The following is a 72,089-nucleotide window of genomic DNA, read 5'->3' on the forward strand; positions in this document are numbered from 1 at the left end:
AGAAAATCATGTAAACGTTAAATAAACCCAATAGACTGGTTCTGCTTCCAATAAGGATTAATTATATCTTAGTTTGGATCAAATACACACGACTGTTTTTTTTATTACAGAGACAAAGGAAATTTGGATTATTTGGATAAAATAGAGTCTATGGGAGAAGACTTTTCTGTAATTATGAGCTTTCTGGATAATGAGTTTTCCAATAACAGATCCCATACCTGTACTCACAATAAATCCCAAAAATGTGCTATTCAGAATGTGCCCGATGCTATCCTGTCCCTTTAAATCAGACAGTGAAACAATTCAGTTGGGGGTGGGTAGATAGTCTGATGTTATAACACTATACTTGACCACTGCAGGATCTGTTATGGGGAAAGTGGACACTGAAGCCTCTCTTTTCTCAAAAATTGCTTTTTTTTAAAAAAAAGAAAAGAAAAAAAAAGCCAAAGGAAAATGATCAGCACGTCTATTTTAAAGGACATTATAAAAGGTCTTTTGATCCCCCAAATCCTAAAGATTCATTTAATGACCTTTAAAAAGGGATATGAAAAATTCAAAAGCAAAAAAAAAGGAAGACAATGGTGTATGTTTTGTAATTTTCTGATGAAACCTGCTGAAAGATAAAGAAGGAAACTTTCTGAGTATTACATCATTTGCCTCTTGGCGTGAATATGAAGAGGAAAATTTGCTGCTTGAATGGTATGTGGGAAATCACCGTTCTCTTTCATTCTGGGTCTTTGGAAGTCTGGGGGGGTGTCCCACAGTGCAGAGCTGAAGGGAGATTTATTGGGGAGTAATTCTTCCAAATACCATCATTTTTTTGCTGTATATATATGTATATATATATATATATATAGGGAGACCTGGGGAAAAGTAATATAAAAGAAGGTTATTATAATTCAGATCTTATTCTTATGGCTGCAGATTCAGGTGCCTGTGTTCCACCTTAAGTTATGGTAATCCAAGGAATAATTGAATCTTAAACAGCTCAAAGCAGTATTTTTAAAATGCGATGTGTTTATTAGCAGTGATAGCACACTAAATGTTTCGGGCAGAGCCCTTTTTCAAGTGTAACAAAAACAAGGCATTGTGGGAATTAAATACCTTTTGTGTGGAACATACCGACTCCCCAATTTAAAGTGCCAGTGTCAAATTGCGGGAATATCTTTAAAGGGATACTGTCATGGGAAAAAAAATGTTTTTCAAAATGAATCAGTTAATAGTGCTGCTCCAGCAGAATTCTGCACTGAAATCCATTTCTCAAAAGAGCAAACAGATTTTTTTATATTCAATTTTGAAATCTGACATGGGGCTAGACATATTGTCAATTTCCCAGCTGCCCCAAGTCATGTGACTTGTGCTCTGATAAACGTCAATCACTCTTTACTGTTGTACTGCAAGTTGGAGTGATATCACCCCCCTCCCTTTTCCCCCCCAGCAGCCAAACAAAAGAACAATGGGAAGGTAACCAGATAACAGCTCCCTAACACAAGATAACAGCTGCCTGGTAGATCTAAGAACAACACTCAATAGTAAAAACCCATGTCTCACTGAGACACATTCAGTTACATTGAGAAGGAAAAACAGCAGCCTGCCAGAAAGCATTTCTCTCCTAAAGTGCAGGCACAAGTCACATGACCAGGGGCAGCTGGGAAATTGACAAAATGTCTAGCCCCATGTCAGATTTCAAAATTGAATATAAAAAAATCTGTTTGCTCTTTTGAGAAATGGATTTCAGTGTAGAATTCTGCTGGAGTAGCACTATTAACTGATGCATTTTGAAAAAAACATGTTTTCCGATGACAGGATCCCTTTAAGGACTTTTTTAGTCCATTAAGTCCAAAAGTCCAATTATTAGTCCATCTCAGTGCCCATAATCAAGGAGACTGCTTCTTTCAGCCTATCCTTGTGTATTAAGAACATTCAATCCAATAAACAAGAAAACAAGAACATGGTACTGCCCCAGGGATGCACAGAGCATGTAGCCTAAACATTCATATATATTTATTCATATTCAAGCCAGCACTCTAGCCATAGCTCCTGTAACACTTATTGTAACTATAAATGTTACCTTGTCACGGCAGGAGTTCCGTATTGTATCAATTCTAGCTGGCTGTTAATACCTGAGAAAACATTTATAGTCAATTTGCTGAATCAGGTATGCATGTGCTATTAAAAACAATTATATTTATAGTTATTATATTTAAAGTTCAGAAAGTGTTGATGCACCTTTCCTGCACACGCCCAACTGAGTACACGGTTTTCAAAAACAGCACACACAAGTTTAAAATGTGCGCACAAAAGAATTTTTCTGGCACACACCCCAGACCCCCTCCCATATTGTGCTCCCCCCTATAACATCTGCAAAGTTAAGGAGGAGGGTGCTGCACCCAAAGGGGGGGGGGAGATGTTGGATGGAGGGCCTTGAAATCTGTACAGGTATAGTTATGGAAACCCATTAACCAAAAAGCTCCAAATTAGACTCCATTATAATCAAATAATCGAAATGTTTTTCCTTTTTCTCTGTAATAATAAAACAATGGCTACACAGCAGCTTGTTTATATAAACTATAGTAGTGTTTCTGAAGCAAACACATCAGTTGCAGGCAGTGTCGGACTGGCCCGGCGGGAAACCGGGAAAAAACCCGGTGGGCCCCGACCCTTAATGGGCCCCCGCCGGGCCAGACCCCTCTCCCGACCATTTTGTTAAAAAAAAAAAAGATTTCTTTAGGCGCCGCACTGCGCCATCTGCGCATGCGCGCAGCAACATACAGAGCTCTGAGCGGCGCCTTTCAAGAAGGAGCGTCGAGCCATGCTGTCACGAAGGCGTGCAGTGCGCATCACGGTAGGGGGTCGAGGGGGTCGGGGGGTCGGGGGGTCGAGGGGGTCGGGGGGTCGGGGGGTCGGGGGGTCGAGGGGGTCGGGGGGGCCCTGGACAGTAGTCCCGGTGGGCCCCGGGCCCCCCAGTCCGACCCTGGTTGCAGGGCAACAGTACATTAAATTGTCATTCCTTTAAAACACTTTCATTTTTTGGTGTTATTGTTCCTTTAATGCAGAGGAACTCTCACGATACCAACATCCAATTGGGTCCCATCTCATATCAAGGGGCAATTACATGCTTGTTGCTTACCCCATTCACTGCAGCAACTATATTAGAAATGGTGAAGGATTTAGGCATTCTGGGTAAATAAACTTGGTGAAATGTGTCTGAAATTGCACTTGATTTCCTCCCCTCTTAGGACAGCAACTGTTCTTGGAATTGCCCAGTTTACGAAAATGTGATACAAAGGTGAACCTCCCCTTTAGACAAACAAAATTCCCATTTGAACATTAGCTGCCGCTGACCACAGAGCTCCATGTAAAAGCCGCAGCTGAGGAGTCATGTACATGCTGGGGACTTCCCTACTGAAGTCATGGGATATCTCAGGCTGCCATATGATGATTACATTGAGGGAGTAGCCAGATATTCTCTATTCGCTGCATGAGAACTGATTGTGATTATTCACATTCCTTATTGATTTGGGAGTTTTACACTTAGGCTGTCGCCCAGGGGCTGATTCATTGTACGTGACTCTAACCTCAGCTTCTTGTGACTAAGATTAAACAAAAGTAGAAAATCCTTTCCCGGCTGTGATGGCAGCAAGGATTTATAGTTGTCAGTCTATGGCACAGCCATGCAAACTGACGCCATCATTAAAGGGACTTGTTTCGAAAGCATTCCTTGCACTCAGCACTGGTGTTCCTAATGGGGCTCCTGCTCCAAATAGTGGCCAAGTGCATGTATTGATGCTGAGGAACCCTGAGGTTATTGCCTCCTTCAGCTCCAGGGTCCTCACAATGTGCCGCACCAATACACACAAAGGAACAGAGAACAGGTGTTATTCTGATGCAGAGCCCCATAAGTTAGAGTCCTGCAGCGGGTCGGGTACCTGCAAAAACCTGCGGTACCCTGCGGGTTGCGTTTAGAAGTTCCAGATGCGGGTACACCCGTGGGTCGGCGAGTTTGCAGGTTGCGGGTCGGGCCGCGGGTCTTCTCAATATCGATATTCGCTCCTTTCTTCTGGTCACGTGTACTTCCGACGATGTCACTTCTGGTTTCCAGTGACAGCACTTCCTGATTCTTGATGGTCAGCGGGTCGCAGGTCCAGGGTGCAGATAAGGTACATGGGGGTAGGGTCGGGTAGCGGGTAAGAATGCGGGTTGCGGATTGCAGGTTGCGGGTACGGGTCGGGTCCCAAAAAATGGACCCGCGCAGGACTCTACCATAAGTGACGGCACCCTGAAAATTTTCAGTGCAATTGCACAATTTGAAGTATCTGCTGCAAATGCATCAGACGCAATCCCTCCTTGCACCTGCAATTACACTGGAATTTTTGCATTTCTGGGAGAAGGCAAATAATGTCCAAAACTGCACTTTATAAATAACCCCACGTCGTATATTCAAAGGGGTTAAATGAAGTAATGAAAATATCACGTAGTGCTGCCCTGCACTGGTAAAACTGATGTGTTTGCTTCAGAAACACTACTATAGTTCATTTAAACAAGCTGCTGAGTAGCAATGGGGGAAATTGAAAAAAAGTCTATATGGCACAGGTTAAATAGTGGATAACAGATAACACCATTATGTTCTACAGAGTTTATCTGCTATAGCTGCCCCCATTGCTACACAGCAGCTTATTTATATAACCAATAGTAGTGTTTCTGAATCAAACACAGCAGTTTTACCAGTGATGGGCAACACTGCATTATATTTTTATTACTTTAAAACGCTTTCATTTTTTGATGTTACTGTTCCTTTAAGGAAAGCTATGGAGGCATTTTATTGCCAATAGATTAGCCACAATAGTGCAAGCTATAAAACTATATTTATTCTGCAGAATGCTTTACCATACCTGTGTAAAAAGCTCTCTGTTTGTTTAGGAAAGCAGCGGCAGTATTAGCTTGGTGTGACATCACTTCCTGCCTGAGTCTCTCCCTGCTCACTCATAACTCTGGGCTCAGATTACAGCAGAGAAGGGGGGGGGGGAGAAAGGAGCAAACTGAGCATGCTCACGGCCAGGACAAGGAGGTTTAAGCTGAAAACAGGAAGTCTGATACAGAAGCCCATGAGTACACAATAGAAGGAAAGAAATGCTGTGTTTCTTTTGACAGAGGACTCAGAGCAGCATTACTTTGAGGGTTTACTGGTATATTTAGGTGGACCTTTCTGATAAAGCTTACAGATTTTTAGACTTTCCTTCTCCTTTAACTCTTCTCTGTTCCATAAAGCTAAAAAACAATTCCCGAGACCTTTTCTTTTTTTGACACAAGTTGGTTGGTTATTATTTGCAATTCCACACAAGTCAGTTCTTACACAGTTGCTTCGTCTTCCATCTGTTTGCAGCCTTCCGGACATTCAAGTTTTTTTGTTTTGGAAAAAAAACTCGAATTGAGTTTGATCAAATTCGATTCGAGTTTTCGGGTCGTTTACAATTGTCCGAGTTTAAAAAATTACATTTTATCAATGCTTTTCCCGAAGTTGAATTTCCAATTCATTACAATTTAAGGGAGTTTAAAAAAAAAAAACTCACGTGAATTTGAAATTGGACCCTTGATAAATGTGCCATTTACAAACGGCTCCTATCGATTGGTCTGCTCAGTCATGTGATTAAAGGAGGCCATGGACACTGGGGCAGCCATTTTGTTTGCTGAAGTCGCATACACTGGCCAATATAGGGCATCAGCAGATACTTTTCCCAATCATGCATAATCCACCAACCAATAAATAGCACATGGATATCATTGAATCACAACATCTATACAGGTATAGAATCCGTTAACTGGAAACCCATTATCTAGAAAGCTCTGAATTACGGAAAAGCTGTATCTCAGACTCCAAATAAATCAGATTTTTCAAAATGTCTTTTTCTCTGTAATAATAAAACAGTAGCTTGTACTTGATCCCAAATAAGATATAATTAATCCTTATTGGAGGTAAAACTAGCCTATTGGGTTTATTTATGGGCACATTTATCAAAGTTTGAATATCGAGTTCATGTAAGTTTTTAAAAACTCCCATAAACTTAAAAATTGACCAGTTGAAATTAAAAAAAAAAAAAAAATAGGTGAATAGGATGACCCGAAAACTTTGATTCAAGTTTGGGGGGGCAGATTTGTCAAGGGTCGAATTTCAAATTTGAAAAATTTGAATTCAAAAAGACCGAACCAAAATTAAATCACTTTTTTTTGGCCGAATAGGTGCGTTTTCGATCGAATTCGAATCATACGAATTGAAGTAATAGCACATTTGAATTGTAGAATTCAAAGTTTTTCCCCCAAAAAAACCCTTTGACCACCAATTGACTCCAAATACTGTCGGTTGTAGGATGTCCCCCATAGATGGCGAATGGTCGAAGTCAAATTTTTACAGTACATGATAAATTTCGAATTTTCACTTTGACCATTGATAAATCGATTAGTTTTTTACTTGAATGTCAGGAAGGCTGCAAACAACTCCAAATTGATCCCAGGACACCTCTCCCATTGACTAAAACATCATTTGCCAGGTTTTAGGTGGTGATTAGTCAAATTCGAGTTCTTAAAGGGCCAGTGTATATTAAATCTCGAACATCTAATTTGAATTTTTAATGAAACTCAAATCGAATTTTAACAATTCCCTAGTTGAATTTGCCAGTTTTGGCCAAAAAAAAAAAATTGGAATTTTCACTTCGACCCTTGATAAAGCTGCCCCTTAAGGTTTACATGATTTTCTAGTAGACTTCTAAAGATCTGTTATCTGGAAAACCCCAGGTCCTGAGCCTTCTGGATAACAGGTCCCATACCTCTAACGGAGATCATACCAAACTTTTGTTTCATTAGATTTAGCGGGCATGAGAATGGACACGTTTTACCCTTCCTTAATCCCATCCCCCATCCATTCACGAGACAGACGGCCGAAGAGTTTTTAAAACAATCTTTATTTCGTTTGAAGGTCTAATACAATGTTTTAAAGCAACTTAAAACGAGACACAGAGCTTTATCAAAGCTATAGCTCCAATTTCAGAGGCACAACTTTATTTATTGCCTTGTAAAGGCAAATTACCACTAACCATCCTTTCCACCCCTATTGAAAGATCAACGTATTCTTGTTAACAAAGTGTAGATCTATTTTTTGCAATGTTGTATAAACATTAACAGGTTTTTTTGCTTTTTTTTTTCTTGAAACAGGAATAAAAAAAAAATAGCAGCATGTTGGGCAGCCAATGCAGTCGTACGGTGACCAGATCATTTCACCCATTTAGCAAGTCAACTAGTGATGTCTGAACGGGGCACATGATGGGCTCTAGGTTTAGTGACCCCCAGATCCCAGCATACATTGTGGGGGAGAAGAGGTTCACTATAGCTGAGGCTTTGCATTAAAGGGGAAATAGTCCTTATTTCTAAATACGCTTTGCATTCAGTTTTCCCACCGCTCAACTACAACGTATGCGGCATTGGTATTGGCCAGAGAATATTGTCTTTGCTTATACTGGGAACTGTATATAGTGTGTGCCTTGACTCCCCATACAGAACAGCAGCAAACACTTTCCCATCACTAGGGGCCCCTGTATTGGAGCAGGAACATTCTGTGCAATGCCTGTATACCATACTGATATTTAGGGATGCACCCAATCCACTATTTTGGAATCGGCTGAACCCCCGAATCCTTCATGAAAGATTTGGCCAAATACCGAACCGAATCCAAATCCTAATTTTCATATGCAAATTAGGGGTGGGAAGGGGAACATTTTTTTTACTTCTTTGTTTTTCGACAAAAAGTCACACGATTTCCCTCCCCGTCCCTAATTTGTATATGCAGAAGGATTTGGCTGAATCCTGCTGAAAAAGGCCGAATCCCAAACCGAATCCTGAATTTGGTGCATCCCTACTAATATTCTAAGCAAAAACACATTTAGGGTCGGGGGGCACACTGGTAGATTTGGGGAGATTAGTTGCCAGGCGTCAAATCTCCTCTTCTTCGGGGTGACTCCCAGATCTGCCTTCCGCCAGCTAGAATGTAAATCGCCAGCGGGATGGCACTCAGAGCTCTTCGTTTTCCAAAGTCGCCCAAAGTTTCCTCGTGAGGCAACTTTGGGCAACTTCAGAAAAGATTAGTCGCCCCGAAGAAAAGATTTGTTGCCTGGCAACTAATCTCCCCGAATCTTCCCGTGTGCCCCTCCCTGACCCTTAGAAACACGGTATATTCCTGCTTTACGCAATTTGTGATTAAAACAAACATCAGCCAATGAGCTCATAGCTGCCCACTTTTTGGTGACCCCAATCATCACGTGTCCCTTCCCCAAGCTGAATATCATGCATTACAAGCTTTATTGATCAGGCAGCAGATATTTCGCCCAATTTCAAATCAGTAGCAAGTCCATTTATCATAGCTCATTGCTCATTATGGTCTTACGGTGACTTCACTTCATTTAAGGGTTTTCTCTGGATTACTCTAGGCCGGGGGGGCACTAGATCACGTTTCAAATACACAATTCAGCAAAAATCATCGTCAAATTATAAAAAAAACCGCACCTTGTGCTTGACTCCACTGCATGATGTACCTTTAACTGTATGAATAGTGCACGTGCAATTTGTATACAATGCAGAGACGAGGCTTCAGTTTGCCTTTAAAATCAGACAGGCATTAAAAGAAGCTTTGACCCCCGCAGAGAGAAAATATGGCTTAGACTGGGATACTCACACACACACATGCTCCCAAAAAGCTGCATATGAAAATAATTGTCAAGGTTTATATAAATGAACAAAGGCCAAGATGAACGTACCGCTGCATTCGGTGGTGAGAGATTTGGGGCTCATTTATAAACAGTAGGCAAATTTGCAACTGCGTAGTAACCCATAGCAACCAATCAGTGATTAGCTTTTTTTCAGACAGCTGCAGGATCAGCACTGAAAACAATCATCTGATTGGTTGCCATGGTTTGTTACAGCCCAGGTGCAAATTTGCCGTTTATAAATGAGCCCCAATGAAATTGCTTTATGGATAAACAAGACTGGATGCTTTCTATGATATATCCATCGCCATGTGATACGGGTTACCGAAAAAAAAAAGGCTGATTATGTCTGAACAATCAGAAAATAAAATGCTTGAGCTGTGTTTATACCTATAAAGCTGTACGAGTACAATGGAAGTCTATGGAAATGCCAGGACAATGGATTCATGAGAATATATATATATATATTGTATAACAATAAAGCACAGCTTCTGAATTACAATACACACAGCCCCCGTGCTATCTTGTATTTATAGGTGGGTTAAGATAAAAATAAGCAGCTCACACAGCCTTGATCAAAATGGAGAACCAAAATCCTGTAAGTGTCAACGAATGAGCGACTAATGATAATCACGTGACAGCACGTATGTCAACTGCAAACGACAGAGATGACTGCAGCCAATACTGCACAATACACAACCATAGCAGAGCGGGATCACGCTGCCGCACAGAGAACAAGTTAGCGAGGGTTAAATGATTGTTAAGGGGCGGGCCTCTGTAGCGGCGCTGGTGAAAAGTGCTAAAATGATGAAAACTGGCAGTTAGGCAGGTTAAAAAAAAGTTATAAAGGTTATACTTGATGGACATGTGTCTTTTTTCAACCTAACTTACTATGATACTATGATATAGAAAGTCCATTTGTTGCAGCCAATAGGTTGTATCCTACAGTATATTCATAGTTTGCAAATGGTGGACACACTCAACCTCACTGGAGGTCAGGGGATCTGCTGGGTGATGAAGCCCAGGGGTTTCTACAAGTCAGAACATCAAGCCGATGGCACGCGTGAAGATTCAGAGAGATTACAAACAAATTTTCTCTTCTTCAGGCAACTCATCTCCCGAAATGCCTGGTGGAATGGCATACATTCGGTCGGATGACTTCGGAAATCCGAAGCGATTCGTATGCCATCTCGCCTGTGATTCATATTCTTGCCGGTGGGAAGGCATTTGGGGAGATTAGTCGCCCGAAGTAGGGGAATTTTGTTGCTAGGCGACTAATCTCCCCTTAAATCTTCAAGTGCGCAACCACCCTAAAGGCCTAATGGTAGATTCCAATCTACCTTTTGGAAAGATTAGTCGACCAATAAAGGGAAGATTTGTCGCTGGGCGAATAATCTCCCCCGAATCTTCCCGTGTGCCACCAGCCATACAAGCAGCTGTAATAAAGATAAGATCAATACAAATAGAAGAGGGGACAGTTTTCAGCACGGGTGGGAGGGTGTACAACTATTATTTCCTTTATAAGGCCGCTCCCAATAATTGAAAACATTGTAACAATAAAGATCTTTGCCAATTTTTCCATGCACAAAAATGAAAAAGTTTCCTGGGGGACTGGAGATTAGGAGGGTCAGAAAAGAGTAGAAGAACCTCACGCGTTTTCTACCCAGTTCAAAAGTAGTAGGGACAGAACACTTACTGTGCCCTCAGCACATGATCCAGTACCATTCAGAGTAAATAAACCATAATACAACACTGTCAAAACTCCGACATTTCTTCTGTTTATATATTCATCTATTTTATAAGATTTTTTTTTTTAATTAATAAAGCAGCTTTGAAGCTTATTAGGCACTGCCCAACAAAACAATGAAATCCAATATCTGTCGTGGATTTTTTTTTTCTTTAAATCTTCGGCTCAGAGCTGAAGTTTTTCTATACAAGGTTTATGGTAAAATAGCTTTGCACCTCTCTCGAGACGTACTGCACGTTTTATACGGACAAAAAAACAAAACGTTGATAACAAAAAAAGTAACATTATTTCACAATGAACAGAATGTTTTCTTATTGGTACACATATATATATATATATAAAAAAAAAAAAACAGCTCAAAGGAAAACTGATGTTGCATAGCATTAAGGATTCAGCAATCGGCAAAATAAACGAGAAGTCGACAGTTTGGTATGAGTTCCATTTTGACAGCTAGTCACCCAATGCTATGTACATATATATATTTATATATACTGTTTGCCATTTATCCATCCTGCCATCTTCCTCATTAAATAGACTCTACGAGAGAATTTTCATAGTCTTAATTAAAAACACTTCCCGGCAATTCGTTGCTTTTGTCATTTCCTTGCAGTTCCATTTAATAAGAAAATGATGAAAAGTGCCATTCCGCTACATATATAGAAATTTTTGGGGGGTGGGGAAATGATACAATCCGCAAAGGCTCTAGATCCGCCGTATACAATGCCACGAGTCGTTTATAAGTAGGTTTTACGATGGAACGGTTCCCCCAATCAGTACTGACAAAGACACCTTGGCTTCTTAGATCTCCGCAGACCAACATTCGAGCTGGTAAAGCTTTAATAGAACGTAAACAAGCACCATGGTGAAGGCCTCTAGGTACCTGCAGGCCTGGGAGATTGGCTTTTATTATTCTTTAATAGCATATCTTTACGTTGCTGTGCTTTTGGTTCTTAGAAAGCAAGCACAATAGCTTAGAGACATACATTCACAGCTTAACACTCGTCTCCTGCTTCCATGGCAAAAGAAAGCTCTTATTCCATCACTTTGATACCGCCGCTCAATCTGTGAATTAGGTCGACGAAGGAGCTTTATTTATATTCCTTAGCCCAGGCAGGCTTCAATGTTGTCAGTGTAGGAGTAAACTCCACAGTTTGTCGGGACTTCATCGCCTTTGCTGTGCATATACAGGGTGTGCTAGTGTCACATTCAGAGAGTCATTGTGCTGTACGAGCGACGTTTGTTGGTAATGTAGCACCAGTTCCTTCAGAGAGCTGTACAAGTTGTATGGTTCTGCAAACCCAAAACCCGTATGAGTTTTGTTTATAACGCAGTGCTTTACCTCTCCGTCTGCCCTGTAATGCAATAGAAAAAAAAAAAAAAAGAATTTTAGATGACATCATACAGAAAGGTGATTTAAAACCCATCTAACCCAATCAGAGTTTTGATGCTGGACCTCTGTAGAGACTGGTTTGACTGCCAATGTTCCAATAAGCCCCCCATGCAGGTATTCTTAAAGGAGGACTAAACCCAAAAATGAATATGGCTAAAACGGTCATGTTTTATATACTGAATTTATTGCATCAGCCTAAAGTTTCAGCTTGTCAATAGCAGCAATGATCCAGGACTTCAAACTTGTCACAGGGGGTCACCATCTTGGAAAGTGTCTGTGACACTCACATGCTCAGTGGGCTCTGAGCAGCTGTTGAGAAGCTAAGCTTAGGGGTCGTCGCAAATTATCAAGCAGAAAATGAGGTTTGTCTGTAATATAAGCTGATGCTACAGGGCTGATTATTAAATTCTGATGCTAATTGCACTGGTTTCTGTGCTGCCATGTAGTAATTATCTGTATTAATTACTAATCAGCCTTATATTGTGACATTTCTATCAGCCTTATATTGTGAGTGGATCCCTAAGCTCAGTAAGTGACAGCAGCACAGAGCATGTGCAGTGAATCAGAAGAAAAGAAGACGAGGAGCTACTGGGGCATCTTTGGAGACACAGATCTTTACTGCTAAAGGGCTGTGGTTGCCTTGGGCTGGTACAGAAGCCCAAAACATAATGTACAACATTTCTAGCTACTTCTTTAGTTTAACTTTCCTTGTCCTTTAAAAAGGCAGCATAACCCATGTAACTTATCTTTTGTAAACGCAATGCCCAGCTGGCAAGTTACATATGGGGATACAATCAACAATGGATCTTTCACCTCATGTATTGCACCCAACAGTTTTTTTCCTATTAAAACTCTTGCCCTAATCCCATTTCATCTCAGTGCAACACAATTGCTGGAATTACGCTGTGCATATGCACAAAATGCCGTTATAGGTATGGGACCTGTTATCCAGAATCCTCGGGACTTTCCTGGTATAATGGGTCTTTCCGTAATTTCGATATTCACAGTTTAAGAGTACTAGAAAATCATATAAATATTAAATAAACCCAATAGGCTGGTTTTGCTTCCAATAAGAATTAATTATATCTTAGTTGGGATCAAGTACAAGCTACTGTTTTATTATTACCGAGAAAAAGGAAATCATTTTTAAAAATTTGGATTATTTGATAATGGGATATGGCCTTTCCATAATTAGGAACTTTCTGGATGACTGGTTTCTGGATAACAGATCCCATACCTGTATTACATTGTTTAATTTAAAAAAAGCCTGTATGAATCTCAGTAATAAGAGAATACATACATTACAGAGCATGCGTAGCACCCCGCTTTGCTGCTCTCTCGCACAAGGAATGTTCCGTCCCGTTTCCCACGTAAAAGGTTTTCTGCTTGGTTTCTGTTGATGTTGCCAACATTCCACGTCCTCTCGTCTTGATGTGGCAAGTCCTCGTCCTCTACCACTGAATATTGACTGAATGAAGAAAACAAGAATCAAATAAATACCATTCTGTTCAATACAACGGTGGTGTAGAAAAGATGTGACACAGTATAAAATAAAGTTAGCTAATGACCTCACTATAGAACACTGCTTACGTTTTTCTTCTTGATACCCACAAGGCTTTTCATCACTAGCAGAGCCAATTTGGTAATTCTACTTTACAGTTTTATCAAAGGGAAGGAAAAAAAAATAAAAAATAAATAAAAATTCCCTATATAGGGTTCCTCGTGGCAGTTGTGAATTAACTAAGAAACCTACTCAGAAAAATGATCCTGCTGTAGTATACGAAAAGGTCAAATATTCATTCGAAGTGCCAAGCAGTTATGTGGCTAGCAGACTTTGCTTTTAGTAATCCAATACCAATCACAGTGAAAACCAGAACCAGCTCAAAGTCTACGAAAGGTCACTAGCCAACCTGTCCTTGCAGTAGTCTGAAAACGAAGAAGAAAGATGCTTACTCTTCAGTGTTATCGCTGCCCAGCCACTCGTTCAATTTCTTCTGTCTCACGCCTTTTTGTGTCAACCACCTAGAAAGATAAAAGCAATTTAAGCACCGCTTCTTTCAGGAAATGAACCATGTAGGCTCCAGCATAATTGTCAACTGGACTGTTCATATTTTGAACCTTACATTAAGTACTGGTCTCTTGTCTTCCTCAGCTGAATCAAATCTGGTTTGATGCTGTTCATTCGCTTATCAATCTCCCGATTTTCAGCCGTTTGTTTCTTCAAATCTTCTTCTAGCCTTCTCTTGCTGTCGACGATTTCACTGATGCGGGACTTCAGCTTTTCATGATTATGCAAGATCCTTTATTTAAAAAAAGGGAATAGGAAAATGTGTTGGTCCGAGATTGTGCATTGGAAACAGCTAACATTATATGCTACTTTGTTGAATTAAAATTGTGCTTTAGTGCTAGACAGTCTAAGCTGCTGCCATTTCTGGTAAAGTTGGCTTTTGGGACTAGGCTATTGGTTAAAGGGGTTGTTCACTTTTGAATTAACTTTTGGTATGACGTAGAGAGTGATATTCTGAGGCAATTTGCAATTGGTTTTCATTTTTTATTATTTGTGGTTTTTGAATTATTTAGATTTTTATTCAGCAGCTCTCCAGTTTGCAGTGTCAGCAATCTGGTTGCTAGGGTCCAGATCACTCTAGAAACTATACACGGATTTGAATAAAAGACTGGAATATGAATAGGAGAGGCCTGAATAGAAAGGTGAGTAATAAAAAGTAGCAATAACAATAAAGTTTGTAGTCTTGCAGAACATTTGTTTTTAGATGGGGTCAGTGACCCCCATTTGAAAGCTGGGAAGAGTCAGAAGAAAAAGTCAAACGATTAAAAAACTATTAAAAAGAAATAACGAAGACCAACTGAAAAGTTGCTTAGAATTGGCCATTCTAGAACATCGTAAAAGTTAACTTGAAGGTGAACCACCGCTTTAAGTCAGAACTTTCAGTAGACAAAAGACTTTGGCTTAAAGCACAGATATTGAAGCAGTTAAAACTTCCTTCTTGGTGTCTAGGACACTACTACAAATGGTTCATAGAATAAATGGTGTTCTGTGGTCTACTACAAGAATAAGAATCCCTAGGATATACCTTTGTATCTCTTTCTCATTGCCTTCACGTCTGAATTTTTCAATGTACTCCTTGCTGTATTTTTCCTGTGTTTGGCACTGTTCTTCGAATATCTTTATGGTCTCATTGAATGCTTCAATTGCAGTTCTTTTCATTTGAATTTCCTGCATTGGTAGAGGGAAAAATAACTTAGTTAGAATGGCAGTCAGTATGCTGTGCATGCTATAAACAGAGATAAAAAACTAGAAACAGCCTAAATCATAATCATTGAAAGATTATAGTTAAGCAGTTTATTCTCCGGATTTCCATTCTCTGGACCAACACGTAGAGAAGAGTTTTCCAGTCTTATTTTGATCCCAGGCCCTCTCTTATCTAATGCTACACAAATATGGGAAATACCCCCAGAAGCTACACGGTTATAAATTCAGGTTAATAACAGCAAACTGTTCTCCACCTCCCATTTTTCATCATAACAAACCTTCAGGCTGGGAGCCAGTCAACTCCATGCCCAATGCAAGAGGTAGGACACCTACACAATGCAGGAAACTTTTTTTGCATGGACTGGAATTCCTTTTCTTTACAGATACTGCAATTAAAGTTTTTACATAACGAGCCCACAAACACCTTTTCAAGGGCTTAACCTCAGCTACGTGTTTCTACCTAAAATTATCACACTCGTCCCTATACAGTCACTTTTTACACACCTGAGACGTCCTAGTGTAGTCTTCATATAGTCGATCATATTCTTGATTCTTCTCTTGGAACTGAACATTGTACTCTCGTAGCTTCTTCCCCACTGCTTCGATGCTGTCTTCCTTGACTACCTGATCCTTGAAGAAGTAAAGCACATTTATGAAATGTGTATTTTATAGGTTTAAGATGGGTACATCAAACTTGCAGTTTATGAACATATGCTGTGGGTTGCCATTCACGAGAGGTGGTCCCCCAAGAGAAATCTCTGGTAAAGAGAGACTGTTTAATGTAATTACCTGTTGCAACTTTGACACGGGATACAGGAGTTTGACGTCCAGTTTAGGGTTATACTGGGCAAGCGACTCATTTCGGTAGTGGGTAATCAGTTCGACCACAGAGTTGAAAGTCAGGGGATCAGAAAAACCGTATTTTCCATCCCGGTGGAAGATTTTGATAAGTTTGTTATTTCCACCTTTCCTGGAGAGGGGAAGAAAACAAACATGTTTAAACATTCTGAATTTAAAATGATAAAAAGGACATCTTTAAAATAGAAGTGCCAGCTCAGTGTTGTTACCTTAGAGTTAGGGTGTAGTCGCCATGCATTATTGTTGAGGCGTCTCGTACCAGAAAGGTTCCATCAGTGGTATCACGCAGCTTTTCATTCACCTCTTCCCTGCAGGCAAAGAAATGGAGGCTTAGACTGAATGCAAGCAGAGGCTTTGTGTAACACAGGGCAATATCACATAGAACAGAATTGTATACATTGCATATAGCTTATTATGTTATTGTTCTTGCTCTGTAAGGGTCAGGGCAGACAGGCATATTCTGGGAGATTAGTCGCCCGGCAACAAATCTCCTCTTCTTCGGGGCAACTAATCTCCCCAAAATGCCTCCCCTGCCTAAAATGTAAATTGCTGGCGGGATGGCACTCAGATCGATTCTTTTTCCGAAGTCGATTGACGAGGAAACTTCAGGCGTCATCGGAAAACAAATCGCTCCAAGTGCCATCCCGCCGGGGATTTACATTTTAGGCAGGGGAGGCATTTCGGGGAGATTAGTCACCCCGAGAAAAAAAAGAGATTTGTCGCCGGGCGATTAATCTCCCCGAATCTGCCTGTGTGCAATGACCCTAAAGCTACAAATGTATTGTTATTGCTACTTTTTTTTTTATTAATCCTCTTTCTATTCAGGCCTCTCCTATTCATATTCCAGTCTCTTATTGAAATCAGTGCATGGTTGCTAGGGTAATTTGGACCTTAGTAACCAGACTGCTGAAATTGCAAACTGGAGAGCTGCTGAATAAAAAGCTAAATAACGCAAAAAATGAAAACCAATTGTAAATGGTCTCAGAAAAATCACTCTCTACATCATACTAAAAGTTAAAAGCTGAAAAGCTTTAAAGCTGAACAACCCCTTTAAGTTCTGCAGATCCAAATATGGAAAGATGTTATCTGGAAAACCCCTGGTCCCAAACATTCTGGATAACAGGTCCCATACCTGTGCTCACAGATTTACCCTCTAAAGCCTATTCATGAATAGTTAGTGAGCAGTGTGACTCTGAAGAGATCAGACAGATTACCGAAGAATCTCTATTACAGGTTCATTTACATCACTCAGTGGACATAATACCCATACAATAGCAGACTATGTCTAGCTGGTGACGTAGCATAATTATGCATTAATGAGCTTATATTCATAGCACACAAGCAGAAGTGTAATCTAGGTGTAAATTGGATCGCGTCAGATTGGGAGATGTTCTCCAGACGCTTTTCAGGAACATCTTACACAATGAGGGATTTAATGGATAGAAACCAGACAATGGGATTACCTTGAAATATCTCCCCAGTACCATTCAGCATCTTGCAGAGACATAATGTGATTTGTACCGTTGTTTGTTACAGCAGTAGATTTGGGAGGCTTTGGTGGCAGTGCTGCAATGAGAAAGAATACATTAATAGGCCCATCGAGGAATCCGCTTCCAACAGGTGCTTATAAATCACATTTCTCATGAAGAGATAAAAATACAATAGGCCGTCTGCACACTAATGAGAATGAATGTATCCGTTGTAGAGCTTCATTGTTCTAGGCATTGCACACTGGGAAACAAAGGCAGCATGGGAACAGTCCCTAAATCCCCCACATTGTAATGAGCTTTGGCATTAATCACTCCATATAAAGCATCAATCTGTTGCCCAGATATGTCTGCCACTAATCCTTCATTTTCATCTCCTACTGTATCCAATGTAAGGATGGAATAAATATGAAACAAATAATTGTTTTATACTAATGCATCCTAAAATGCATGCAAAAAAACCCAAAAAACAAACCATACCTATAGAAAACATTGCTATTTGTATGAATATATATACTGTACATTAACGTTAGGAAACAAAGGGCAAGTAAACAAAAAAAAAATCAAGATTTCTTGTAGCAGAGGGCACAGTAAAGCAACTGCAGCCACAGACATGAGTTACCTGTAGGACAAGTAAAAGCAAGTTGGGAGGTGGGAGATACAGTAAAACAAAATGTTATGGGTTGCTTGAGGATATGATAAAAATGTAAAATGAAATCCTAGGTACTACAGTTAGATAAGTATAGATATAAATTGAAATCCTAGGTACTACAGAACTACAGGTAGACAAGTATAGGTATAGGGAGAATAAGGAAAGAGTGTGAGAAGCAAGAAATCCCACAGGCGCAGAAAACAATTTACCGGACGTGTCCATCTCTAAATAAAATATCAGTTCTGAGCCGTCAGATGTTTCAATGGTGGCATAGTCTGGCATAAAGTCTTCCATATTGTCCTTACAGTTACACATGTCCAGTCCCAATGGCAGTACAACAGGACAGGCTGCCTCAGACATGATGTCGGAATTGATTTTAATGCCTCACTGTAGCCTATGACATCACCTAATCTGTCCAATCAGCTATCATGTCTAGGGACACTCCTGTCTCCTTATTCCTTTACCAAACTAAGCCCTCTATTGAGGTGCCACTAACATACGTGATAGAAGTGTAAAAGCCAATAAAAGTCATTTCATTTTTATTTCACTCTTATGCCCTGCAAAGTGGCGCGTTCCATTGCTGGCAGACTGACAGGGGGAGATTGGCTGCTGCACGTACCATCACAATCTCCCTATTCTTCCCTTCAGCACAATCCCTGACAATTCCTATCAGCAGTTCAGTGTGTTTTCAACTAATCTTTCTGACCAACCCATCATTCACAGATGCAATAAATCAAAAATCATGTATTACAAAGCGTAATCTTGGATTTCTCCCCCACCCTGTCCCAGAGGTGATCCTTATACAGGGTAATCAGTGCGAATAACGTGCTCTTCCAGCAGATAAAAAGTTCAGATCAGATTTTTGAACTGCATTGATTGCGAAAATGGGCCACAATTAAAAGTGTCTGGGCTTCTGATACGCAACTTTATCAGGCGCACGACTTGCATCTGTGAATCTGCTTTATGCAGCCCCCCGGGAAGATAATCCACGGGGTCTCGGATAACCCCCAAATCAACAGGCAATGCATCTCCAATGTGTGGAGAACAAGTAGCCCCTAGCCCTAGCTCCAAGTAGCCCTTGCCCCTGGAAGCCCTTGTCCATTTGTAGTCCTAGCCCTTGTCCCTTTGTAGTCCTAGCCCTTGCCCCTGGTAGCCCTAGCCCCTGGAAGCCCTTGTCCATTTGTAGTCCTATCCCTTGGTAGCCCTAGCCCCTAGTAGCCCTTGTCCCTTTGTAGTCCTAGCCCCTGGAAGCCCTTGTCCCTTTGTAGTCCTAGCCCTTGCCACTGGTAGCCCTAGCCCATGGTAGCCCCTAGGTACCAAACATAGAGTCTAAGATCTGCTTAAAACAAGTGTCTGTAGAGCAAATGAGCATAAATCAAGAAAAATATTGAAAGCACAATTGCCCCGACATAAAGAAGGGTAGCCACCTATATAAATATACATGCGTGCGTGGTTTATTCCCAGCCCAGAGCTGGCAGGAAAGTGTTAACAGGCAGAGAGCCTGAGGCAGTCACACTTACATGATCAGCCCAAACCAGTCTAGCATGGAATGAATGCCTGTCAGGGCTCAAGGTAAATTTCCATAAGCACCTGGCAGTGTGATAAAGGTAAGTATGGGATCCGTTACCTGGAAACCTATTATACAGAAAGCTCCAAATTCTGGAAAGGCCCTCTCCCATAGACTCCATTATAATCAAATAATCCAAATGTTTAAAATTTATTTCCTTTTTAATAATAAAACAGTACCTTGTTCTTGATCCAAACGAAGATATAATTAATCTTTATTGGAAGCAAAAACCAGCCTATTTATTGTTGACAGGTAAGTAGACTTAAGGCATGAAGACCCAAATGACGGAAAAACCCTTTATCCGGAAAACCCCAGGTCCCGAGCATTCTGGATAACAGGTCCCATACCTGTACAATGTGGCTGCACTGTAACTGCGCCTCCAAAACTTGAGAATTTCACCGAACAGCCAAAATAATTGAATATTGAGCTCACGGTTAAAGTGCAGTCCAATTAAGCTTCAATACCATTAAAAAAAAAAATGAAGGAATAACAGCAATGGAAACATGACTTACTGTGAATATCGTGCATTTTTAGTGTTCTCCGCGCAGTATTAATAAATCCCAAGAGCTCCTCGATAGCAGAGAGCAAAAAGCCGAGCCGAGCAGAGGGTGATTTGGGAGGCTCTTTCTTACAGACGGATAGATGCATGAATGGAACAGCCGGGGTACTTGTAATCCATAAAAAGCTCCAGCGGGAAGAGACGGGTCCCAGGTCGGTGCAGAAAAAGAGCTAGAGAGGTGGAGTGCGGGAATCTAGTCCTCTGTCCAGGGTTAATGATTACAAAGTGCAGCCGATGTCGGGACTGTACCAAGTGCAGCAGAAGGGGAGGGAAAGAGAAAGAAAGAGGCTGCAGCTCGCATGTCTCCCTCAGATAAAGATCTCTGTTTCATGATTAACTCAAGCAGGTTCAAATATTTGCTGAGCTAGGGATTTCAGGTGGGGGGAGGTGCTTAGAAAGGGCTGTCAATCAAGGCGTGAGCTGTCAGCGGCTAACAAGTGGCTGAGGCTGGGAGCGTTCTGCTTTTAGCCCAGTAACAGACGCCCATTGTGCGGGGGCTTTAAATAGCCTGTGTGCGGGGCGAGAGGCGGCCGACTCAGGCTCAAGAGCAGCCACATTCAGGAAGCGGCTTGCTTAATGAGCAAAAAATAGAAACGAAGAAGAGAAACTAAAAAAAAAAACCCTCCAATGAACTGACAAACAGATGAGTCTGGCCATGTCCTTCCCATAGGCATAGTGAAACTGTACCAGCACAAGCTTTAACCTCTGCTCTTCCAGAACTAGAATGAGCAGCTCAATAACCCCGTCAGCGCAGGTAGAAAGGCACTCGTCCCTCTGCACGTCCGGCTACAGTCCTCTCAAGCACCCGCAGCTACTGATTATTATTAAATGAAAGAGCCGTAGCTTGATGGACGCAGCTTGCTGTGCCGCTTTCATTACGCTCGAAACACTGCCACCAAGTGTCCCCGGAAAGGCGGATGAAATGCACAAGGGCAGCTGGCAGTGTAATGTGACAGTTAGAGTTCAGCTCATAACTTGGCACAAGCGCAGAGAGCATTCCACTGCTGACAAATCAAGTGCCCTGTGAAGCAGTGGATGTTAATGAGTGTGTGTGCCCATAAGAAGTGCTCCTGGGTATGTGTACATGGCTCGTGCCTCTCATGTGAGCTCTATACAAGATGAATACATCCCGTGTGCCCATTCCAGACTCCTGTGTGTGCCGAGACACCCTTGTCACTCTTATTGTGTCTATTCGTCCATCAACAAGTGCTTTGCTGTAGGACTACAACTCCCAGCATCCTGTCAAAAACCAAGTCTTGTACACCGTAGCACGGATGTATGATCCCCAAGCATCACAATCTGTGTAGGGTACTAAATGGTTCCTTAATCTTGTTATATACCCTATAACGATGTTATTTTCATTGCAACTCACTGCTGCCTCCAAGCTTCTTGCTACTGGAAGTAATGTAAATGTACTAGGCTCTCTGTGCTACTTCCACAGACTATTGCCAAGACTTTCCTAAAGCTTTGAGTGCCCCCTAGTGGTAACATTCAACTTAATTCACCTTTCCATTTATGCAAAGGCAGGTGTGCCCCTTACATTTCTTCACAGTCATTTCTAGAACACCGACCTATTCCACAGAGCTTTACAGAGAGAATAAAGCATCTACTTAAGTTCCTGCCCCTGCAAAGCTTACAATCTAAGGTCCCTATCACATATAAACACACCATGCAACTCCAATGCAACTAACAACCTGACTTAAAGGGGAAGGAAACCTCGTCGGCGCTAACCCCCCTCCCCCCCTTCTGTGTATTGCCCCCCCTCCCTCCTCCCCCCTGGCCTACCCCTCCCGCTGGGCAAATGCCCCTAACTTGTTACTTACCGTTCTGCGCAGGTCCAGTCCAGGGAGTTCACAGGCGACATCTTCTTCCACGCGATCTTCTTCCTCCTTTGACCGGCGTTTTGGCGCATGCGCAGTAGGATCGTTTCGCCGGTATGGATCTACTGCGCATGCGCCAAAAGTCACGCGCATGCGCAGTAGATCGTACCGGCGAAACGATCCTACTGCGCATGCGCCGGTCAAAGGAGGAAGAAGATCGCGTGGAAGAAGATGTCGCCTGTGAACTCCCTGGACTGGACCTGCGCAGAAGGGTAAGTAACAAGTTAGGGGCATTTGCCCAGCGGGAGGGGTAGGCCAGGGGGGAGGAGGGAGGGGGGGCAATACATGGGAGGGGGGAGGGGGGTTAGCGCCGACGAGGTTTCCTTCCCCTTTAAAGGACAAGGAAATTTAAACTAAAGAAGTAGCTAGAAATGTTGTACATTATGTTTTGGCTTCTGTACCAGCCCAAGGCAACCACAGCCCTTTAGCAGTAAAGATCTGTGTCTCTAAAGATGCCCCGGTAGCTCCCCATCTTCTTTTCTGCTGATTCACTGCACATGCTCTGTGCTGATGTCACTTACTGAGCTTAGGGACCCACTCACAATATACAGTACACATAGAATAGAAATGTCACACTATAAGGCTGATTAGTAATTAATACAGATAATTACTACATGGCAGCACAGAAACCAGTGCAATTAGCATCAGAATTTAATAATCAGCCCTGTAGCATCGGCTTATATTACAGGCCAACCTCATTTTCTGCTTGATAATTAGTGACAACCCCTAAGCTTAGCTTCTCAACAGCTGCTCAGAGCCCACTGAGCATGTGAGTGTCACAGACACTTTCCAAGATGGTGACCCCCTGTGACAAGTTTGAAGTCCTGGATCATTGCTGCTATTGACAAGCTGAAACTTTTGGCTGGTGCAATAAGTTCAGTATATAAAACATGGCAGTCCTATTCATTTTTAGGGTTTCCTTCTCCTTTAAAGGAGCAGCAACAGTGATGGAGAAAGTCAAACCACAATGAGTCACAATGAGTCAAACCACAAGGCAATTTAAAAGACACTGCACACCAGTTATTTTAATTTAACCCCTTTCATTTTCACACTACCATTCTCTATATTAGAGCTGCAGAGAACTGAAGTTCCGCAGAACAGTTTGTACATAGAGAGGTCATGGAAACATTTAAGATAAGACAAGGTCAGGGGAGTGCACGGATTGCCTGCAAAGACTTCACCTCAGCCCACCTGCAAGAGGAACAACCTGGCTAAACACAAAAACTCCTCCAGGCTGTGGGCGGAGCTCGTCAGACAGCAGGCAATCCGTCTGCCGAAAGCCTCAATTTATACACGAGCTTGTCAGGCAAGCAATGTAGCAGATGTCTAGTTCTATTAATCAGCTGACTTCTACTATGCCAACGAAGAGTCACAACCAAGCGTGCAAAAAGGAGATTAAATCTATTGTTTTTACCCTAATGTGAAAACATTCAGATAAGAATTACAAAACATACATCCACCAGCAGTTAAAGGGGTTGTTCACCTTTACATTAACTTTTAGTATGATGTAGAGAGTGATATTCTGAGACCATTTGCAATTGGATTTAATTTTTTATTAGTTGTGGTTTTTGAGTTATTTAGCTTTTTATTCGGCAGCTCTTGAATTTGCATCTTAACCAATCTGGTAACTAGGGTCCAAATTACCCTAGCAACCATGCATTAATTTTAATAAGAGACTGAAACATGAATAGGAGAGGTCCTGAATAGAAGGATCAGTAATAAAAATTTGTAGCCTTACAGAGCATTTGTTTTTTTTTAGAAGGGGTCAGCGACGCCCATTTGAAAGCTGCAGAGTCAGAAGAAAAAGGCAAATAACTATAAACACTAAATAATGAAGACCAATTAAAAAGTTGCTTATATGGTCGCTCTATAACATAATAAAAGTTAACTTAATGGTGAACCACCCCTTTAAAACTATCAACCAAATGCATGAAAGATTTTCTCAAACTTCAAAAAAAAAAACAAAAACAAAAAAAATGAAATGTGGTCACAATGAAAAGCCTTATTAATCAACATATCAGACCCCAATGTAGCCAGATCACTTTGGTCTGAGTTTATAAATCGATCAAGGCAAATCCCCAATTTCAAGTACAAGTAAAGTGATTTCCTGTGAAGCATGAATCACAGGCATTTCCATGTATTCCTTCTTTGAAATGTTAAAAATACCCCATGCAAAATATGCCAATATACATATGTAAAGCTTCCCCTGTATGGGGTATTGTGCAATACATTATACTGAAAACCATTCACTGCCTTTCTTAATCAGTGTGCAACAAGCAGGAAACTAGATTCATTCTGAGATAGGGATGCACCAAATCTATTATTTGGGATTCGGCCGAATCCCCGGTGAAAGATTCGACCGAATCCCCGGTGAAAGATTCGGCCGAATACCCAACCGAATCCTAATTTGCATATGCAAATTAGGGGCAGAAAAGGGAAAAATATTTTTTCCCCTCCTTGTTTTGTGATGATAAGTCACGTGATTTCCCTCCCGCTCCTAATTTACATATGCAAATTTAGATACGGTTAGGCCAGACACAAGCATTCGGCTGAATCCGAATCCTGCTGAAAAATGCAGAATCTTGACCAAATCTCAAACCAAATCCTGGATTCGGTGCATCCCTATTCTGAGAATAGACAATGCATGTAATACAGTGAAAGTAAATAGTGTAAAACACGAGACTTACCTGGAGCAGCTTGCTTCTCATTCCACTCGCTTGTGATCAGAACTTCCAGTATCTGAGTGCTGAATTCCGAGCCGTCGGAACTGCAAAACACAGTGCAGGGAAGTGTTTAGGTTTGAAGAAGGAACAGGGTGGGAGGGTGTGGAATACTTAAAGCTGCTGGGATGCCAAGAAAGGTTTTTTGGCAGCTGAGCAATTAAATGTCTAACCAATTGAAAATAGAATCAGTGAAAAAAAAACAACGTCACTAGTGAGGTGCAAGTGCGTCTGAACAAAAAAAGTGTTACACTTTTTTCACACCTCCTCTAAGAAAGTTACTCATGTCAGCGGAATAAGCAGAATGAGAGAGAACAATCGCTCTGCAGGGTTGCTCCGACACCCATCCCACTGACGAAGATAAAAAGCAAGAATGTTCCTTACCTGGATACCTGGATCCTGAAAAGCAGGGGGCTGAAGATTTCTGCCAGCGACTTGGCACTCAGTAAGTTCTTGCTGGCGCTTTGACAGAGTTGAAAGAAATGTTTGAGCAGATACTGAAGGGTGAGCCAGTAGTGCTGTGGAACGTTGGCACATCGGATGATCTTCCTCAATAGCTGCACATATTCCTCGGAGCTTATGGACTCTACGGGCAAACACATGCGTATGGTTGGAAGCATAAACGTCTTATCAATGACTAACATTAAAGGGTATATTAAAGCTGCACAGGAAACAAGTGTGAGTGTTCAAGCCATGCACTGTACAGCTTGAAGATTGCACCCAAAACGTCTGCTTCACTGTGTAGGTTATCAAAGCCGTATCCTGTTTCTGGAACACGTGACAGAACTTTACAGTTGTGGGTAAGAACCGAGACGTCCTATTGTGGCTCTGCAGGGACACAGACTAAAGATAAACCCTTCCTCCGACATGCAGGTGCTCAGGCCGCTGAACCCAAGAACACCGTGTCCCCTTGCAAATAAAACTACCTTTGCCAAGTCTGATAAAGAGGTTAACAATTAGCTCTTTCTGCACACGGATAGAAAGTCCTTGATACTGTTAAATATTACACATCATTCTACTGAAAAGCCATAGCCATACAAACAAACAGGGCTGCTACACAACAGGCACCCCGCTATATGGGCATCCTTGTATTATTAGCATTTCGTTTAAGAAACGGTTGAAATCTGTGTTTTGAAATACTTTTGTTATATATTTCTATGAACTGTTGTGGCTCAATAATAACACAATGTGACCTGCTTTTATTGACCAAAAATGTCTTTTTATTCAGTTTCTATAGAACTTCAGACATGAGTGCCCTTTAGAAAGGGATAGTTCACCATTATGTTATATTTTAGAATGTTATAGAAGATCCTAATTATAGCAGCTTTTCAACTTTTTTAATAGCTATTTATTTCCTTTCTATCTTTCCTTTAAGTATTCAATGACAAAAGTGATACTGCATGTAAAGATGGTTACACGTTTATATTATGTGCCAGTCTCTTGACAAACTTACCTCTGGCAGCAGAGAGCATTTCACTGTACATTAAAGCTGGAATGACAGGATTTGGCAGATCCAAAAGGTAGCGCTTTAAAGCATCTGATAGAATTGCTATGTCAAACTGCTCGAAATCCACTGAAGCAGCATCTGTAATGTGATAATAAATAAAGGAATCAAGCCATCTTGAAATAAAAGGTGTTAATACATCATGTTGTTCAAGAAATACACAGTAACTACTGGCAGTTTGCTATACAAAAGGGCCAGGTTTTAGGAGCAGATTTGGACAGGTGGGTGTTTTACCTGTAAATATTATGGGTAACAGCAAGCAAAGGAGGTGATCTCTTGCAAAAAGGTGAGAAAGCTGCCTGAGGCACGAATGACTATGTCCTAAATCCTCAGTCACAATATCTCCATTATAACTGCGTGGCATGTAAACAACATTTCAGATTTAAAACACCTTTCTACAGGAACCTGTTGATGCGGTTTAAATCAGAAACGTTGTTTCACCTATACCATGTTACAAAACATAAAAGTAGTTTTAATGATGATATGCCAGTCGTATATGGTTCACGTTGAACACAGGTATGGACTGCACCTATAATACTGCAGGGCTATAATCAGCAGACAACACCCTAAACAAAGCAAAAGATAAAAAAAGGTGGAAAAGTACTGCTGTTAGAGTCCTGCAGCGGGTCGGGTACACGCGGGTTACCCGCAAAAACCTGTGGTACCCTGTGGGTTGTAGATAGAAGTTTCAGGATTGGGTATAGACACGGGACGGCGGTTCTCCGGGTTTGTGGGTCTTCCCAATAGCGAGTTTTACTCCTTTCTTTCTGATCACGCCTACTTCTAATGATGTCACTTCCAGTTTACAATGACTGCACTTCCTGTTTTACTCCTTTCTTTCTGATCATGCCTACTTCTAATGATGTCACTTCCGGATTATAATAACAGCACTTCCTGTTTCTTGATGGTCAGGGGTCAGGTTGCGGAAAAGGTATTTGCGGGTCGGGTAGCAGGTGCAATTAGGTAATTATGAGGGCTGCGGGTCGCATTCAGGTTTAACAAATTGGTTCCACGCAGGACTCTAACTGCTTTATAATGTAACAGCAATTCTTGGAGTTAGGCAATATCATATTAAAGGAACATATTGCCATCTACTGGTCAGAATGCCCAATAGCTTCTAAGATGTTAATATGCCGAAACACAAACCTGAAAATATAAATCACTGTTTCGCTGTATAAACTATTGACTAAAGCAGATTTTGCAGGAGAAATATTTCATTCCTAGAAGGAGACAAGGTACATACCATACTCTAGAATCTGTCTCAGTTCAGTCAAGCTGCTGGAACTTTGGGATCTGTATAATGTTGCAGACTCGAGACCTAGGAGACAGCAATAGAATTATTGTTCTTTATTTATATAGCCTTAACATATTCTGTAGTGCTTTACAGAGATTATACATCATTCCTATCAGTCCCTGCCCTGGTGGATCTTGCACTCTAAGCTCCTCAACACATTCACATACACTATGGTCATGGTTATATATAAACGAAATGTCGGATTTATGTACTAGATAAGTTTTTTTGATGAAACCGTAAACTTTAAAATGAGGGTTCATATAATCAGGTTTTTCCAGGATACTAAAACTGATTTAAAATCTGGGAAATGCTCCCATTGATATGCATTAAAACATGAAAGGAAAAAAAAAAGAAAAATCCATTAAAACTTTAAATCAGGGTTTGACTGTACAGCTATATAAATTCCTGTCTATCTATACATATATTAATATATATGATAAATAGGAATCACAATTCAGCAGAGTAACCATACTTTGGAATCATATATAAAGTCGGCTTTTAGGGCTAAAGAGTTAAATGGTGATTGAAGTATTTTGTTCCAAGTGTATTACCTTTCTTTTCAATGGCTTCTATGAGCTTGATAAGGAGCGGAGGGGCTGTATCAGGTGGTGAGAACTGTTCGGTCAGGTCGGGAAGTGTAAAAGCTGCGGAGAGGAAAGGAAAGGGTCATTAGTCCCAGCTGAATGGCGGTCCCTGCCAACAAAACTCTAGTTAAACGTTAAACCTTGAACAAACATTTTATCAGATAAGCGTCTGAACTAATGTTATACATAACACCTCTGTCCACCAGTCAGTAGGAGGTTCCATCACCAAAAAGATAAAGAGCCAAATATTAGTAATAAAGTGGAATGAGACAGATAAAAATCATATAAGCCAACATTTTAAAATGTGTCACTTTCCAGTATTTACTTAGAGCTGCCAGTAGAGGGAGCCACACACCACCCCATACAAGTCATTGCGCACTTAAGAAATGCCTGGGCTGAGAAGGCTGGGAATTGCAGCAGACACTGCTTGTATTCACGGGATATAGAACTTTAAACTACAAAAAGAGGAGGCGGGGGTAGAAGGCTGTTCCTTAGTGAACATTACTATTAACCGAGAAACAAACAAATATTTTTGAGGTTTAAATTCAAAGTCCATCCTGGAATGCCCAATCTACGCATAAGGCAGCAGAGGCTGCTCTCTATATTGTTATATGAAGCTCAGGTCCCACGAAAGCCCAGGGCTTCAGCCAGAGCAGCAGGGGGACAGTGATCACCAATGTGGCTGCTGGATGTATAACGCAGCCCCAAGGAAAGGTTATGGCTGATGAATTTCACAAACTCTAAGGGCTATTCCACACGGGGAGATCGGCAGGCGTTTGCGGTCGCGGCGACAAAGCGCAGCGCCAGTCGCCGCGACCGGCGCAGGCGACAGTTTTGTATGGGCGCCTATGTAAAAACGCCTGTGCTAACCACACGAGGCGATGCGCTTTTCAACAGTCGCCTGAAAATGCCTCGCCAGGCTTTTTCAGGCGACTTTTGAAAAGCGCATCGCCTGGTGTGGTTAGCACAGGCGTTTTTACATAGGCGCCCATACAAAACTGTCGCCTGCGCCGGTCGCGGCGACTGGCGCGGCGCTTTGTCGCCGCGACCGCAAACGCCTGCCGATCTCCCCGTGTGGACTAGCCCTAAATGCAAACCAGCAATATGCAAAAGCAACCGCTCTCCAGCGATAGCAATGGCTGAAGGATGCTGGGAGCTTTTGTTCGTGCACAGCTGGAGTGCCACAGGTTGTGGGTCTCTATTATAAAATAATGGCTTTTGAAAAGGATGTTTATAGAAAGTGATCTCTGCTCAGTTTCCAAGCAAAATACATCTGTTTCTTTAATAAACATCCATTTATTTGCACCGGAGAAAGGCAATTGCTGTTTAGAAGAAATATACCCCAGCCCGTGGTAACGTCTGCAGCCAAGTGTGATAACCAGACTCTCGAGAGGAGCAACGTCTGTGAGCCAGTTGCCCAACAAAAGGAAGGTCCGGCCTCAGCATCACTCTGCAACAGCAGCTGCCAGCATGCAACAATGTTGCACAAATACAAACAAACTGCCCAAAAGGAACAAAGTCCAGCTGAAACAATATCAGGCTACAACAGGAAGTTACGAGGATCTGAATCTGCCTTGTGAGCTACAGACCTGCAAGTCAGACACATGTCCCAGGCAGGCTCAATGGCACACAATGCACAACTGGTAAACGCACAGACTTTCTGGACAACTGGCTTCTAAAATACCTTTAAAAATAGATTATGAATCTTCAAAAGAAACAGAATAAATAAAACAATAACTCCACTTAATCCTATACAATTCACAGGCAAATGTCTCCCTCTCGGCCCATATGTTCCTATGCCGCTCAGAGACCTGCTTAATCAGTGATGGAGCCAAGACCAAAGTGCAGGTGAAGCACTCTGATAGATTAATTTCATGCACAAAGGCATCATATGCAGTTATTTAACAGAGCTGGGAGATTGATGGGAAATACCACATGCTAGGTCATTGAATGCACTCAAGACTTTTTTTTTTTTTTTGAAGGAGTGGATACATTTAGATAGTGATGGAGTAGACTCCAGCTTTTGTTGAACTACAACTACCTCAACTGATGGTGGTTATTGGGAGCTGCATAGGTTGATGGTTGAAGATTAACCAAATGTGAGAAAGTGATGGTGATATAAACATAAAGTGCTGGGAGCTGTAGCGAGAGCAGGAATCCCCAACCTTTTGAACCCGTGAGCAACATTCAGAAGAAAAAGGAGTTGGGGAGCAACACTAGCATGAAAAATGTTCTTGGGTGCCAAATAAGTGTTGTGATTGGTCATTTGGTAGCCCCTATGTGGATTGTTAACCTTTATTGAAGCTCTGTTTGGCAGTACACCTGGTTTTTATCAACCAAAACTTGCCTCCAAGCCTGGAATTCAAAAATGATCACCTGCTTTGAGGCCACTGGAAACAACATCCGATGGGTTGAAGGGCAACATGTTGCTCATGAGCTACTGATTGGGGATAACTGAGCTGGAGGGATAGTCACTTAAATTTTATAAAAAAAATCTATATCTCAGCATTTAACAGGCAGTTAGTATATTGTAGTAGTATATTAGTGCTACAGGTCTGCTCCAAGCACAGTCTGCAGCCAACATCCCTGGCATTTGCCAGTGTCAGGAAAAAAGCTGAAAACCCTAAAGGTATGCAATCTCCCATCCGGCAGCTGAAGGATTCAAGCAAAGGGCTCATTACTTCTCCGCTTTGATGGGTGGTTCAAAATGGAATTCATCCTAAAAGCAGTTTAAGCAAACAGCCAGTTTCATAGCTGTAAATGCAAATGTGGAATACCGAAGAGGGCAGCTGAATGGTGCCTTTTCATTAAAAGAGGCAGACAGGAAATGATAATTGCTGAATTGTGGAAAATAGCACCATTTTTGGCAAGTAAGCAGCTGAACGAAGCCTGAATTCATGGAAAAGAAAGAAGGCAGGCCATTATAAAAGCAGCGGCCTAGAGAATGAATAGCGTGCTCACAGTGTATGAGCAGGAAACCGGAATACACTAACACACACACACACATTCTCTGCTTCACTGGGCTTTTCTTTGCCATCCTGCGGAGGGTCACACCGGTGGGGATGCATGGAACGCTCAAATAAACATCAAGTCAGACGCTTGTACCTGCAATAAGTATCTTGGCTTGCTTGCAGTTATGCTGGAACACTGACTGCAGCTTTGGAGCCCCAAATCCTCCTTTGAGAAACTTAGCGACTTTGTTGATTCCTTTGCTGCAGTCCACAATCAGCTTTTCACTGAGAGCGATCATTTTGCCCCCTGTGTGCAGACGCCAGGCACAGTAGAGATAACCATCAGAAGAGAAGCTCCTTGCTCCAACAGGAGGACAAGTTTGATTGTAGCCACCTCCAGCAGCTTGTAGAAAAAGCAGCTGATGACACGTTAGCCACGCAGCATTTTCCACCCGGAGTCTATTTTTACTTGCCATGGAGTGACAGCAAATCAGATGCCTCCTGAGCTCCTGATGCCCTCCAATCCCCCGGCTCCTGTCTCCTGGTAAGAGCGTGGCTTGCACAGAAAGGCCAGAGCCGATGGCATACCTTGCATTGAAAGCCCTGCCAACATAGCGAGAGTGCAAGACGAAACCGGCTCACAGCTGCACCTTTTGGACAGGTTTTCACCAGAAAGATATTATAAAGCTAATACATGGCATTAGCGAGTGGAAACATAAAGCTTCTATATTTGTTATATATATATCTGAGCCAAATCCCTTCTGTCAGCTATGGCACAAAGATCTTACATGAAAATGGATTCAGAATAATTCCCATTCGCAGCCCTTACTTTTCTTTTGGGTACATTGTGTTTCAGTGCAAAATCAGTAGGAAATACAGTAAATCCCATTAAACCTGCAATGCAGTAAGAGCGGGGTTGTCTACATTTTTCCTGCTAAGTCAGAGGCATGAAACATTGACATTTTAGTCAAGCTCTAAACAGGTTACTTCCCTTCCTGTAGTTCTGACTGCTAGAAGGCAAAAATCAACCTCAATTCAGTTCTATGAAAGGACTGCATGGCATTAAGAGGATATTTATGTTCTGCTTATCAAAGCGGTGGTTCACCTTTAAGTTAACTTTTAGCATGTTCTAGAATGGCTAATTCTAAGCAACTTTTCCATTGGTCTTCGTTATTTATTTTTTTTATAGGTTTTTAATTATTTGCCTTCTTCTTCTGACGCTTTCCAGATTCCTCATATGACCCCCATCTAAAAACAAATGCTCTACAAGGCTACAAATTAATTGTTATTGCTACTTGTTATTCCTTATCTTTCTATTCAGGACCTCTACTATTCATATGACAGTCTCTTATTCAGATCGATGCATGGTTGCCAGGGTAATTTGGACCCTAGCAACCAGACCGCTAAAATTGCAAACTGGAGAGCTGCTGAATACAAAGCTAAATAACCAAAAAACCACAAATTATAAAAAAAATTAATCTCTACATCATACTAAAAGTTAATTTAAAAGGTAAACAACTCCTTTAAGGTGGTGACCAAACACTGGCCAATCTTCCATGATATGCAATATTTGGCCACCAAGAACAGATGGCTATATTACCAATCGCCATACGCTTCTGTATGGGCAAAAATGATCAACCTATTAAGGGCATGCATGGCCAGACTTTGGTATCCAGCACCAATTTTGTCTTGTGTTTAAAGGCTAGTGCTCTCATGTGTGTCCCCAAAACTTTATGCTGCATCCCGAGCCCTGGGTTGGTGGCATGTTTCCAGTTTTAATTAATTTAAAAAAAATAAACCCATACTTAAGCAGTTAAAAAAAATATCATGTTTATACCTATATTTAATGCTAATCTACTAAGCCTTGCACAGCTTACATAGCCCTTTTCTGGACAGCTGAGTGTATATTCAACCCATTCCAAAAGAACCCTACAAGTGCAGCTTCTTTAATCAGCGCCTAGTTAAAGAGCAAGTGCAGGTGAATGGTCCAGGAGGTGTTGTACATCATGTCCCGACAGCTTCAGCCTGAATAACCTCATGAATTATGAGCTGTCATGCACTTTTTATCGGCTATAGAATATACTTCTTAGAAATGGGAGCTATAAATAAGAGAACAGATGGCTTTTGTTGGCTCCAATCAAAGCTCCAATACTTTCTGGAAGTAAGCCCTATGATGAATAAGTAGTTGTTTGTGGAACTGCCCCTCTGCATGGATTTTCTGATTATTAAAGAGAATGCACGACATTAAAAAAAAAAAAAAAATCAAATACGTTTTATTTTAAGTGTGTGTGTTTATTTTTGGCTGTGTCTGAACCACATAGGAAAACTAAAAACAGCTTTTGTAAATATATAGACAGACCTTACTGCATAGTAATCTCAATCACTTAAAGGGGTTTACGTTAACTTTTAGTATGTTATAGAATGGCTAAAGGTGGCCATACACGGATAGATCCGCTCGTTTGGCGATGTCGCCAAACGAGCGGATCTCCCTCCGATATGCCCACCTTGAGGTGGGCAATATCGGGCTGATCCGATCGTGGGCCCTAGGGCCCAACGATCGGATCCTAGCGTTCGCCAAACGGGCGGTCGGATCGCGGGACCGCATCAACGAACAGATGCGGCCACGATCCGACGGGATTTTTAACCCCATCCGATCGGGGAAGCCCGTCGGGGGCCCCCATACACGGGCCAATAAGCTGCCGACTTGGTCTGTCGGCAGCTTTTATCGGCCCGTGTATGGCCACCTTAAGTCTGGGAAACTTTTCAATTGGTCTAATAAAAAAAAAAAAAAGACAATAGTTATATATATATATATATATATATATATGGAGTTTTGTAAACATTCTTATAAAGGCCGGGGCTCCAAGAGATATTGGGGCTAATTACTAGGAAAGCACCAAATACACCGTACTGGAACTTCTCCAAAGATTCATTCAAATATCAAACTGGCTCAGAATCCCAATATGTATATTCAAATTTGACTCCTGAATTTTGTACATCAAGTGATGCTTGGTGAGGTGCCGCACAGGACTATGGCCATAGAAGCAAAGATCTGATAATACGAATCCTCGATTCGTACGATTTTCGGGTCGTTTTGTGATCGACCAGGTTAGAAGATTTCTGTCGGCTGCCGATAATATCTCTGCATGTATTGCCGATCTGCCGATTTTCAGTGGGAGACTGTCACCAGCTTTGGTCAGACATAACTTTTGTACGATTGCTGTCAGGGGCAGAACATCGGCTGATCTGTTCTTTTACTACTTTAATTGATCTGAATGGTTATTGGCAGGTCGGGAGATGAGGAAGTCCGATCGTTCGTCCGATATTGCAGGTAAATCTGCGCGTCTATGGCCAACTTTATTCCCATCAGCGCAGACACCACTTTATGTACATATGTGTAGGGATGCACCGAATCCAGGATTTGCCCGAATCCTTGTGCCTGGCCGAACCAAATCCTAATTTACATACGTAAATTATGGGCAGGTAGGGAAAATCAATAGAATTTTCATCACAAAAGAAGAATTTTTTCCACTTTTTCCGTCCCTGCCCCTGGTATATGCAAATTTGGATTCAGATTCGGTTCGGTGTTCGGCCGAATCTTTCAACAAGGATTCGGCCGAATCCCAAATAGTGCATCCCTACTTATGGGTAATGTGATACTATGTATATATGCCCCCTTTCATTCAGTTACAAGCACCAAGGGGAACGGCAAGGATCACACAAATTTAGTATGAAGGGGCTTATGAATATCAGCAGCTTGTCTTTTTTGAGATAATTAATGCTGTTCTCTTGCTAAGTTTGCCATATAGACATATCTATCTCAGTGGAAAGAATTTAAGCTCCCCCCCCCCCTTCTACCTTCCACCAGTCCTGACAGGGGCTTCTGATCTGTGAAATGCCAACACAGAGTGCTATATGGCTTGTGCACGGAGAAGAGTTCTCAGAACATGACCTGACTACAGGGTAGACATGGAGCCCACTCAAAACTATTTGGCTAGTTGACAAACTGTGACGGGTCAAGCCAGGCAGTCTGGTAGCCTTATATTTATACACAGTTTGTCTGTCCTCAAACCTCTGGGAGGGAGGGGGTGTTTATATCAGTTCTTTCCAATATAAAGCGACAACAAATACATACATAATATGTTAACATTAATTCAAAAGTCTAACATTATATGGACTGGTGGGTAAAATGATTGTGCCAGACATAAAACAGTTAGAAAGTACTGGGATGGGATCCGTTATCCAGGATGGCTGTCCCAATCTACCCAAAATTGTTCAAAATTATTTCCTTTTCCCTGTAATAATAAACCAGTAGCTTGTACTTGATCCCAACTAAGATATAATTAATCCTTATTGGAAGCAAAACCAGCCTATTGGGTTTATTTAATGTTTACATCATTTTCTAGTAGACTTAAGGTATGAAGATCCAAATTACAAAAAGATCAGTTATTTGGAAAACCCCAGGTCCCGAGTACTCTGGATAACAGGTCCTGTACCTGTATATGATGAAAATAAAAGCATTTCCTCGGTATCCTTGTGCATAGTACAGTATAACAGAACAGCCGATAATCCAAAAAGTAAAGTGAAGACAAACGTAACCCCACAGTGAAGGCTTCACATAGCAGCACACCTGTCTCTTGCCATTTGTTGTAATGTCCAACTGGAATTGCTTGGGACACATGAGGACCTCCCATGCATTTTCATGGCCTAGTAAGGGCTCACACAGATGTCATTTGACATAATCTAGCTCCAATATTGGACATTTGTTCTACAACATAGATTTGGGCCGTAAACACAAGGGCACATATTGGTCATTGGAGTTTCTCTAGGGAAACTCTAGTGATAGAAAAGCCCAGAGTCTGGATTTGTATTATTAGGGTTTAGCCACACAGGGAGATATGAAGGTGCTACTTGTAGCTGGCTAGGAATTGATTGGGCCCATTGTTTCCTATGGGAATCATTGGCTAATTGAATTTTGTTCAGCTTTAAGTAGCAGCTACTAATTTCATTGTGTGACATCAGATATAAGCAGGCAATGTATGGGCCAAGATTAAAGGTTCACCTTTAAGTTAGCTTTTAATAGGTTATAGGATTCTAAGCAACATTTCAATTGGTCTATATTATTTATTTTTAATTATTTGCTGCCTCTTTCCAGCTTTCAAACAGGGGATTCTGACCCCATCTAAAAAACAAATGCTCTGTACACATCTATAGTTATTGCTACTTTTTTATTACTCATCTTTGTATTTAGGCCTCTCCTATTGATATTCTAATCTCTTATTCAAATCAGTGCATGGTTGCTAGGGTCATTTGATCCCTAGCAACCAGATTTCTGAAATTCGAAACTGGAGAGCCGCTGATAAAAAGCTAAACAACCAAAAATAATAAAAAAACAATTACAAATTGTCTCAGAATATCAATCGCTGTATCATACAAAAAGTTAATTTAAAGTTGAACAAACCCTTTAAGTGCTACTCATAACTAATGAAGCAGCTTTTTAACCCATGTTTAGACCAGGAATAAGATCAATATCTTTTGGGCAGCATTAAAAATCCTACTGGACAAAGACTGCTTCAGGAGGCTAAAACAAATCCTTTTTGGATAGGCCAACCAAATCAGCCCATAGATCATGTATGTAAAATGCACTTTCTCCCATGTTAAAATTCAAGCAGATAAAGCGGTGCCAGTGATTAAGCAAACCTCATCACAAAACACAGATTTAAAAACTCAGTAACTTGACACTGGCACCTCATCAGAATAAAGTTTCTATTAAAAGGGGTTGTTCCCCTTTTAAACACTTTTTTAATTGAGTTGTTTCAGATTGTTCCCCAGAATAAACTTTTATTAATTACTTTACATTTACTGTTTTTCCCAAAATCTAAGTTTAAAGTTGAATGTTCCTGTCTGTGGTGTTAGAGTCTGCACTTAAATTACGCAGCTGCCAGACTCAAAACGGTTAAAATTTTGCAACATTTAGTTGATACATTTCTCAGCAGCATCTCTGGAGTATAAGCAACTATTGTATCAATTCTAACAGCTGACTTAAATGAAACTCAAGAGATTCTGCTCAGCAGGGAGAAAGATGAGAAATGTATCGACTAAATGTATCCATTTAGAACAGTTTACAGGGTCGGCGACCTCCCCACTCCCCCAAGCTGCTATAGAAGGTGGAAAATTAGACTAACTTTACATTTCAATATTAGAAGTCGTTTCACTTTGGCAAAAATTCGCTGACTTCTATGGGCGTCAAAATCTTCTTGACGCACGGCAAAAATTTTTTGACGCGTGTCTTTCTATGGGCGTCATTTCCGCAGCGAAACAAGCCGAAAAAATTCACCCATCCCTAAAAAGTCACAAATAGAAAATAGAAAGAAATTGGATAAAGTCTTTATTTCTGGGGAACGATCTGAAACCAACTGAAAAAAGTGTTGGAAGGTGAACAATCCTTTTAATGAAATGATTATAATAAATGAAACTATAGTAAATGCAAAGAAAGCCCCAGGTGGTAAATAAACAGAGTCCTTGTGGGTTTCTTATAGGACTCGTATAAAAGTATGGCGCAGAGGTAGGTCTGTGGAGTTATATTTAACTTTGCTAGAGCTGCGGGAAGCTGGCGTGCCAGTCTGCCAATAACACTACATTCATCCTGGAGGGAAAATAACTGGGACTTTTGCAATACAACAATTGTGAGTCTTTGTATCCTGCAATAAACAGTCGACTCAGACAAAAAAAACCCTTGCAGAGGCCAAGGGGGCCCCACACTTAGCTGTAGTATGTGCATGCATGAACTGTATCTAATGAGCTGCCAGGGCTGCCTGCTAGATTTCACCCCCTTGTGAGTGAGAGATAAGAGACTTGGAGTCTATCACTTGTGTCCAGCTGCTGCCATGTGGTGTGCACATGGTTAAAGGGGTTGTTCGTTTTTAAGTTAACTTTTAGTATGATGAAGAGAGGGATATTCTGAGGCAATTTGCCATCGGTTTTCATTTTTTATTATTTGTGGTTTTTGCGTTATTTAGCTTTTTATTCAGCAGCTCTACAGTTTTGTCTGGTTGCTAGGGTCCATCACCCCAGCAACCATGCATCGATTTGAATAAGAGACTGGACTTTTAATAGGCGAGGGCCTGAATAGAAAGATGAGCAATACAAAGCAGCAATAACAATACATTTTTAGCCTTACAGAGCAAATAATTAAAAAACTATACATAATAAATAATGAAGACCAGTTGAAAAGTTGCTTAAAATTGGCAATTTTATTGCTTACTAAAAGTTAACGTAAAGGTGAACTTCCCCTTTAAGGGAGAAATCAGAGTTATGTAAACTGGGAGAGAGAAAAAAAAAAAAAAGCAATAATAAACCTGTTAGTCCAATAAACCAGTGGGGCACCTCTGAGTGTGCCCAAAACTATGCGTTTCCAGGCTTACTCACACAGAAAGGAGGTGAAATCATCCTCCCCATTAAGGGCCGGCCAAGAACATTATTGGAGATTTCTAGATTTTCCACCATCACTGACTCTGGAAGGGAACAGAGTACATATTTTACTACTGAAAAGCTATCATCATCATCCCCAGCCCAGGACAACAAATTGAAAGCACATTTTATTCGGCTTCCTTCCCAGTGAAATGTCGTTTTCTCTAGCCGCACAAAAATAAAATATCATAGCAGTAAAGTGGGCATATTTTCCCCTGGCACACTGCATGGCTGCCTCGCACACAGCCCCAGCTTTGAAAGAAAAGGGATGGGGGGAAGCATTTGCCAAGTTGAAGAGCAGTCTCCTCAGGCGATCAAATAATGAAAGCCACATGTGCTCGCTTGCACGAAACTGTCAGTTGAGAACGTCAACTCAATTTAACTGTTGCACAAGAACTGCAGTGGGGGAGGCGAGCAGCGAGATTAGTGACACCGGGCAGACGGGAAGGTACATTTATCAAAAGTCGAATTTTGAAATACGACCAATCAAAATTTATTTAAAAATCAAATTTTCCAACTTGGATGGATTAAATCGACCCGAAAACTCAAATCGAATTGGTCCCTGGACGTCTCTCCATTGACAAACAGCAATTCGGCAGGTTTTAGGTGGCAAATAGTCGAACTTGAGTTCTTAAATGGCCAGAGTATGATAAATCTCGAAAATCGAATTAAAATGTTTGGAAAAAATCCAATAAATGATATTGTGTAATATAGCTATTATGAAACAGTGGTTCTCCAGCTAGTGCTGGAAATACAATGTTCAGCCTACCCAACAGCTAAGCAAGCAGCTAGAACATTACCTAAACTAATGTTGCAAAGGTCGCCAAACAAGCGTCTTTCTCCCCGATGTGCCCACCTTGAGGCGGGTGATATTGTGCAGATCTGATTGTGGGCTCTAGGGCCCAACAATCAGATCACAATGGCAGGAATACAGGTCGGAGCAAGGAGAAAATCAACAAGCTGATGCGGCCCTCGCTCCGACAGGATTTCTTTTAACCTGTCCAATAGATCGCTCACCAATTTTCAGCCAGATATCAATAATGGAAGCCAGTCATCAATAATGGAAGCCAGTCAGAGGGCCCCGTACATGGGCCAATAAGCTGCAGACCTTATCTGTTGGCAGCTTCTATCGGCCCATGTATGCCCACCTTTAGAATAGACCAGTATTTCTCAACCTTTTAATCACGGGACCCAAATTATAAGGACATTTCATCATATTCAAGAGATCACGGAGGTGCACCCCAAGCAGCATGGGTAACTATATTTGGGCATGGTACCGTGGGTTACAAATCCCTGGAACAGAGAAATAAGTATGGGTAGGAAAACAATAAATAAAGCAGATCTAGAAGAATTCACGGAACTGGTTACAAGAGACCACTCAAGAGATTAATATATGTATATAAAATATGGAGTCATGAGCACGGAGTATTTTATAGAGCAGGAAAAAGGCAGAGGTTGATCTCACCAGACACAACTGGTTTTGCAGTTGACATTTACTCAGGTGAAGAGCAAGCAGCTCTATATGTGGGTTTAGCAGAATGTGGGCAAAACTGGGAGTTAACATAAGGCCATACTCAGACCAAACCAAATGTCCTGTGATCTGCAGAAACTTTCAGTTAAAGGAACAGTAACATCAAAAAATAAGTGTTTTAAAGTAATACAAATAGAATGCCTTGCCCTGCACTGGTAAAACTTAGGGATGCACTGAATCAGGATTCGGTTCGGGATTCACCCAGGAGTTTGCCTTTTTCAGCAGGATTCGGCCGAACACAAATCCTAATTTGCATATGCAAATTAGGATCCGGTTCAGTATTCGGCCGAAACTTTCGAGAAGGATTCGGGGGTTCGGCCGAATCCAAAATAGTGGATTCGTTGCATCCCTAGTAAAACTGATGTGTTTGCTTCAGAAACACTACTATTGTTTATATAAATAAGCTGCTGTGTAGCAAAGGGGGCAGCCATTCAAAGGCTCAAAGCTACACAGCAGATAAGCTCTGTAGAACATAATGGTGTTATCGGGTATGCACTATTTAACCTGTGCCATAAGACTTTTTTTTTTATTTCCGCCATTGCTACAAAACAGCTTGTTTATATGAACTATAGTAGTGTTTCGGAAGCAAACATCAGTTTTACCAATGCAGGGAAACAGTACATGATATTTTCATTACCTTAAAACACTAATTTTTTGGGGATAGTGTTCCTTTAAGACAGGTTATCTTGGAACAAGACCTGAAAAGGTCGTAAATGGCCAGTTGCCGGCAATATGGACGAAATCTGCCAAAAACAAATCCCGGGTGTAAGTGGCCAGCTGTTGGCAACAAGTAAAATTATGTCACAAGCCCTAAGGCCATATTCATAGCCTATATATAAAAAAAAATTAATTCAGCATCCATTATCGGAGTCAAAGATGTAAAAACAGTAACTCTGTGTATATCAGTTCCCAAATCATTAAAAACTATGGAAAATGCACACATCTGCATATCAACAAAATGTACATTAACAGCTTTCCATTCCTTCAACATAAAAAGCCACGAGTAATTGCAAGATTGCTAAATAAATAAATACTAATGTTGAGATGAGATGTGTAACTTGTAATTAAGATAACGGCTAGGATTAGGTCTGCATGTTTCTCAGGATAAATTAAATACTATTCATTTGATCAAGCTTTCAACCCAGACAACGCTTATGTGCTTATTATAAAGCCATTAGTGAGATTACTCTGCAGAGACCCTGATACACATCATTGTGCCTTTTATGCTTGTTGTACAGAAGGATTTCTCATACAGCCTGGCTTAAGATGGCCATAGACGCAAAGATCTGAAGTATCGAGGATTTGTACGATTTTCAGAACGTGTGTGGAGAGTCCTGACATTTTTCGTCCGGCGGAGATCGGTCGTTTGGTCGATCGGACAGGTTAAAAGATTTCTGTCGGCTGCCGATGGTATGATGATTCGTACAATCGGATCTTTGCGTCTATGGCCAGCTTAATACAGTTATTTTGCATGCACAGAAGGCAATTATCTTTTTGAACCCAAAAAATACAGGTATGGGACCTGTTATGCAGAATACTTGGGGCCTGGGGTTTTCAAGATAAGGGACCTTTCTGTAATTTGGATCTTGATACCTTAAGTCTACTAGAAAATAATGTAAACATTAAATAAACCCAATAGGCTGGTTTTGTTTAGAATAAGGATGAATTATATCTTAGTTTGAATCAAGTACAAGGCACTGTTTTATTATTACTACAGAGAAAAAGGAAATCTTTTTTAAAAATCTGAATTATGTGGATAAAATGGAGTCTATGTGAGATGATTGTGAGTTGGTAGGGGCAGGTACATATACTAGTGGATAGAACTGTTCTGTGTGCTGTTACCTGAAACTGCTTCCATGCTGCATGGATTTAAATTTCTGATGATACAATATATATAATCCACTATCCAGAAAGCTCCGAATTAGGGAAAGGCCATCTCCAATAGACTCCATTTTAATGAAATCATAAAAAAAAAATCCTTTTTCTCTGTAATAATAAAACAGTACCATGTACTTGATCCCAACTAAGATTTCACGAATCCTTACTGGGAGGTAGAACAGCCCTATTGATTTTAATTAATGGTTAAATGTTTTTTTAATAGACACAATATGGAGATCCAAATTACAGAAAGATCAGTTATCGAGAAAACGCCAGGTCCCGAGCATTCTGGATAACAGATCCCATGCCCTTATAATAGTCTCTTGATCAGCATTGAAGGAAAAACAGAAGACCAGTAGCCCCTGGCTCTTAACAATTATCGCCTGGACCCTACTTGGAATATTTCAAAGCCGTTAATGTTTAACACCAGGGATGTGTTAATACTTTCTATGCAATATCTAATTTTATCCAGATGTATGCATCTTGCCTACTTTTAAGTTCAAGGAAATTTTTAGTCCCTTATAATGAACTAAAGGCGAGAAGAAAAAAAAAAAAAGGAACACGTCTTAAAAAAATAATAATAAATAAAAAAACAAACTAAAAAAAAAAAAAAAAGTTTAGTGTGCTATTCTTAGCTCCCTGCTTCAGTGGTTTTAGGAAGGTCCCTTCATGCAAGCCAGAGAGGTGACTGTGATAGAAGTTATCATACTGACCAATGATACTGTAACAACTGTGAAAATAGACCTTCTATCCCAAGGCAGTCTGGCATGGAGGAGTCTGATTTAAAAAGGGGAAAAAGTACATATGGACAGGAAACAAGCAATACTGGGACATTTCAGCATCCTGAAAGCAAAGCTGGTGGGACACAGGGGCCAAGAGGGGGACAATTCTGGTAAAAGCAAAACACATGGGAGCCCTATTCATGAACAAGTATACCGAGCAGTCACAGAAAAGAGCCCAAATCAAATGCCTCTAGCAAAGATTCTATGCAGTAAGTAGTGCCATCAACATTCCCACTGTTCATTTAGTTCAGGGAAAAAGGAGCAGTAATGTAGGATCTGAACTCTGTGGAAAAAAGAAATGGATTGTGCCCCTTTTCTATAGACATCTGGCTTGGGAATGCAGACGGTGAATGTGCAGATTGGGGATGTGGGGGGAGTGAAAATGTTCTCAGCAAGTGTTCTGAAGAGCACTGCTGCACCACCACACTTCATTTCCTTCTCGAAAATATGTAGCAGGAAAGCAAAAATACAAAGTGTGTGTGTGTGTGTGTGTGTGTGTGTGTGTGTGTGTGTGTGTGTGTGTGTGTGTGTGTGTGTGTGTGTGTGTGTGTGTGTGTGTGTGTGTGTGTGTGTGTGTGTGTGTGTGTGTGTGTGTGTGTGTGTGTGTGTGTGTGTGTGTGTGTGAGAGAGAGAGAGAGAGAGAGAGAGAGAGAGAGAGAGAGAGAGAGAGAGAGAGAGAGAGAGAGAGAGAGAGAGAGAGAGAGAGAGAGAGAGAGAGAGAGAGAGAGAGAGAGAGAGAGAGAGAGAGTGTGTGTGAGAGTGTGTGTGTGTGAGAGTGTGGGGGGGGAGACAGAGAGGAGGAGGAGCAGACAGATAATAGGGAAACCATACATTGCAACAACTTGAAGCAGAAGTTAAAAAAAAATGCAACGTGGGAATTATGAAAAATGAAATAATTCCTTGTAATACAGCCTGAAATTCTCCCTAATCAACTAAAAAAGGTTTCGCAGTAGCAGTTGTACTGAACAGCCCACATAGCTCATGTAATCCGTTTACTATGCTCTTCCCCTTGAACTGTGGTCACCTAGAGGGGGATGGTTGCGTACCCTCCAGTTCATCCCCCTACACACAATTAACTTATTATTTATTATTCTTAGCACAGCCTGCACAGAACGAGGGGCTCATTATTTCTCTTTACACTGGGACAGAGAGCGGTGCGAAATCATCTGCCTCCTTCTCTCACACACACACACAGATAAGACAGACACAAACACACACACACACACACACACAGATAAGACAGACACAAACACACACACACACACACACACAGATAAGACAGACACAGACAGACACACACAGACACACACAGACAGACACAGACAGACACAGACAGACACACACACACACACACACACACACAGACAGACACACAGACAGACAGACACAGACAGACACAGACAGACACAGACAGACACAGACAGACACAGACAGACACACACACACGCACACAGACAGACACAAACACACAGACAGACAGAGACACACACAGACACACACACAGAGACACACACTCATGCCCCAAGCACAGTGTTACAGTCAAGAACATGCACAACAAAAGCTTCATTTATCAGTCGAATGTTAAACAAAGAAACATACTGCTCCTTGTAGAGAAAGCAAATTATTTTGGGGGAGAGGTGAGCAAGATCAAATATCTGAGAAAAATTAAAAAAAATAAAAATAAAATAATGACATAGCAGTTGCCCCCCATAAGCAAGAGGCAAAGTATGAGCCACCAGGTTTCCTTTTCTTGTGGATAACAGTATACTAAAGTCAAACTTCCACTATTACTACACATGATATGGTGCTGGATCAGGGCAGCCGATGAGAAAATAGCATATTATGTATGCCCCGGCACATTGTGGAAATAAAACATGGCAGCACTGTGCTGAGATAGAATATAGGCCAGGCCTAGTTATCACTGGCACCTGTCAGCTTCCTTGTCCACAACAAGAGGCAGTTTCATTTAAACTGATAGGTGTGCCAGTCCCCTCAAATGACAAGGAAAGCCTAATTCATTTATTACTAGTGATGCACCAAATCCAGGATTCGGTTTGGGTTGGCTGAACCGAATCCTAATTAGTATATGTAAATTATGGACAGAAGGGAAATCACATGACTTTTAGTCACAAAACAAGGCAGTGAAGAAAATTTTTTCCCACGTTTTCCTTTCCCACCCCTACTTCACATATGCAAATTAGGATTTGGATTGGTATCCCGCGACCACACATGCAGTGAGCGGAGCTCACGGGCAACATCTTTGTCGATTCAGTATCCTTCGTTATATGAGCACCGTATTGGCGCATGCGCAGTTGGAGCAATCTTTCGATTTATTATAACTTACATTCCATTCTGTTCTATGGAGCGAAAACCATCATCAACTTCGAAGCAACAAGAATTGGGGTCTCTTTCTTTAAACAACCAACGCCCCATCATTTCACATGCCCTCTGACGTCCACACACAAGTCTAGCACCCCAATTTCACGTCGTACACGTAGTAGGAAGCTGTTGTACGTCAAGGCTTGACAGGTTGGACACCCCTTGAATTCGCCATTAGACTGGAAGGGATTTCCATATAGAAGCCATTAAATCAGAGCAAGTGAATAGTGCAGTATGTAGGTTACAAAGCAGGCTTTTCCATCTGTGTGCGATGAGCTCTCAGAAAATGCAGAGCTGTATGCTCCGTGCCTGGCAGCTCATAACTTTCCCAGTGTGCAGCTGCACGGCAAAGCCGAAATATTGGCTTCTGTTCCTTTCAGAGCCCAGAATGGGGAGCCAAGAGCACAAAGGAGGATTTGTTTCATCCCCTTTAGATACAGCACTCGGTGTCCCCATTGCCTTGCAGATGATTATTAATGATTTGACTAGGCTTGTCTGAGATACCAATTCAAACAGGTCTTTCAGACATAAATGCCTGCAGATAATCTGCTCAGAAATGAAACATTAGCAGAGAGACAAGTCCTCTAACAAGGCACGATGCTGGCAAACTTTGTGCGTGGGGGGGGGGGGGCTTTTTCAATTTTGTTATTTTTATTTACATGACCCGCTGCTGTACAAATATAAATGCAGTCACCAAATGGTTCTCTGAAGGAACGTAGCTCATACCATTTGTGTGAGGCAAACAGATGTTACTTTATGATAACTACTCTCTGTAGAGAGATGCAGGAGCGTTACAGGCAGGATCTGGGACATCCCTAATATAGGTATAGGATTCATTATCTGGAAACCAGTTATCCAGGAAGCTCCATATTACAGGAAGGACATCTCCCATAGAGTCCAAAAATGATTTCCTTTTTCTTTGTAATGATAAACCAGTGTTCTGTATTTGATTACTCCTTATTGGTAGCATCCCAGCCTATTGGGTTTATTTAATATTTAAATAATTTTTTTGTAGACTTAAAGGGATACTGTCATGGGACAAAAAATTTTTTTCAAAATGAATCAGTTAATAGTGCTGCTCCAGCAGAATTCTGCAATGAAATCCATTTCTCAAAAGAACAAACAGATTTTTTTATATTCAATTTTGAAATCTGACATGGGGCTAGACATTTTATCAATTTCCCAGCTGCCCCATGTCATGTGACTTGTGCTCTGATAAACTTCAATCACTCTTTACTGCTCTACTGCAAGTTGGAGTGATATCGCCCCCTCCCTTTTTCCCCCCAGCAGCCAAATAAAAGAACAATGGGAAGGTAACCAGATAGCAGCTCCCTAACACAAGATAACAGCTGCCTGGTAGATCTAAGAACAACACTCAATAGTAAAAACCCATGTCCCACTGAGACACATTCAGTTACATTGAGAAGGAAAAACAGCAGCCTGCCAGAAAGCATTTCTCTCCTGAAGTGCAGGCACAAGTCACATGACATGGGGCAGCTGGGAAATTGACAAAATGTCTATCCCCATGTCAGATTTCAAAATTGAATATAAAAAAAATCTGTTTGCTCTTTTGAGAAATGGATTTCAGTGCAGAATTCTGCTGGAGCAGCACTATTAACTGATGTGTTTTGAAAAAAACATGTTTTTCCATGACAGTATCCCTTTAAGGTATGGAGATCCAAATTATGGAGAGATCCCTTATGTGGAAAACCGCTGGTCCCGAGCATTCTGGATAACAGGTCCCATACCTGTAGTAAGAAAGCCATTGGCTGCAAGTTGCGTGGAGCAGATGGGCTTTTCATGGCACCCAAGTACAACAGTGACTCGAACACCCTACTAGAGGGCAGTGACTCTCGTGGAGGGGGTTGATACTGGTTGTGGTTCAACATCAGCCGGCCATAATAATATCTTCACGCATGCAGTGTGATGAAAAGGCTCTGAAGCTCAAACAAACACCCCTGTGTCGACAGCATAATGCAGATAGCTGTTATGACTGTCAGTATAAAAGAAAAGAATAGAAAGGGCTGAATCAAAGCAGAAGTGCTTTAGAAACACTGCCAAATCTCCGTTTCTGTGGATATGATCATGCTTGTTTGATGAAATCCTCCTACGGATTAGTACAAAGGTGTGCTCTAGGCAACATCTAAATGAACTGCACACATGACCACACAAAGAACCACTAAGAGGACTGTTGCTACCTGTGCCAGGACATTTTAACCAATAACTCTGCTTGCATTGTTTCCTTGGAAACGGCTGATTTGATTGGGTAGCCGGAGAGTCATAAAGACATGCCAAAAATGTTGTGTATGTATTATATACATACACTCAATACAAGGTCAGATTTATTAAATCTCAAGTTGTGTTTTCCACGAAAATCCAATAAAAGTGCCAATAAAAGCACGTTCCTTGCACTACAAATTGGACCAATTTGCTACAGTTTCTTTGGACTTCTAGGTTTTTTGTTTTTTTTATTTGGTCAAAAAAAAAAAAAAAAAATCTTTTAACAGGAAAAAACAAACAACTCAAATTTTTCAAGATTTATTATACCCCGACACTGGAAAAGGCTCAAATCCAAAAATACACCATCTAAATCCTGTCAAGGTCATGTAGGAATCAATGGCAGAGGTCTCTTGAACTGTCTGAAGATGTTAATAGTCTTCATGATGTTCGAGCCTTTTTTGCTGTGTTTCGCCCGAAAACCCGATCAATTTGAGAGATTGGAGGGGGGTTTTTTTCGCCAAAAACTCGAATTTTTGGGTTAACCCTGAACTCGCCGATTAGAGTTTTTTCCTTCCATTTGAGTTTTTTCTTAAATTAGAAACCATTCGAGTTGTGAGTTCATTCAAGGTATAAAAACTCTAAAATTTGACCTTTGACAAATAACAACCATAATCTACAAGATACAAGAAGAAAAGATAACTTAAGTTTATGACTGTGTGCCGTTTCACCGATGCCCCTATCCCAGCACACATAATACATACCAGGTATGGGCGCTTGTATGATATCCATCCATGTGGTCTGTAGCTATGATATCATATACAATGCCTACTTACTCAGGGGTAGTAAAACTCAGCAGCAAATTTTGCCAACCTTCACAAACCAAGCGTTTTTTTCCCCCTCTCTAAGATTATGTTTTGCTTTTAACTTCAACTCTAATAACAAAGGCTTAATTATATAGACACCAGATAATATTCTTTTAAGATGTGCTTGTTGGAAAAATAAAATAAATAAAAGATGTCCTCAATTCCCTTTGAATTTTATACGGGGCATGCCAAAGCATGATTCTGGCAACATGGAGAACATGTACAAAAGCATGGAACTCAAGGATTTCTTGAGCTATACAGGTACGGGACCTATTATCTAGAATACTCAGCACCTGGGGTTTTCCAGAAAACTGATCTTTCTGAAATTTGGATCTTTATTCCTTAAGTCTACTAGAAAATAAATGATAAATTAAAAATTAAATAAGCCCAGTAGGCTGGTTATGCTTCCAATAAGGATTAATTGTATCTTATTTGGGAACAAGCACAAGGTACAGTTTTATTATTACAGAAAAAAAAAAAAATTAAAGTGATTAAAATGGAGTCTATGAGAGATGGTCCTTCCATAAATTGGAGCTGTCTGGATAACAGGTCCCATACCTGTATTATGTGTGATGGAGAAAGAGGGTACCAAAGGTGGCCTTTTCTGGATGTCCTAAGTTTATCACCAAATCAACAAGCATAGTGCAAGTCAATGGCAAATTGCATGGAGCAACACTTGAGTACAGTATGGAGAAACAAATAGTCATAACTTACATTAAGGAGAAATAAGGTACAAATGGCTCTAAATGGTGAAATGGTGAGGTGTACATTAGCCTTGATGCTCCAAAGCAGATGGGACTTCTCTACATCAGATAAGAAAGGGAAGACACAAGCTTAAACCCCTGTTGCAACTGGTAAAGTAGACAAAAATGTGAATAATGAAATATTCTATTCAAAAGCTATCCCAGGAGCCGTATTTTTCACTGTGTATGTACTAGCTGCTAATCGGAGCATGCACCTAGGATAAGACCAAGTTTTAACAAGCGACTTAGGTCATCTTGCAGGGGGAAACTTGCCTGCATATAAAGTGGTGTCTACGTTTTAGCCCTTTTTTAATATAGAAAAGGAGCCATTTGTGAATTCAGTGGCACGTTGCAGAGTTCTTCCAATTCCAGGGAGATTTCCAGTCTCAGGCAAGACTGTACCAGTTTAGACAGGCTCGCTCTGGAATCACATTACTATGCAGGGCTGAGCTTAACCCGTTGCACAATGAGACAGCGTGCAACTTGCCATGTGCTTCTGCTCTATTCTTTCTAGCACACACTATAGCAGCTTAGTGTAGGCCACATACAATTTGCACACCGGGTCTCTCAAGCCTTCAGATCTAGTGGCTTGCTGCAAAACAAAATTATATTTAAGGCGCCTGTAAAGCATGGGGTAGGTTTATTTTGCAGTTTAAAGACGGGCAACAAAATCCCCAACATATCGCCAGGTTTCGCCGTGTAAAAAACGGCGTAATTTGTTACATGTTTTTCTAAAGGTGGCCATAGACACACAGATAATATCGTACGAAACTAATGTGCGTATGATATTGGGTGCGTGTATGGTGGGAAATGTCTTGTAAATTGGCCAGCTGGACTGAAGATTTTGATCGGGTGCCTTTGAAGGCTTCCAAACATCAACCATTGTTAGTGCTGAATCATCAGATACAGGTAGAATTCTATTGTTTCTAACTGTATATCTGACAAATCAACTCTATACGTGTGTACTGAAACAAATGATCTTTCTTGGAAAGATCTTTTCCAAGAAGGTTCGTAATTGTTACGTCTATGGCCACCTTTAGAGCGACTTCCACCAGAACTCACTTACAATGGTCTGAAATGGTGTAAAATAACGGAGACAAATCTCACGTTCACGCGGCATAAAATAACATTTGCGGTTTATTTTATAAAGCTTTTTATACTTTCTTTTCAGCCAATTTCATTTCATATGGCATAATGGTTGGATACCTTATGAGTGGCACTATTTATTTCTGTTCAATCAGGAGACTCTTTACTCCATCATCAGTCGATGCACCCACCAACTTGGCACACTGCCTACCAAATTGGCAATCGTCGTCTGTGTTTTGTCAGAATAGTATCAGTTTATTGATATATCCCTCCGATCTGGCATACACATCAAAATAGCCAGGCAGTAGGGTCAAAGTCTGACCAACTGATTCTGGGCATATAAAACCAGCTCTACCAAACGTTAGTCCATCAAGACAAAAAGAGGTTTCAATCCCAGTATATGAGGGCACAGGCCCTTGTTATTCTTTTTTCCCCTGTCAGGAAGCTGTAAGAAGTTCATAAAATTCAGACTCCCCTCTCATCTCTGTGCTGAAAATAAAGATTAAGGGGGTCATTTATTAAGGTTCCAGTTGTGTTTTCCACAAAAATTGGAGTTTTCGTAGATTTTTTTGGAAATAGCTTGAATCCGAAAAATACGCCATCTAAAACCTGTTGAGTTCATGTAGGAGTCAATGGCAGAGGTCCCTTGAACCATTTGAACTTGTTAATAGCCTGCATGCTGTTTGAGGTTTTTTCTGAGGGGTTTGTTCAAAAACACAAATAATTCAAGCGATTTGAGTATTTTCCTGCGGAAAACTAGATTAATTAGAGTTTTCGGGCTTCACAACTCGAACTTGCAGAATCTATTTTTTTTCATAAATAAGATACTGTTAGGTTGTTATTTCATTCGAAGTATAAAAAACTAACATTCGACCTTTGATAAATAACCCTCTAAATGTCAAACCTAATTATCTTATTGCAAAAGGTCTATTATTTGAGCAGCATAAATACTGGCATTACTTTCTATTTAAAGGTGCTTAAGAATTCGTCAATTGGTAAAAAGGCATCCAACCTTTCTTAAAGCTAGCTAATGTATCTGTCCATACAATTGCTTCCATAGTTTTCAATGTTTAAAAAAAAAACCCTTGTGCACCCAACAAAGGAACTGCCAAGCTTTTAATCTCAGGGTGGTGCTTTATGTATACTCTGGACAGATCACTAGATGAATATGGATGGTATTAAAGAGCATATATATGCCTCTATAAGCACAGGCATGAAAATATTAATTCTAATGCTGGAGAGAAGCCCTTTAAACAATCTCAACTTTGCCAGCCATTTTTCAGAACCGAGACCCACTATACAATTTATCTCTAAGTGCCAATTTTCTGGATTCTCTTTATTTAAATTTAAATAATGACTTTTTTTGATTATTTGGGATCAAACAGGCACTGAAAATTCTGGATAGTACCTCCAAAGTACTTTGCATCCCCCTCTACACGAATGATTACCGATTTAAATAAAGGACACTATCTTATTGGTCCTTCTTGCTGCTGCTAAGTTTTATTATAAGTTTGCTATCTAGACCAATTACAGCATTACATGACCCTTTAGTCACTTCTTCTACCATGCAGAGAGTCAACAAGTCCACAGAGCTTAGTTCATAATGTGGTGTGTAGAAATAATTTTAAAAAATGTGGATTATTTAGATAAAATTGAGTCTATGGAAGACATCCTTTCCGTAATTCAGAGCTTTCCGGATAATGGGTTTGCAGATAACAGATCCCATACATGTATATACATGCACATAAGCTGCCAAACTGTACAAATAGCATGCCAAAAAAGTTGCCAGCCAGCCATAGCCCTACTCTTGCAACCACAGTACAGATGAGGGCAGTACTATATTACTAAAGCAGTGATAGAAATGCATTGCAAATGATAACTTATTGATTTATACAAGCAGAACAAGACCAATTTCAGGAGGAAAAAGGAATGCAAACCTGTAAAACCTTAATTACACAAATAGAACATTATTAACACGAGTCTGTGAGGATTAGCCGCACATTGCACAGTTCAACACCTATCTTAATCTTTATCCTCATTAGCAACTGATAAATTATCTTGAGACTTAATCTGTTTAGAGAAATTTGGCGTAATCGAAATGCCTAACCAGGGAACTGCTAGACAGAACGGGAAAGAAAAAATTATTTACAAACAATGCAGAAAATAAATCAATTCTTTAAAGGCAATCTGCAAGAGAAAAATTAAATTCAAGCACTTTGGTTTAATTGTAAAATAGTTTTTGGTTTCTGGTTAAACAAATAAAATGATGCCATGCCAGGTCTGACCAGTAGATGGTGCTTATGTCAAATTACTACTCTAGCTTTAATGCTACAACATTGTAAGTAAACCTGGCTGATGCAATGCACAAAGATACTGGGGGGTCATTTATAAACACTGGGCAAATTTCAGGTGTTTGCTTTCATTGTTTTCCTTGCAGCTGGCTGGAAAAATCGAATCGCCGATTGGTTGCTATGGGTTACTGCCAGGTGCAAATTTGCCAATGTGTTTATAAATGAGCCCCACTAAAAGTGGTGTGTGAGACTTCAAGAACTGTGGTGTTTATTTGGGTTATGAATCATTTATCACTCTATTTAGAAAGTTTGCAAAATTTGCATAATACGTAGTGAAATGTATTATCAGTCAGTAATTTGTCATTATCCCATAAGATTACAGAAACACATATATCAAACTCTTACGACTACTGCAAGAACAAATGCAATGCAACATCCCAGGGTTCAGCCAACCTGTTTTATATTATCACACAAGGCATACTTTGCAGACCCCCTTAAGCAGAAACGGGCTGGTTTGGATTTTCAGAACAATTAATTACAGTGCAGTAATGGTTCAACCGAGATGCTTGCCAAGGCTTATTATACAAGTGATTTACGTTGCTCACATCATTTTACAAAGAATACACATATTCTACAAGAATTCTTTATATTTGCTGCAAAGCCAAAGGCCCAGGAGGCTGCTGTATAACAGGCAACCCTTACTAGAGCCCCACGCACACAGGATCACTTTAACTACTGCCGTATCAAACTGCCCCATCTGAGTAAGCAAACTGGGCCTGTAAGCTTTAAAGCAGCACGGCAATCATGTGCCTTGTGATAAGCTTTGACAAGTGATAGCTAATGTATGTGATATGTCTATGGGAAATAAACTTGCCTTGCTGAAACATCAGAACTCTGAATGCTACTTTTCTCTCTCTGCCTGTTCATTAGCATTTGTGAAACACAGGAAAAGGTAATACACAAAACAAACGTATGAAAAAAAGGGGTCAGTTGCTATTCTATAGACCTATCACCCGTAAGGGTCAGGCCACACTGGGCGTTTTGGGGAGATTTGGTCGCCTGGCGACTAATCGCCTCATTTTTGCAGCGACCGATCTCCCCAAACGCCTTCCCTCACTCTGCGCCGGGTAAAATGAAAAGAAAAAAAAACGTTGGCGCTAATCACACGCGGCGATTCGTTTTCCGAATTTGCAGAGGAAACTTCGGAAAACGAATCACTGCGTGTGATTAGCGCCGGAGTTTTTTCATTTCAGCCGGCGCAGAGTGAGGGAAGGCGTTTGGGGAGACTGGTCCTGCAAAAACGAGGCGATTAGTCGCCAGGCGACCAAATCTCCCCAAAACGCCCAGTGTGACTGACCCTAAAAAGGGCCACAGTTAATTTTACAAAGACTACTACAATGTGAACAGCTGTTCTTTGAGAGGTCCAAGCAGGGGACCAGACTACCAAAGAGCAGCAATTATAGGAAAGGAGTGAAGGAAAGCTGGGCATGCAGGTATAGTAGGGAGAAAAACTAAAAATGCACATATTAGCTTAATATGGTGGCTGTAGCAGCGGGGGACAGTTACCCCTGGGAAGGTGCTATATTATAGGAAAAGGTATAGTTAACTTAGAAACTGTCTATAACAGGCTATGCCAGTGGATAACAACTGTGGGATTTAAGAATAGTATATAGTAGGGAGAGATGGTGCCTATAGTAACAGTGGGATAATAGTCTCTGGGAAGGGACTGTGGATGTGGGATAGCAGGTATAGTAGGGAGAGATGGTGCCTATAGTAACAGTGGGATAATAGTCTCTGGGAAGGGACTGTGGCTGTGGGATAGCAGGTATAGTAGGGAGAGATGGTGCCTATAGTAGGAGTGGGATAATAGTCTCTGGAAAGGGAGTGTGACTGTGGGATAGCAGGTATAGTAGGGAGAGAAGGTGCCTATAGTAGAAGTTAGGATAACAGCCTATTGGAAAGCACTGTGGCTGTAGAATAGCAGGTATAGTAGGGAAATATGGTGTCTGTAGCAGTCGAGAAACAGCCTCAGGAAAGAGACTGCATGTATCTGTTCCTCCAGGTACTCTAGCGTCCTCACAAATAGGTTCTGTCTCTCCTGATGAAAATGACCCCAGTGTGTGGTGTGAAAGGTATAAAAGTATTGGGACAGGGACTGATGAGAATGATGAACACTTTCCCTAAATAGTTGCAAAACTGTCTCAACTATATAAAGGGTTATAGTACTGCTAAAAAGTGTACACTAGGGAAAGCTGGTGCCTGCAGCAGTAGGCACAATAGTCTCAGTGCAGTCGACATCAGAAGACAACACATGTATTGGAACATCTTATACCAGTATTGGCAGACGTACCCAGAAGGCAATCAGAGGGAGCTGGGATATAGCAACAGAAGAAACCCTAGGATGGACAGCTCTTCTCTGGAGAAGACCCTGCTGAAATTATACAATGGCCAGCAGCCCCCAAAATCTATCTGGAAATGTTTAGCACAGCAGATCAACAGCTTGGGAGTTAACAGGCTGAAAGAGCTTACAATAAATCCTATACAAACCCAGCTAGAAGCCGAAATACAGAATGACGTTTTTCACCTCTGAAAGCTACATGAGATAAAGGGGACTGCATGCATCACACATGGAGAAATGAAGAAAATCAATAAGACTTGGATGCCTTGCACTAAGCACTTCAGCATATCAGCACATTATCCATGATCAATGCCATTACAGTCAACTTAATATGCCTCAACCCCATAATTACTCAGAGAACAAAGTTGGATTGTAGGATAGTAAAAATCTGGGAGGGAGGGGGGTAGTGAGGACATGTCAGTACTCGCTTATCATGTTAAGGAACAGGTCATTAATGAAGCCCTAGACATTGAGAAATAAGGGTGCTTTAGATGCTTCATTGATAAGCCCAGTCCCGGATCAATGAAGCATTAAAATGAGAGCCTTTGTGCAGCACAGTTCCCCTTTAAATGACCCAGTCAATAAGACAAAGCCCGATTTTAGTGCCCAGGACATAAAAGGGGAGATCCCAATCCATAACCGGAGCTGCTTGCACAAAGATGACAGGTTGGCAAACACAAGAATACGAAAGTTGCTGGACAAGGTCGTGATTTTCCTTAATCATTCAGATATCTGGTTCACAAACTTTGTGTCCTCAATAAAGTGAAATTGCAATGCCAAAGTAAAAACGAGGGAACAGCTTGGCAAACACAGACCGGTTTGCTAATCCAGGGTTTTTGCAACAACAGGAATTGACACTTTGGTCCGCTTAAAACCTCCTGGGTGCCTGAATGTGCACCAGATAGGGTTGCCACCTGTCCAGTAAAAATGATGGTTGATCCCAATGTTATTAATAGGGAAAAAAGATAAATATGTAGGAAGGCCAGGATTTTTTTCCAGAAAAGGTGGCAACCCTAGCACCAGGGCACTTCTGTGGCAGTTAATAAAGAGTATACAACTAGGTGCAAAGCAGAGTTTCAAAGATGCAAAGGTTATTACCTCTGACCTCTATTCTACTTACACAGTGGCCCCAGCACAAGGCACTGACCTCTATACAGTGGCCCCAGCAATCTCACCACTGTAACTCTCAAACCTAATTCTTACCGGAAAAGATGTTAAATGGAATATAGCACCAGCACGCATTTAATCTTGCATGAAATGCAACATCCACATTCAGCTCTACAGTCACACAGAAATCGGACAAAAAGAGTTGCAGCAAACCTTGCAATGTCTGGAAAGCACTGCCATACTGTTGGGGAGCAGGCACCCATAAATACCATAAAGTCAGCAGTGCAAATAAGGACTAAATACAAATTAACGGCTGTACGTGAGGATGCTGGGAGCAAATAAATTATATTAACCAGGTTGCATCAGTGGGACACAGCCAGCGCAGACTTAATTTAGAATGGAGACAGCTGGTTGCGTTAGATCATTTTGCAGCGTCCCCACTATAAGTGGTAGTTCTGCAATAACAGGAAAACCACATGTTGCACGTCCCAATATTAGTAAAATAGTGCCCTCCTCAAGAGAAGCAGATTGTCCAACCTGTGACACTGCAGAACTACATCTCTCAGTGCATGTGGAGAGTTGCAGCCAGGAACAGCTGGAGGGAGACACCGCTGAAGACAGGGGCGTAACTACAGAGGAAGCAGACCCTGAGGCTGCAGAGGAATAGGAGGCCCCATGAGGCCTAAATAAAGAGCAATTCCAACATATATTGGTAAAACAGGACAATGTTGTGGGCCTAAAACGAATTTGCTGTGGGGCTCAGTAACAGTAGTTACAGCACTGCCCGAAGGCCAGGGACATATCATTGATCACTGTTGCCCAGTCTGTCCCCAAAGCCTGTGTGCGTCCTACCGTAAAGCATCTCACTCACCCTGTGTCTCTGATTCCCCACGCGCCGCCCCGGGAGCCACAGGCAGCGGACGAGGGGGCCTCGGTTTGGGGGTCGGAGGGCTGATCCTCTTCCTACCAAGATACTCCACGTAGGTGCCTGGGAAGTCCCCTCGCTGCCCGGTGTTCTCGTTGCATCCATTGAGCCAACCGATCTGCTCGGGCCGGGCCTCCATTCCCTCCGCATAGCAGCCCAGAGGCAGCAGCGTGGCACGGCTCACTGTGAGAATGTCTCCCACGCGCAGGTCGATGTCCTCCTCCCGCTCCTTCTTGTACGGGTACAGGGCCCGGTACTGGTATCCCTCCCCGCTCATCCTCGCACGGCCGCGGAGTCACACAGGCGCAAGTGTGCAGCAAAGTGGAGGGGGAAAAAAGAATGAAATAGGGACTTTATCCGCCCTGTCTGTTTCACACGGCTCAGCCGCCGGGGGACTGCCTGGAGTCGGACGCACCGGAGCTAGATTTCATTTCTTCCCTTTCTTCTCTCTCTTCCTTCCTTCCGCCACCGCAGCCCGAGAGCAGACAGCAGCAGCCGCACAGACACACTCACAGCCTGTGACAGAAAGAAGCGAAGGCAGCAGGGTGGGAGGGAAACACAGATGCGGTAACTAGCAGCACCGCGCATGCCTACAAACACTTTCCTATTGGGCATGCGTACAACTCGCCCCGTCAGTGGCCTCCGCTGTTGCCACCTGGCTTCGCAAGCTGATTGGCTGCGGAGTTGCTGTCACCTGACGTGGGTGTGGGGTGGAGTCTTTCCAAGTCGTGTTTGAATCCGGCAGTGTGTGTAGTAGATGCTTGTGTGGTGTTGTCTAATAATGATGACATCTCTGCACAATATTAGCACGTTTTTTATGTATTTATGTGATGTAAACACAAAACGACAATTTTGTGCAATGAAAGAAATTGTTATTGTAGCCAACTTTCCTATATTCATATTTGCTCCAATGCAGGGGCTCGTTTATGAACACTGGGCAGATTTAAGCCTGGGTGGTAACCCATAGCAACCAATCAGTCGTTATCGTCCCCTCCCTTTTATTTGCTTCATCCTTCATCGTCATTTATCGTTTTCGCCAGAGCAATGGGGATTGGTGATTGTATCTCATGCATTGGGCAGCATGTCGCCCCCTAAAATCCTGCCGCCCTAGGCCCGGTCCTTGGTGGCCTCTCCACAAATCCTGGCCTGCATAAACCAAAATACATTTTATAGCCCGCAGTCCCTCCTCAGAATGCATCAAATCAGTGCCGGGCCAAGTCGGCCGGGTTCCCTAGGCAAAGTGCGAGTGTGCATGCCCCAAAGAGTGCTCACTCGCACGAACCACTGCAACCGCTTCTGGAAAAAATGGTCCGAGGCGTCAGAAGAGGTATGTGCCTGGCGCCCCTCTGTCTTTATGCCCTAGGCACGTGCCTCTTCTGCCTACCCCTAGTTCCAGCCCTGCATCAAATATTTCTTATGGTGGACTAGCATACAACGGACAACCCACAGAGTTGTCAAATAGCATATACAGTGAAATCTCAATTTTACATCCCCTAATTTTATGTTTTTCCTACAGTTCACATCATTTTTTGTGGTTCCCTGATTTGCCAGGATTTTACACCACTTTTTCTGCTTGCCTCGAAAATATAAAATGGGGTTTCTACTTTAATTGCCTATAATGGCCCCAGTGCAATAGCAGGCTATTGTGGTGGTGGTATTCTATTCTGGACTGGGTAGATCATCTTTGCTCACTGGGTGTTGAGCAGTGGAAAGGCAAGTGATGTCTCCTGTATTATGTTTGTGAGTGGGAGGCTTAACACCCATTTTTTTCTCTCCTACAGCAAGGTCAACATTTCATGAAGAGATCATGAAGATATGAGTACTAAATTATCAGTTTAAAAAAAAGCACACAGATCGGAGACTGTGATCTAAAATAGCTAGCCACCACTCATACATGATTCACCTGTAGAGCCTACTGTATAGTAAAATGTCATAGTCATAGTAAGTTAGGTTGAAAAAAGACACACATCCATCAAGTTCAACCTTTTAACTTTTTTTTAACCTGCCTAACTTCCAGTTGATCCAGAAGAAGGCAAAAAACCCATCTAAAGCCTCTCCAATTTGCCTCAGAGGGGGGAAAAATTCCTTCCTGACTACAAAATGACAATTGGACTAGTCCCTGGATCAATGTACTATGAGCTATCGTCCATAACCCTGTCTTCCCTCACTTGCTAAAAAGCCATCCAACCCCTTCTTAAAGCTCTCTAATGTATCAGCCTGTACCACTGAATCAGGGAGAGAATTCCACATCTTCACAGCAATCACTGTAAAAAGCCCCTTCCGAATATTTAGGCGGAACCTCTTTTCTTCTAATCCGTATGGGTGACCTCGTGTCAGCTGGAAAGACCTACTGGTAAATAAAGCATTAGAGAGATTATTATATGATCCCCTTATATATTTTTACATAGTTATCATATCACCCCGTAAGTGCCTCTTCTCTAGTGTGAGCATCCCCAATTTGGCCAGTCTTTCCTCATAGCTGAGATTTTCCATACCTTTTACCAGCTTAGTTGCCCTTCTCTGTACCCTCTCTAATACAATAATGTCCTGTTTGAGTGATGGAGACCAAAACTGTATGGAATATTCTAGATGGGGCCTTACAAGTGCTCTATACAGTGGAAGAATGACCCCCTCCTACCTTGAATCAATGCCCTTTTAATACAGCTCAAGGCCTTATTTGCCCTTGATGCTGCCGACTGGCATTGCTTGCTACAGCCAAGTTTATCATCTACAATGACTCCAAGGTTCTTTTCCATAATGGATTTGCTTAGTGCAGTCCCATTAAGGGTATAAGTGGCCTGGATATTTTTACATTCCAGATGCATGACTTTACATTTATCAACATTGAATCTCATTTGCCACTTAGCTGCCCAGATTGCCAGTTTTGCCGCATCCTGGAAAATAAAAGTACCTCTTCACTGACAGCCTTCATCTTACAAGCCCAGGCTGTATGTGTAGTTATAAGTTATGGAGTTAATATATAAATGTATTGACATTTGAAATCAGTTTTGCTTTATGGAATATCTAGTTGCCAGGGATCTAATCAGACCTTGAATATCAAAAAATTTATGTTTGAATGAGCTACCTGTGTGGCCAAATCTCACAAAGATCTAATCAGACCTTGAATGTCAAAAAGTATGTTTGAATGAGCTACTTGTGTGGCCAAATCTCATAAAGATCTAATCAGGCCTTAAATGTCAAAAATTAATGTTTTAATGAGCTACCTGTGTGGCCAAATCTCACAAAGATCCACTCTTTGTTGGCGACTTTTTCATCTTAGTATAAGCTGTGTCCTCTCTTCTACAAAGGCATGAATGTTTTATTAACACTTATATTTGTAACTATTACAATATATTCCAACACAAGGAATCCAAAATGCATCTGCTAGAAACCTAGTTATTTGGTGCTTGCATAAGAAATCATTATAACTGATAATTTTTTCATTTATATTTTTATTTGTTTTTGTCATGAATAAACAGGAAAAAAAAAGAAACCTAAAATTGACAGACAAAAAGAAATAATACAACTGTAGCAGTTCTATAAAGTTTTCAGCGTATACGTTCTTGATAGTTAATGGTTTACATGTTAATAACCCCCATGGTCCAAATTACCACTTGGTAGGTGAGTAGGTTGTAGGTTTGGGAGGTGAGGATGGGAGTAGGTTATTGTCTGACATCTCTCTACTCATTATCTAGTGGGGTTGCCATGTGGTTGTTAAAGGGATACTGTCATGGGAAAAATATTTTTTTTCAAAATGAAACAGTTAATAGTGCTGCTCCAGCAGAATTCTGCACTGAAATCCATTTCTCAAAAGAGCAAACAGATTTTTTTATATTCAATTTTGAAATCTGACATGGGGCTAGACATATTGTTAATTTCCCAGCTGCCCCGTCATGTGACTTGTACTCTGATAAACTTCAATCACTCTTTACTGCTTGCTGTACTGCAAGTTAGAGTGATATCACCCCCTCCCTTTTTACCCCCAGCAGCTAAACAAAAGAACAATGGGAAGGTAACCAGATAGCAGCTCCCTAACACAAGATAACAGCTGCCTGGTAGATCTAAGAACAACACTCAATAGTAAAAACCCATTTCCCACTGAGACACATCCAGTTACATTGAGAAGGAAAAACAGCAGCCTGCCAGAAAGCATTTCTCTCCTAAAGTGCAGGTACAAGTCACATGACTGGGGGCAGCTGGGAAATTGATAAAATGTCTTGCCCCATGTCAGATTTCAAAATTGAATATAAAAAATCTGTTTGCTCTTTTGAGAAATGGATTTCAGTGCAGAATTCTGCTGGAGTAGCACTATTAACTGATGCATTTTGAAAAAAACATGTTTTCCGATGACAGGATCCCCAGCATTTGTGAGCTTACTGTGTATTCTTCCCAAATTTGCCATACCTTTATGTATTGTTGAACTGTGTTGGTTATTCTGGCTTTCATTTCCTTAAACCTTTTATTATCTTCAACCCTAGATATAACCTCTTTTTGGTGGGAGTCATTGAAGATTTCCAATAAGTGATAATTTTTTTTTGAATCTGATCCCTTCGAGAGTATATAGTATAAATGATGTCTCTTAGAAAGTACAGTTTAATGTATTTCAAGATCCATTTATGAAATACTTTTAACAAGTGCTTTCTCTTGCTTTGATATTAACAGAAATAGTTTAGCTACTTTCAGCCAGTTCCAGATGACTTTAATTTTACATATTCATTACTTGGGCCAAAGATTTATACAGTGGGAAAGTAAAGATATTTTTTATATATAGCTTGCTTCTTAAAAGTGGCACAGGCTTTTAAGCCCTATAGTATTTTTCTACGAATTATCAATAGATCATTATTGTTTGATCACTTATCATAAAATTTTTAATTGTTATTACAAACCAGAGCAAACAGCTATAGCACCTAAATTCCTCAAGCACAGACTTGTATAGCAACAACATTTTGGCAACTCCCCATGCTGTCTATATTCAACATGTATAATCACAAAATAAATCAAAATCACGGGACCAATTACAATTTTCAGCTGGCCAATAATCAGGCCCTGCCCTTTTCCTTCCTCCCTTTCCTTTTTGTCTTTTAAGGTTGTTTCCCCTTCATCTTTTTTCTCAGTTTTTTCATATATAGTGAACTGTGAAAGTTCACAGTGACTCAAGTACTGGCAATTTCAGGAAATTCCTATTTAAGTGAGTTGGAGGAATTAGGAGGTGATAATGAGCCAGCTGAAAAAGACATTGTGCCATAGGTTTAAAGGAGTGGTTCACCTTTTCATTTGGCCTTCGTTACTTTTTTTTTTATATATAGTTTTTTAATTATTTTCCCTCTTCTCCTCACTCTTTCCAGCTTTCAAACTGAGGTCACTGACCCCATCTAAAAATGCTCTATAAGGCTGCTTATTTATTGTTATTGCTACTTTTAATTACTCATCTTCAGTCCCTCCCCTATTCATATTCCAGTCTCTTATTCAAATCAATGCATGGCTGCTATGGTAAAGTCCACCCAACCAGACTGCTGAAATTGCAAACTGGAGAGCTGCTAAATTAAATGCTAAGTAACTCACAAATAATTAAAAAAAAATTAAAACCAGTAGCAAATTGTCTCAGATTATAACTCTCTGCATCATACTAAAAGTTAAAACAACCCCTTTTAGATAAGATATTAGCAAACTGCATACAGGAATACATAATTCAATAATTTATTCATGTGGACAAGTGGGTACAGTTTCTTATGTGAGTGCAGTGACTGAGCAACCATTTACATTTATCGCGGAACTTAACTTTTTAGTACGGGAATCATTATTGAAATCATTATGATTTTGTCAGACAAATACAGCTAATTTATATTTCAATTTCTTTCATCTTTCTTTTCTGGGGGGCTGTTCCCCCACTGTATTGTTGAATATTAAAATTGCAAAATAAAACCTTTAAAAATATATACAGTATATTTCAGTTAGGAAATATGTACCGACTTCAACAAAGGCAATGCACCAGAAGACGTTTTTTGTACAAAAGATGGTGATTTCTAAATACTTTTGCTAGCCAACTGAGTTATAGGTTTCCACAAAAAATATTTACATGTAGCCTTTTGGTGGTCCACAGAGTGGACCGTGTCATTCCAGGGAATACCTTCTGGCCAGAATTTATTGTTGTCTGTGTGCCCAAAAATTATTATTTGCACCTTTGTCATTAAGTTGGCCTGAGCCAATATTAAACTATGTTTGTTTATGTACATATTGCTGTGTACTTCACAATTTTTGTGTGTAAGAATCTATGTGGATGTGCTGATGTGCACAGTTTATAGTAACAGTCAGGCCTAATGGAGAATTATGGTCATATTTTTGGAAAATTACTATGTTCCAGATAATCCTGGAAACTCAGCCTGAGGGTCAGTATTGACATTTGCTTCCTAGATATTCTTGAAACCATGCCTGAATGGCTGAAAGAAATGTTTCCATGCCTGTAGACCTGTGGATGATCCAAGGGAGCCCTAAACAAATGTTGTACCTCAAAGGTGGACTTGAGCCAAAAACATCCACTTCTTGTATGTTAAAGCCTAGTTAGTATTTTAACATTTGTCAACACATGCATTATGGAAGATTCTGAATGAGGTTTTCAGAAATGCCTGTTGTGCATGAGCTACTTGTACAAGATGCACAAATATGCAGAACAACATGTCTCAATATGTTTTACTGGACATTTATAGAGAAATAAAAGTAGTATAAATCCTTCTAGCAGATTTTCCATTTTAAATTGATTCCAGACATTGACTTCAACAGTTTTTTACCATTCTATTTTGCTCATAATTATGGCGATCAGCTCAGAGGCAGTGCACAAAAGGAAGTCCCATCCCAGGCAAAATGAAGAACAGATTGTAAAGTTATAAACCTTGATCCTTATTGATTTTGGCATCATATCCTACATACAGTACAGTATGCAGAGTGAGTCTATATATACTCTCAGGAATGTTGGATTAGCTTCTAAATTAATAATTACACAATCTAATGATTCTCGTATTTATGTTGTACAATTACAGGCATGCAATTATGAACTAAAGAGACTTCTTATGAACAATAAAAAATGAACTAACTGAAATTATATGTGCACTGTATAATGTGGTGGCAGTTTCAGGATTGTATAGGAACATACCACTATCACTTTAAAAACCTTTCTAGCGCCATTCACATTTTCTAAAACAAAACCATTCACATGGTCAGACTTGGACATGCCTTCCATTACCTTCATTGCTGCAACTGCAATATCAAGCGTAGGTGTTGCCAATGTTTCCTCTAAGATGTGTGCACATGGAGGTACACACAAACCAGTGCGCACCACAAATAGTTGTGTAATTATTCTGACCCACCCAGTCCCAACAAAACTTTGGGTGCAGCACAGATCTTTATGGGTCTTTTAGCTGACCCCATTGTCACAGCTGCAGCAGCCATGGCTGAGCCTGACAAACCAGAGTTTCAAAGGGTGTATTACTGGTATGCGGTCCATTATCCAGAACGTTCCGAATTACAGAAAGGCCAACTCCAATCCAAATCTTTAAAAATGATTTCATTTTTCTCTGTAATAATAAAACAGTACCTTGTACTCAAAACTAAGATATAATTAATACAGCCTATTTGGTTTATTTAATGTTTACACGATTTTCTAGCAGACTTAAGGTATGAAGAACTAAATTACGGAAAGATCCTTTATCTGGAAACCCCCAGGTCCCAAGCATTCTGCATAATAGGTCCCATAACTGGGTATCCCGGCCAGAAACTTTTCCGTATAATGTGTGATCCATTCCTAATCATTCCCTACTGTATTGGGCATTGGCAGGAGAATTGAAGCAGCTTCTATCATCAAATAATTTTGCTAAGCTCCCCTCCATGTCTGAATCACTGTTCCTAAATAACATTTATTGAGAATACCAAGGATGTATCATTGGCAGGACATAATACAGAATACAGAAAGCCTGGGACACACAACATGCACAGAGGCTTCTGACTGGAAAAACCTGCATAGCAAAATATCTCCAGGGCCACCAACAGTGCACCCATTCCTGAACGTATAATGGCACAGAAATGGAAATATCTTTAAAGGGGTTGTTTACTTTTGAATTAACTTTTAGTATGATGTAGACAGTGATATTCTAAGACAATTTATAATTGGTTTTCAGTCTTTGAGTTATTTAACTTTTTATTCAGCAGCTCTCCAGTTTGCAATTTTAGCATCCTGGTTTCTAGGGTCCAAATTGCCCTAGCAGCCATTCGTTGATCTGAATAAGAGACTGGAATATGAATAGGAGAGGCCTGACTAGAAAGATAAGTAATAAAATCTGGCAAAAACAATATATTTGTAGCCTTAAAAGCTTTTGTTTTTAGATGAGGTCAGTGACCCCCATTAGAAAGCTGAAACAAGTCCAAAGAAAGTTATTCAAAAACTATTAAAAAATGGGCAGTTGAAAAGTTGCTTAGAATTACCCATTCTGTTACATACTAAAAGTTAACTTAAAGGTGAACCATCCCTTTTAAAAAGGAAAGTTCTCAAGAGAGCACTACGGGCATATGTCATTCAAGGTAATCTGAGGGTTTATGTCCTCTCCAGTATAGAAAACCCTATAACATGAAGAATTGGGCAAACATTTCATAACTGTAAATAGGTTATTGTTTTTGTTTTAAATAAAGGGGGTATGGGGCCTGGCCTCTCATTTATTTTACAGTACTTAACAGTTAATAGTGCTACTCCAGCAGAATTCTGCAATGAAATCCATTTCTCAAAAGAGCAAACAGATTTATTTATATTCAATTTTGAAATCTGACACGGGGCTAGACATATTGTCAATTTCCCTGCTGCCCCAAGTCATGTGACTTGTGCTCTGATAAACTTCACTCTTATCACTCTTTACTGCTGTACTGCAAGTTGGAGTGATAACACCCCCTCCCTTTCCCCCCCCAGCAGCCTAACAGAAGAACAATGGGAAGGTAACCAGATAACAGCTCCCTAACACAAGATAACAGCTGCCTAGTAGATCTAAGAACAACACTCAATAGTAAAATCCCATGTCCCACTGAGACTCCTTCAGTTACATTGAGGAAAAACAGCAGCCTGCCAGAAAGCATTTCTCTCCTAAAGTGCAGGCACAAGTCACATGACCTGGGGCAGCTGGGAAATTGACAAAATGTCTAGCCCCATGTCAGATTTCAAAATTGAATATAAAAAAATCTGTTTGCTCTTTTGAGAAATTGATTTCAGTGCAGAATTCTGCTGAAGTAGCACTATTAACTGATGCATTTTGAATAAAACATGTTTTCAGGTGACAGGATCCCTTTAAGTGCTGTTCGACCATATTCACCCAGCTTACACTGCAGAAAGGTTCTATTGTATATATTGTTATTTCTCATTATGAAGACAATAGTTTCAGCTCAGTGGTATGAATCAGACCGTGCATAAATATTCTGAATACCTGCTTGTAAAGTTCATGTGCAAGAGCCTGTTACACGCATGTGTGGTCTCAATAGGGAGAAAGTACAATTCTGAATACACTTATCTGTCCACAGGAAGAGAAAGCAGAGTTGTTGAAGTGAAAATGCAGCTGTTTATTGAGAGTTATTCAGCATCAAAGATTGTCCTTGATAAAAACCATAATTAAAGTATTGTAGTCTGGCAAAAAATATCATAAAGCACTTAACCCTGCCTTTGCTTCAGCCAGCTCATATCTCACAAGGGGCAAACAATTCAAGCCATGGTGTATAGCCCAAACTGAAGCTCTTCAAAGGTGGTCACAGGCTATTGAGCACCACTGGTGCAAATCCCATTTAGAGCCAGTCAGAATTATACTTCTAAAACACCACCATCCATATTGCACAATGCATGCAAAGAGTATTATGAATTCATGCCATTCATTTCTAAGTTGTGGTGTTTGCCAGGATGTGTATGTGCATTGACATTAGGCAGATTTCATGTTATCCTTTTTCCTTGATCTAGTACAACCTTATTGAAATAAACAGTTTATATTGCAATTAGTTTGGACAGGTCTATGATTTTTAGCAGTTAAGGGAGGAGTGAAGGCTCTAGGAATTTTATAGAAATGCACATCACATGAGATTTTTTCTTTTACTGCCTAGATTATTGATTCACAGCCTTGCCCAAGGCCAAGTCACATATAGATAGAGAATGAGGTACATTACCCAGAATTTCCTTTCCATAATCTTACAACCAATACTGATGTATGGGTATCCTGATATCCATTGGCCCGGGAAGTTGTGCAGAGGTTAGCATTGCTTCATTTCAATTCCTTCTAGGGTTCTGCAGGGAGCCAAGCTATTAAGCAGGGGTTTATTCTCCTTTAAAATTCAGCCATATCTGAATCCTGCAAAAAAGGGCTGAATACTGGGTTTGCTGCATCCTTGTTTTTTTTTATAAATATAAAATACATTTGCCATTGATATAAGTATGTAATGCCTCTTGATTGTTTGTAGAGTCTGTTGTAATAAGCTTTACTTGGGTGACCTTGAAATTGCACAACTTCAACTAATTAGAAGTTGGCTTCTGTATATCTCATTCTTACTTTATTACCAGTTTAATAAAAAGTCTTATCATAGTTCCTCCTTAGTACCAAGGAACAGTTTATCAGCTGTTCTATCAAAATTATTTAGGAGCATTTCTCTCGTAAAAGAGATTAAAGTGGGAATTATGTACAAATAAAGAAATAAGAGGCTGTAAAACAGACCATGCATAGAAACTCCAGGACAATTATTGATTTTTTTTGGTCCTCTTGTTTTTCTTTATTTTTATTGTAAAGTCTTGCTGAACATCTTGATGCTACTGTATATAAATAAATAATGTTGATGTAATCTGATGTAGGACTGCAGAGTTTTCATTCCAGCTCTGCTCTGTGTATTTTTTTATAGCTATCCCTAAGTAGAATGGTTGAGGTAGGGCTGCTGTTATATATATATATTTTTTGTTTTACAAAAAAATAGGCACCCATTTAAAACAAAAAACAAAACCAAAAAAAAATGTAAAAAAAAAAATATATAAAAAAAAATAAAATAAACAAAACAAAAAAATACACACACACACATATATATATATATATATATATATATATATATATATATATATGTATATATATATATATATATATATATATATATATATATATATATTATATATATATTATATATATATATATATATATATATATGCTGCAAGGTCAAATTTGGACTTACTGTAAGTAAGCCATTACCATGAAAAAAATATAGGTAGCGCTTTAGAAGAGATTCTTAGGTTACACCCTGCCTCATTGGACAGTCAGCCATTGCCTTCCATGTGCCAAATAATTCCTCCTGCCACATGCTAAGACCATTGGAGGAACTAAGAAGTAGTTAACTGCAGGAAATGCCCTTTTGGAAATATTCAATAATTAGGCTCTTTTATGGACTTTGGGGGGACACTGCATATGTTCCTATAATTTTGAGGATATGGTAGGCTCTGGATTAAAGCAGGCCCAGATCTGCAGTGAGCCCACAAAGGCCCGGGCTTAGAAAGGCATAAACTAAGGGGCGGCATGCCACCCATCCGTGAATGTTATCACGTGATATTCAGATCCAGTATCGGAATATATATGTTGTTATATGTCCTTTTTTCATAAAACCAACAAAACACCCCATGATTGCGGCTTTTATTATTAATAGTAATAATAATAATAATAAATTAGTCCTTTAATTTTTAGTGGAACCAAATTTTATTTGCTTTTACACTGAACAACCAAAGGTGAAGCTTTTTTTTGACAGTTAGGCCAATGGTAATCAAGCTGTTTCTCCACCTGTATAGAAGTTTAGGCAAAGAAACAAACTGGTGGTTGCCATTAGCCTTAATCTTTAATTTTTGTATGCTTCTGAAATCTGAATGAGCTTGGTTTGGTATTGAGCCAATATGGAGGATTTAACCAAATCATTAAATTGTATTAATATAAGAACTCAGTACTTGATTTATGAAACTTGGTCCTTTATGTGACAACCCTACTGTTTGATGTTGTGTGATAACAATCTGAATGACACAATAATATCTATATTTTTTTTACATGTAGTTCACAATGTGAACTCTAGTGAATTCCACTCTCCTTCCATAATGTGTCTTTCTTTGGAGACCTGGCAATACCTCGCTTTTGCTACCCTATTAAAGCCTTAATTAAAAATGTTTCTGAGCATTCCAACTTTATCTGGCATGTAGATATCACTTTCTGGGCAGAGGGCTCCTTAGGCCATGCCAGTATAGCTAACTGCCAAGTTAAGCATGGTTTGGATGTATTTCACGTGGCAGTTTATCTTGAGGGGATCAAACCTCCTCCAAGAGCACATATTTTAGCACGCAAATGTCTTATACTGCTACACCAACATTATTTTCGCTGCAAGGCAGTTTAATTATGTTTGGAAGAATTACAAAGCCTGCTTTCTATTCATATGTCTATATATTTTGAACTTTTCACCTATAAGAGATTACAAAAAGCACTAAGTTAAAAAATGGGAGCACAAATGAAATACAGATAGTGATCCCCTTTCCAGTTGTGCGGGGATGGCACACAGACTAGGCAGGGAAGTAAATATTTATGTTAATGCCATTCAAGTAAATACACTCCAAGTGACACATCACTGAGCACCTACTAGTTAATACCAGGTCAAAGTAGGTGTACAGGGCTCCCTTGTGCTCCATGTTTAAAAGCATGCACCTTTGCACATGGAAGCCCTGTACACCTATCTTAACCTAGTAGGTGCCACACCATTTCAGCTGCCAGGTGCACATGCTACACAAGTCTTTAATACTACTGTCACTGGCACAAATTTTTGTGCCTAGTTGTGGTGGGTGCAGTTAAAAACACAGCAAATTGCACTTGTTTTTAATACTTTGTTTTTCTTCGAATTAGCCGTTTGGGCAACTGGGTTCATTTAGTGTGGCAAAGTAGTCTTATGCCTAGAGCCAAACGACCTGAAAAATCATATTGGTCTATGTACTATATATATGCACAAGCATATGGCATTCAGACTAACCTATTCGTGTAAGAGTCTGTTTAATGTGCTTTATATCTAATCCATGATATGTATATGCCCTGTGAATGCTTTTTCTTTTCATACAGATTCTTGGATTTCAGCACCATGATTTGACCACTAATTAGAGACTTCTAGGCAGGGACCCCAAAATGTATTTGTGCTTTTACGCAGCTCCTAGAAGTGAAAATTGTGACCTAGTCCACTTGAACTAAAATATAAAAGCTCTGGTTAAAACTTTTTTTTAAAAAATCCTGCGGTGCATTTTGGAGCATCTCTCCCAGTGGGTGAGTGGGATGCAGTTGACTGGAGAAAAAGAAGTGGGCTCAGACCTCCCATCCAGCTCTAAATTGTAACAAAAATGAAGCAAAGAAAATAAAAGTAGCAGTGAGCACGTAGCTCCTCTTGTACATTCCTTTATGCTAAAGCCTGTAAAACTATGTTAAACCACACAGCCATGGCTTTGAAATTAATTGAATAGCACAAACAATGCATGTTTAGGCAGAAAAAAGAAATAAAGTAATATAAGTGCCTCACACAACCTGTAATAAAATGTGTCAGTGCTTGTAATATTTACAGTGTCATTGCAGCCTAGCTCTCACATACAGTAATATAATACTATCATCTCAAAAGCTTGCAGTTTTTACTTACTCGATCAGCCAATAAAAGGTATCGCCTAACCTCACATTTTATACAGTACACTCAGTAGCAGATCTATGAAAAGCAATATTATTTAGAACACCGGTAAAGCTATTTGTTTGCATCGCGTAACATTGTGATTGGAGAGATCTAAATAGGCTTACATAGGAGGATTGCTTTGGATAATGGGAGATTTCCTACTTTTTGTCTGAGCCTACTGTAGGCCATGGAAGCTGGAGGATGATGGAACGATTTGAACCATAAATATGCTGTTCCCCTATAGTTCACTGTAGCTAAAGGTGGCCATACACGGATAGATCCGCTCGTTTGGCGATGTCGCCAAACGAGCGGATCTCCCTCCGATATGCCCACCTTGAGGTGGGCAATATCGGGCTGATCCGATCGTGGGCCCTAGGGCCCAACGATCGGATCCTAGCGTTCACCAAACGGGCGGTCGGATCGCGGGACCGCATCAACGAACAGATGCGGCCGCGATCCGACGGGATTTTTAATCCCATCCGATCGAGATCTGGCCGACTTTCGGCCAGATCTCGATCGGGGAAGCCCGTCGGGGGCCCCCATACACGGGCCAATAAGCTGCCGACACGGTCTGTCGGCAGCTTTTATCGGCCCGTGTATGGCCACCTTAAGGCAGATTTGTCATGGAGTGTTCCTGTACTGGAGTAATCTGTAAATAAAAGATAGAAGGCTGTGACCCCTGGCCAGTTTGCAAGGTGTGAAAAGCAGGATATAGGGGTCATAGATCTTCACTGGCCTGGAAAAAAACAGATTAAACAGATTATGTTCAGGAAAATTGCTTTAGTCATTTGCTGACCCAGAAGAATGTGTTTTACGTACTAGAGTTTCAGATTAAATCAAGGGATTCATAAGAAGCACACAAGTGGACATGGTTTACTTCAGGGATATCCAACCAGCAGCTCACAAACAACATGTTTCTCTCTTCTCCCATTGATGTTGCACCCAGTGGCCTCATAGTAAGTGCCCACTTTAAAATTCCTGATTTAAATTCAAGTTTTGGAGGCATAAAAGTAAATGTTTACTCAAACAAAGCCTCCTGCAGTCCACACAAGGCTATCAATTAGCATATCACAGCCCTAATTTAGCATCCCAAAGGAATTGTTTCTTACCTTTGTGACTCTCCAAAAGCTTTTACATTTGAGTGTGTTTAATGGGTAAAAAAGATCGGGCAGCCCAGTTTGATGGCTAATGTATATGTTACACTAAGTAGGGGGTAGGATTATTAGTTTATTGTCATTCACATTCATACCTAAAGTTTAAATATAAAAATGGAATTAATTCACACAGTACTTTTTCCACTGCAGTTTCAGGTCCACCTGGCTGATGCAGTGACACACTAAGCAACAACACAAGGACCAGAAAGAGCTGACTTTTCACTTCTGAAACAGAACTTAATTAAATAGCAAATCCCATATGCGCTATTTTTGCTCTGTTACGAGTATACTAAAAACTGCTATTTTCCTTGGCTTTGAATTACGGAGCAATG

General features: G+C 40.7%; 1 protein-coding gene across 4 annotated transcripts; it reads right to left on the reverse strand.

The window, feature by feature from the left end:
- Positions 1-6,937: 6,937 nt before the first annotated feature.
- Positions 6,938-57,456, reverse strand: pik3r1.L (phosphoinositide-3-kinase regulatory subunit 1 L homeolog). Of its 4 annotated transcripts, none has more exons than XM_041580124.1 (15): positions 45,220-45,351; positions 28,231-28,323; positions 27,629-27,703; positions 26,335-26,466; positions 25,266-25,467; positions 24,849-24,928; positions 17,480-17,582; positions 16,226-16,324; positions 15,948-16,128; positions 15,663-15,788; positions 14,980-15,122; positions 14,011-14,187; positions 13,841-13,909; positions 13,188-13,355; positions 6,938-11,849 (listed from the first exon to the last, which is right to left on the reverse strand). In XM_041580124.1, exons 1-15 carry the CDS (start codon positions 45,224-45,226, stop codon positions 11,660-11,662), a joined length of 1,845 nt encoding a protein of 614 aa, XP_041436058.1. In that variant the 5' UTR covers positions 45,227-45,351; the 3' UTR covers positions 6,938-11,659.
- Positions 57,457-72,089: the final 14,633 nt, after the last annotated feature.

The sequence above is a fragment of the Xenopus laevis genome, chromosome 1L (assembly GCF_017654675.1).
Source record: "Xenopus laevis strain J_2021 chromosome 1L, Xenopus_laevis_v10.1, whole genome shotgun sequence".
Classification (NCBI taxonomy): domain Eukaryota; kingdom Metazoa; phylum Chordata; class Amphibia; order Anura; family Pipidae; genus Xenopus; species Xenopus laevis.

Excerpts from the sequence above, each read along its gene's own strand:
- pik3r1.L (XM_018245052.2), bottom strand. The coding sequence starts at position 31,690 with ATGGCAAGTAAAAATAGACTCCGGGTGGAAAATGCTGCGTGGCTAACG. Across the intron at positions 28,324-31,368 it reads AGCCAAGATACTTATTGCAG|CTTTTACACTTCCCGACCTG; the intron begins GTACAAGCGTCT and ends TCCTCTCCGCAG. Across the intron at positions 17,583-24,848 it reads TGAGAAGCAAGCTGCTCCAG|CACTGCCACCAAAGCCTCCC; the intron begins GTAAGTCTCGTG and ends TTCTCATTGCAG.